The sequence below is a fragment of the Micrasema longulum genome, unplaced genomic scaffold (assembly GCF_059751315.1).
Source record: "Micrasema longulum isolate JH-2025_06_02 unplaced genomic scaffold, ASM5975131v1 h1tg000286l, whole genome shotgun sequence".
Classification (NCBI taxonomy): domain Eukaryota; kingdom Metazoa; phylum Arthropoda; class Insecta; order Trichoptera; family Brachycentridae; genus Micrasema; species Micrasema longulum.
The window spans coordinates 102,459-163,406 of NW_028277490.1; the positions used below are offsets into that span (position 1 = coordinate 102,459).

The 60,948-nt window shown below is 32.9% G+C and overlaps 1 protein-coding gene across 1 annotated transcript; it reads left to right on the top strand.

Moving 5' to 3' along the window:
• Positions 1-14,211: 14,211 nt before the first annotated feature.
• Positions 14,212-60,293, top strand: lobo (coiled-coil domain-containing protein lost boys). The gene is made up of 15 exons (XM_088224470.1): positions 14,212-14,238; positions 17,861-18,094; positions 33,408-33,602; positions 42,297-42,452; positions 43,881-44,384; positions 45,977-46,130; positions 47,294-47,441; positions 47,525-47,634; positions 49,002-49,149; positions 50,155-50,227; positions 52,311-52,523; positions 54,111-54,332; positions 57,283-57,417; positions 59,799-59,890; positions 60,108-60,293. The coding sequence occupies exons 1-15, from the start codon at positions 14,212-14,214 to the stop codon at positions 60,238-60,240; spliced, it is 2,544 nt and encodes an 847-aa protein (XP_088080596.1). The 3' UTR covers positions 60,241-60,293.
• Positions 60,294-60,948: the final 655 nt, after the last annotated feature.

A 60,948-nucleotide genomic window follows, 5' to 3' on the forward strand; every position in this document is an offset into this window, starting at 1 on the left:
TCAGACTATTATTTACTAAAAATAAGACATTAAATACTTTATTCATAAACAACAACAAATGGACTATTTTTTATAAAAAAATGTTTGAGTATGTCCAAATGCTTGCAGATTGCCTGGATTTCCTCCCTAGGGAGTTGTTCATATTTAAATTTATTTCAACAGAGAGGGAAAATGTTCCACAGTGTGTAAAGTAACCACTTAAACCAGCCAATGGCAGGTCATAAGCCCTGTAAATGCCTAGACTTCCATATTCCCCTCTCAAAAATGTTTTTCCTCTCTGTTGAAATAAATTTTAATATTTTTTATTCGTTCGATTTACATTGATCAATTGGTCCTATCTCTGACATTTTTGCAAAATGACGTAACCTTGTAAGAACGTCGTCAATATTTTTTTTTGTTTATTTTTGTTGTTTTAAAGCTGATTTTATATAATTATGTTGATTTAAATGTCAAGTATTGTATTTATAAAATAAATAAACTTGCCAGATACGAATGATTTTTTGTGTGTCAATATAAATCACTTCTTAGACGTTACTACAAAGTTATGTCGTCACCTTTTCTGACAACTGTCATTCTAATCAAGTTATATTTTAAGGACTATAGAATGATGTACCCATCCAAACAACGAGACCAATGCGTGATATCACGTGATGGTTCATTTTTACACCATGGCAATCCACACGGCATCATAAAATAACATAGAATGGATTGTTATTTATTTTATTATAATATTTATTTATTTAATGCCAGGCAAACGCAATAACTAGTAAGTACACCATTACCTATTACATTTTGACCTAATAAAGATCAGCCGAAACAAGTGAGGGTTGTCACTGGAGCCCGCCCAGGGCACTGCAGATTGAACCAACACCTTGCTAAAATTAACCTTTCCGAAACTTCTAGATGTAGATTCTGCTGTGCAGGTGAGGAAAAACCTATACACATTATATGTGAATGTGGTGCTTTACATCATAAAAGGAGCCTCGTCCTCGTGGGACCACTGGTTAAACCTGAGGATGTTAAAGAGCTCGCCCCCTACCCAATAGCCCGATACTTTACAGATCTGGGCTTGGAGGGGTAAATTTAGCAAAATGTAATCGAGGGCGAGAACTATTCACGGGGACCCGTCACAATTCAATTCCAATAATTTTTTTTACAATTCAATTCATTTATTTAAATAAAACATATACATTACAAACATATATTCAATACGTACATATCTTAAAAAAGAAAAAAACACATGAAAGAGATTCATGTCAAAGTAGTAGGAGAATTCTGCTCCGGAAAACCCCTTCAGATACATAGAACAGATCAATATCCATAGCGATGTTGTTCAGCATAGTGGTAGCCCTTCCAACAGGCATAACCATCGGTTGGTTGGTCCTGTATTTTGGAATATGAAACAATCTATGCTGACGCTGTCTTAGGTAATTATCAGGAACATACAAACCAATGCTCATCATAATCTCAGAATTATCGATAACACCACGCAACAATCGATAAAAATGTGTAGTCAAATAAATAAATAATAAATAAATAATAAATACTCTAACCTGTGAACAAATTAGGCCCACTATTTGAGAGTTGGCATTCTCGTTTGTGATTAAAATATAGAGTTTTATCTATGACAATCCATGGCAGACGTCTAGTGTTAATTTAGAAAAATTGCCTTTGACTTTATCGCACGAATCTATAATCATCTGAAGAAAATTGGCATGATCAAAAAGCGTAACTAAACAGTAAACTAAAAAAGAAAGTATTGTGAAACCCTTATAAAACAACACTCATCCCACAATATATAAAATATAATGAAACGAAATATGCAAGACTAAAATATCAGATATAAAAGAAAGAGAGAGCAACCTTACAGAGCGCTTAAGTGGTTTGAATGTTAATAATACTTTTTAAAAAATATACACATTCCTTCTAGTATCTTAACTGTTGTAGCCAAGCATACCCTGAAAAAACTCGATCGGGTAGAGCCAAGGACAATACCCTTCACCTACAATAGATCTTCACAGGTCGCAGTGACGTCAAAAGCTTGCATAGTACTAACCCCTACCACTAAGAATAAGAACAACGTTAGGCCGACTGATCTGCACTCGATTTTCTTTTGCAGGATATTTAACTAAGAGTAACCATCGAGTTGAAAACACTCGTCCAATATTCTGGCTATTTTTCACAAACAGTTTTCACAACTTTCGCATCATTGGTCGGTTCATATGAACTAATAACGTCGTTCAAAGTAGTTAGTTTTTATTGAAATATTTTTTATTATTTTTTTTGTACATTTTCGAGAAAATTTGGGGCACAATTTCATGCTCCAATTTTTACCGCGCGCAAGAAAACATTTATTGTCTCCAATTTCCCGTGGGGCTGAAGTTCTTCATTGAAACGCCATCGACTTGGCGCATTTAACGCGTCCTTTTAATTATACGTCACAAGGTAAGCCGCCATATTTTCGTAATCACGTGTTTCAGCGCCGACATGAACGTGTTCAGTCTCGTTATTTCGCTGTCTTAATTTGAAACGTGAAATATCTTCAACTTGTTATTTATTTCATGTATATTTGTGTACAGTACGACTACGTCATAGAAAAGAGCCATCAGCATTATTAGGGTGCGTGCCTAATATCGTGCTGTGAATTTATTTTTATTTTTTTATCTACAACAAGCTGAACCCGGCAATACTTAGCTAGTGCAAGATTTGAATACATACTCGTAAATACATATACACTAAACGAACACAATCGAAAGTTTGATATCAATTATTGTGTTTTGTCCAAATCTATTCATTATTATTTTTTAGTTTCGATTTTCATAAATTGTGAGGACAGAGAATATTTACTTTATTTTATTTCATTTTATTTGGGATTTTTACAGCTATTACATAAACAAAATAATTAGAAAAATCTTAACAATACTAAAGCCAATTAAAAAAATCCACTGTAAATATAATGACATATATAAGAAAAGAAGTTTAGTAATTGTATTTGTGTGACGTTTGTATTCATGTGTATGTGAATGTGTGTATGCGTGAATGAATGAGGGAGAGGATACATGTGCGTGTGGGAATGAAAGAGGGAGAGGGTGCGTGTGTATGGGTGTGTAAGTATGAAAATAATATATTTGCTTAAAACTTGTAAATTGTATTAAAAATGGTACAATAAAGAGCTTAGTAAAAAGTTAGAAACCTTTTTGTTAAAATTCAAATGACGAAATGATATAAATTGTTTTTTTTTAATTTTATTTTTTTATGTATGTTAAATTTCAAAACCGTATTCAAAAAAAAAAAGCATTTTATTTTTTAAATTTAACTGATACACATCGAATGAATAATGTGCGACGAGTCCTATACAATACAGTAGGTAACCACAAAATGCAGTAAATACGAAATAATGACAACAATAAAATAAGGTTTGACAATACGCGAATGTTGATTCAAAACGAACACACAAATGCATATTATATGCACCTACATAATATATAAATAAGATTAACATATAAGTTTAATAGAAATGATTCGGATTATAAAAAATCAGGTGTCACAAACAGTTGGCCCGCAGTACGGGGATACATAATTATATTAAAAGATCTTCTCACTATAAAACTTATAAATGTTCAGGGATAGAGAGCAACGGAGAGGAGGATGCGGACAAAGATGCGGACAAAGACAATTTATTACCTATGGCAGTTTTGATAAATTTAATATTTTTGGTAAATATATATATTTCGTTAAATTTCCTGTTATACGTATCCATAATACGGTTAATCGTAGCGTTTTTTGACGAATTTGTTCTGCATTTAGGTATGTGGAAAAATATTGATAAATAGGTATTCGAACATTTATCTTGTCACTGTCTTGCAGATGCCTCCCAGATACTGTGCGAAAAAGACAACCGTACGTCAGACCATTTGTTAGAATAGATAAAATCGACGTTTCGTTATCCCCCTTTTCCGCACCTCAAAAGTCAACCTATTTTGTTTTTTTTTAGACAGAGGATCAATTTTTTTTTGTATCGGTACGTTTTGTGTTTTTCAAAAATAGTTTGTATACCGTGCACCCGAAGACAGCCGATAAAAATGTTTCGATAAGGACACGCCAATAGCAAATATCTATAGTGTGCAAAAAATCATTGCTTTTAGGCAGAAAATTCGGGAATACGTCTGTTTGAAGAAAAGTCGGACCACGTTTCCTCTTAACATTAAACATTATTAAGTATACTTACAAAAATTTACTTTATAATTATTTTATGTAACAATAACAATAGGTTCGGTGTTCTTAATTAAAATCATCTACCTAATAATACACAAAGACGCAACCGGAACCCTCTAAAATTATGACACTTAACTCATGTTCAAACGCCCCGTCCTGCTCTACGTGTATTTAGTCGTTCTATAACCGCCAGCCGGGTTTTGACGCGAATTTGACATTTAATTTGAAACTGAAATGCTTGGTTGAGTCGTTAAAGCGTGTAAAAATGTTCGGATAAACGTAAAAAAGATGGTGTAACTATTCATTGGTAAGTAAGTACCCAGGTACTTATTTATGATCGAATTTCAAAAGTTAAAATAATTCATTTTCAAATACTGAATTTCAGTTGGTAGGTACCTAGGTACTTGTTTAGGTTTTTTTTTAAAAGTAATAACCCGCTAAGCCTCTATTTTGAGGCTTGTTAGCAGGTGGGATAGAGGAGATAAGGAAGAAGGTAATGAAAAATACACCACAACACCCAGACCAATTGAGAAAAATCTTTCTCCGATTTTTTCTTGCAACTGGTGGGAATCGAACCCGCGATGCCAATTTCACAGTTGGCCGTCTAGCCACCTGCGCCACGAATTCCAAAACAGTAAATAATTATTTTTAAATTTAGAATTCTTTATGCAAATGTCAAACTCTGCACTATTTACCAACAGTGGTGCATTTTGAGTAAGAATTCTTTTTTTTAATGTATCAAATGTCAGTTAAAATTATTTAAGTGTTTCTAAAAATCCATTAAAAATAAGTAAATATGTGGATATTAAGAAATTGTAGGGAAATCAATCAATTTAGTATCTATTAAAAATAATTGTTGTTTGCAAATCTTAAAGTACAAACTTTTTTAATTTGCAAAAAAATGAAGTTATTAAGATCAAACTTGTTGCAACAGAGGGGGAAAACTTTTTAAGAAGGAACCTAACCTAACCTAAACCAGCCAATGACAAGTCATAAGACCTGTAAATGCCTTGACTTCCATATTACCTTATCTTAAATATTTTCCATCTCGGTTGTAACTTGTTAATCCTAATGACTCCTTAGGGGGTGAAATCTAGAAGTTTGTCTGCAAAAATTTAGACAAACTCAAAATATTGTAATAAAACCAGCTGGTCCAAGAAGAAATTTTAAAAATCGAAAAATTGATTTCCAGCGTTGCCAGAATCCCTTCACAACGGTAAAGGTTTTAACTCTTTTAACTTTACTGAAATCAACAAATGAAAAAATTGAAGAAATATAGATGTTCAAACATAGGGAAAATGGTGAGTGTTACACAGTGTGTAAAGTGGCCACTTAAACCAGCCAATGACAGGTCATAAGCCCTGTAAATTCCAAGACTTCCGTATTACCTTCTCAAGAACAGTCAATATTACAGTGTGTTGAGTGGTCACCTAAACCAGACAATGACAGGTCACAAGCCCTGAAGATGCCTGAACTTCCATATTCCTTTCTCCAAAACGTTCATCTTTGTTGTAATACGAGTATGTTAATCCTCAGGTTTAACTAGTTGTTCCTCAAGGATGCAAATTCTTTTAAGATATAAAGCATCACATTCACATTGGCGGCCTCCGTGGTATAGTGGTCAAGACGCTTGACTCACGCTCGGAAGGTTCTGGGTTCGATTCCCGGTGAGATCACAAAAATTAAAAATGTGATTTTTCTCAAGCCTGGGTGTTCTGTGATGTAATTCACCACTGTAATTGGGCCTCCTGGCCTGTTGTGGTGCAAAAATAAAATGAAATGTAATGTGTTTAGGTGTTTCATAATCTGTTTTGCAGAACCTAGATCTAGAAATTCCAGTAATATTAATTCTAGCAAGTTGTTTATTCGATCTGCAGGACCCAGTATGAGAAAATATGGATATTTTTGGTCTTAAGAAACATGGTCCGATTATCGTAGGCAACCGAAAAAGTTAAAAATTATGAAGCAGAGAGATTATTTCCCAACTTCTTAATACTTTACTCCATGGTCTTAACGGTCCACAAAAAAATTTGGCCTATAAAATACGCATGTTTCTGTGCGAGCCTCGTTTTACAATGTGATATTTCTAACACACGATTCCTTCTTTGACTTGATCTATTGGAATTACTTGTAAATAAATTTTGGTTCTTAAATATTTATTTTAAACATTGAAAACAATATATTTGTCTTATATCTAAAAGTTTTGCTTCTTGGAACAAATGGAAAGAGGGAAAAGTGTGATTTTTTGAAGCATTATTTTTAATACAAGTTTTGAATAGTTTCTAATGGTTTAATATGGTTGTTGTAAGTTCCCCCATCCAAGTATTCCAAAGGAAAGCGATGACTGTACAAGTGCATAATATACCATATTTATAGTATTTAGTTGGGCGTAAATACTTAGTCGTTTGAACTCATAGGTTAAATATCTCAGTTTAATAACAATTATTTCAAGATGATTAGTCCATTTAAGTTGACAGTCAATGATTACTCCCATGTATTTTATGCACCTTTCAGACTTAATTTTTTCACAGTTATTATATTCGTCAAGATTACAATATTTATTATGAAACATTACACTAAGGGAAGAAGAAGGGAAATATGATTTTGAGTTGTAAAATGGAATAAACAGTGTTTTATTACGATTTTTTTAATAGACTATTAAACTAAGCAAAACCACATTTAATTAATTTTATTTTTATGTATCGTATTACAAGCGCTATAATTTTTTCAAGTTTTGTTTTCCCGAAATTACTCCGCGTGTGACGTCTCAAGTTTACTTCCGCATCTTCTCGGTCAGTTCTGCCGATTGGTTCGCTGACGTACTGTAAACCTGAAATCTTTCACAACTCTCTTATGAGCGTTATTTTTTTCTTCAAAATATTTACACAATAGTCTTAAAATTAAAGTCATGCTGAATTGTAAGCATACAACTCGTCAGCAGGTTCTTATATATTGCTACAATTTTTTGTACTTAACCCATTGACCGGTCGATTCATATGAACTGGCAACGTCGTTCAAAGTTGATACGAAAAACAAGTTTATTTTTATTTTATAAAATCACATTATACAAAATACTAGTATTTTCACAGTAGGTAGTATAATTGAGACAGTAGTATAATTGAGACAGTATGTAATAAATGACTTGCAAATAATCCATTTTTATAAAGAAAATTTGAATGTGAGGAGAGAACAAAATACCACTGCATTCAAAATATAGCCACTTACCTAAAAGGAAAAAAAAACATTTGTTCAGATTTTGATTTAATTTAAACAAATTACAACATTGTTCAACAAAATTAACCAAATAATGTTATAATAATATATTGTAGACTGTTTCTTTGCATTTAACTTGAAGCAAATAAGTAAATACAACCCGCGCAATAAATTATCTGTGGCTTGGATCTAAAAGGGCAAATTTCGTAAATCGCAATTATTACGGGACAGCAATTTTTCAGCCATTTCGTGGCGTTATAATGAAATATTTGATAACGAATATTAATAGAAAACGTGGTAACGTTTTGTATTAATATTCGTATATTATATAATATACTACACATATGTGTGAGTATATAAAATAGTTCAATAAATATATTTTTTAATTGACATCGATCTTCTACAAAATGTTTTATAGAAATATTTTTTATTTTACGTTTTCAAGAAACTTTGCCGTACCTTTTAATGCTTTATTTTTTACCGCACGTACGTAAACATTGTTTTATCCAATTTCCCACAAGGTTGAAATTCTCACTCGCTTTATTATCTCAAAAGAAATAAAAAGTGGTCGTGTAGTCAATTTTCTTATTTCTTTCAAAATATTGATTTAATTTAATGGTTAATCCAACCATCTGGATTTCTGCATATCCGGATAACGTCTACCACTCTTCATTCCGGATAGTTGACGTTTTACTGTATTTGACTGTCTTTCGCCACATGCATGGGTCGCGGGTTGGATTTTATCTAAGTTATTAGCGTAAAGTGATACGATCACGTTTTCGGACGGCGTTTGAACACGTGCGGTACAAATTAATAATGCTCACGTAAATTTGATTTTTTCAATGAATAATTTCAAAACACGTTATTAAAATAAAATAATTGTTTCACCTTTGGAATTTCGCTGAGGGGAGGATTCAACTAATCCTTACCATGATAAACACTTGGTTGAAAAACGAAAACGAGCGGGAAAAGTTCGCCTTGCATGTGCAGTGGTTCGCGTGTTCGCCCACTTGAGGTCCTGGGTTCGATTCCTGGCAGGATCAAAGTAAAATGTTTAAAAAGTGATTTTTCAAAGTGGCCTAAGTTTAAAAGGTAGTCTAGAGCAATAAAATCATTCTAATATTTTTTTAATTCATAAAAATTATAATCACAACATTCGCTTTACAAATAATGATGGTTTCGTGATCCCTAAAATTAGTTAGAAATATGGCGGTAGAACATTGAATTATATTGTACCCTACATTTTTAATTGAATTCCTAATATGGTTTAATTATATATATGTAATAAGAATAACATTAAAAATTGGCGTCTTAATCAAGAGTTTTTTATTAATGTTCTGTAAATAATGTGTTCAAATTTGATTTGAATGTTTACTATTTTCATTATATATATCATATTTCTTTTTTTCTTTTTTTAATTTAACGGATTCAGGCTAACTTTTGCTCTTTATTTTGACTGTAATTGTTTATGTAAAGATAATTATTTTTAAGTAGGATTGATCTTTAATTGATGTTCATTAGGGATATTTCTTTTTTATGTATCAAATTTTTATTAACATGTACTTCTACAATAAAATAAATAAACAAAATTAAAAATTAAAAGAACAGTCATTTTAGTTTTGTCCGTTTTCGCCAGATCAAGTATTTTTTTTGACATTTCAAAGCAAAGCGATTTTAGACTCTAGTGAATCAATCCAATTACATACTTAAATACGCATGAGTAATTTGCCATCATCAACGCATTTTGAGGAAATATATGATATTTTAAAAATGTGATGACAGTTAGTGAACAAGTTTTCTTTCTGCTCATGCAACATTTAATTGCGATTACAATGGCATTCTTACTTTAAAACTCATTAATTTTGACTTAGGGCTCTTTGAAAAAGCACTCTTGATTCGTCAAAAGATAGTTGTACGCTTAACAAATCACAACAGGGATGGAAAAGATTTTTGAGGAGGAATTTTTTTATTTTTTTATTTTCTTTTATTTAGGAAACATACAGTACGGTTACATATTTTTTTTTATTTTACTCAGTTAGACTTAACTCTAATCGACCAGTGAAGTTTCCATATTATAAAGAAATTATACGTAAGATTATTAACTAAAGTACAAAAAAGAGAAGGAAAAAAATATAAATAGAAGATGTTTAAAAACTAAAATAAAAGTAAAAAAATAAAGAAAATTTGTAAAAGTAATAAAAAGTTAAGAATTAAAATAAAGAATGAAAAACATGCTCAGCTATAAAAATAAAATAAAATAATAAAAACATTTTTAAAAAATGAAAAACATAAATGGAAATACGGAAATCTAGGCATTTACAGGGCTTATGTCCTTGCATTGGATGGTTTAAGTGGCCGCTTTACAACCCTGTGTAACATAAACCCGTTTGCCTATGTCTGAACATCCATATTTCTTCTATTCTTCCATCTGTTTATTTGAGTGAAGTTAAAGAGCTGAAACCTTTATTGTTGTGAATAGATTCATCTGATCGAATATTTCACATACTAGGCAACACCTGAAAATATTTTTCCGATTTTTGAGCTTCTTCTCGGACCAGTTAGTTTTATTACAATATTTTGAGATTGCGTTTCCATCCCTGTTGTAATTTGTTAATATTGATGATTCGCAGGGGGGTAAAACCCAGTCTTTTGGATACAAACATTTGGACAAACTCAAAATTTTGTAGTTTTACGCTGTAATATTATACTGTCCCTGGGCCTTTGTCACAATGGGAAGTAAACATTTAAATTACATTTTATCCATAAAGTAAAATTAAGTTGCATGATAAATAGAATGCGTGGCAGCGTTGAGAGGATCATTACCGCGCATCTTCTACAGGTAAAATCACTAAAATGTTTTTCCCAACGCTGCAAACTTCCGTCATCATCACCAAAGTACTTTCGAAACGACCCAAATTTTTACCGGACACGGAGCTATGAGAAGTTATCTATATAGGTTTAAATTAAGGAATGATGACTATTGTCCATGCGATGATATTTCTTCAGAGTATCGAACATCTGTTATTTCAGTGCCCATTTTTCAGTTTACAACGCCATAATCTTGAAGCAGAATGCAGGAAAGATGGAATATCCTTAACAGATATCCACACTGTAGTTAAAAGTAGTTATCACGCGCCATTATTCTTGAACTTTGCAACAATGGTGATTGGACTCATAAAGGTAATAAACTAAAATCAGTGATCGAACATCCCATTTCCAAGACAAACAAAAACGATTTTTCCGAGTACTTTAGCCTTGTAAATGACACGTAAGGCTACATCACCATCATCATCATCATCATCAGCCGTCTGTTGTCCAATGTTGAACATAGGCCTCCCCCTTTAGTCTCCATATTTCCCTATCCTGAGTTAACCGCATCCAACCACTTCCTGCAACTCGTCTTATGTCATCAGACCACCTTGTCTGAGGCCTGCCGACACTTCTTCTACCCGTTCTGGGTCGCCATTCCAGGCTACATACAGGGGTCCAAATATATATAAAAATAAAAAAAATGAATGAGTATAAATTTTTACAATTTGTACGAAACTACAGGAAAAATATAAAAAAAGAAAAGCTGTCTAAATGCAATATTTGAAATAGAGCAATCTCTGAATCTGTCTTCATTGGAGAAACGTAGAACTGAGGTAGATTATATGCATTTTAAAAATACTTATTGCTATAAGTGATGTCCCATCTCTGTTGAAATCAATTTCTTTTCACGTTCCCAACCGTGTCACCAGAAGTCAACATCTGCTATTTGTCAAATCTTCTAAGGACAACTTTTGTTTTTCTCTCCCAATGTCAAGAATATGCAGATCAGTCAATTCGTCACATAACTTAGAATTCTTTGAGACAGATCTTCCGAATTTTCGTAGATCTCTTCGCCACTAAAACAGTGTGGGATGAAGATGGATTGGCTTGGTTCAGATCGAAGTCTTATATGTTTGTCGTGTTTATAAACATATTGTTTACCATTGATTATTGCCTTTGTTTGTCTTTGCTACATAGTTATTTTTGTTCTGTTTCTTGTAAATATGTTTCTTCATGTAACTGTTGTAATTGGCTTTGGCCGTACATATAATAAATAAATAAAAAAACGTGCAGTTTTATCTGCTGTCTTTGAACATACGGTATTCTAATATGATAAATAATTTTGAAAAACGCAAAAGGTACCGATACAGAAAATCTCATTCTGATCTATTCTATCATAAAAATACAACCAAATCGGTTTATTTTTGGTTGCGGAAAAAGGGTCAACGTTTTTTTCGTTTTTTATGAAACGCCGATTTTTTAGTTCGGCATAATAAGTCCGACGTGCAGTTGTCTTTTCCCGTAGTAATGAGGAGGCATTTGCAAGAGAATGACAGAAAAACAATGTTCAAACACCTATCCATTACAATTGTCTGGCTCCGCGTACCTTCTTAACGTATGTTAAATACTAATAACATCGAATAATATTAGTGATGCTGTAAAAGTTATCGGACATTACTGTTAGAAATAAGAACCCAACGTATTAAACTCTGGCGTATCGTTACAACTTTCATAACTCGCTTCATTTCTCGTTCATTAAATAAAAGTTATTTAGTATTATCTCTTCTGGCAACAGGTGGCTCATTGACAGAGCCTTACTCAACTCGGGGGCCGCCCCCGCACTCAGCCCTCAGCCCCTGGCCTTCAGCCCCAGCCCCCAGTAGCCCCCCCACAGTCGCCTGCGAACGAATCACTTTTGTTGTCATTGTTACGCCATGAATGGGCCAGTTACTTTTTTAACCGCCCATCAAAACACTTGCCTTAAAATCTGAAACAATTTATTATTTTTGCCAACATATTTGTATTTCACCTATAGCGGTGCAATACTCATCATATTTATCATTATTCGCGCGTATTGGTACATAGGGCACTGAATTTATTCACTAATCCAGCCATACTATTTCTTTTTTTTCGGGCCACACACATATGTTTACAGTTGAGGCAATATTCTTCTTCTTAGATTTTTATTGGCTTTTCCACTTCCTAACTGGGCGTTCTAGCCAGTGTCAAATTTCAGATTATACTTACTTTGTACTATATACAAGTTAGTGTGTTAGTATTTAATATCACATACACCATACACTATACATAAGTAACTGCTTATTTACAACATAATACCATTTATAACTACATATTCTCATAAGATTTTAAGGGGAGTTCAGGCAATATAAGAAGATACTTTTGACAGATAACAATAGCAATGACAGGTCTTAAGCCCTGTAATTGCCTAGACTTCCATATTCCGTTATTTATGGTATTCTCCACCCCTGTTGTAATTTGTTAATCTTAATGACTCCCGAAGGTGTGAAATCCAGTCTTTTGTCTACGAACATTTGGACAAACTCAAATATTGTAATGAAACCAACTGATCCAAGAAGAAGTTTAAAAATTGGAAAATTGTTTTCAGGCGTTGCCTAGTATGTGAAATAATTCAGTCAGATGAATCTCTTCACAACAATAAATGTTTCAGCTCTTTGACTTAAAAATAAGTTAATATGTAGATATTAAGAAATTGTAGGGAAGTCAATCAATTTAGTATCCATTAAAAATAATTGTTGTTTGCAAATGTTAAAATACAAACTTTTTTAATATGCAAAAAAAATGGAGTTATTAAGATCAAACTTGTTGCAACAGAGGGGGAAAACATTTTTGAGAAGGAACCTAACGTAACCTAAACCAGCCAATGACAAGTATTCCCTTATTTAAGGTTTTCTCCACCCTTGTTGTAATTTGTTAATGATAACAATAGTGTTGTGAAAATCTTTTTTCATTCAATTTTCGATATCAATTTTGCAAATTTGAATAATTTTCCGTCAGATGGGGTGAGTATAAATAGGTTTTCATATTTACTATACAATATCCTAATGCTAACCAAAAATAAAATGGTTAAATCAAAAAAATTTAATATTCACGTGTACACGGAAACATTTTTAAAGTTTAATTCCGGGTTGGGCTGGAATTCCTCATTGTAGTATGGATCACTAATCACTAGTGAAATAGTGATTATTGACAGCATTTTGGGAACAAGGGATGATGGTAGGGATGGACAGTTTGAGAAAAATAGAGCTAAAGTTTATTATTTGTGAACATGCCGCGTTTTAAGTGACCATCATGCATAATAGTATTCTTTTTATTTAATTATTTTATTTCTTCTATATTATATTATTTTATTCTTTATAGTTTAACTTTTTTGAACTGGCGCAATCATGAAAACTTTCATTTATTAAATAACTGTAACATTATAACAAAAAATTGTAACAAGAGCAAAATAAGAGAGTGGCTACTCAATCAAGAGTTTATATATGAATAGTAGCTTAGGTGTAAATATTTTATTTTTTCATATATTTTCTTGTATTTGAAAAATAAATTTATAAAATTATCATTTGTTTAAATAAGTTTATTCTGATCTTTCCGGCTGTTAAAAAATAAATTTTAAAAAATTTTAAAAAATGAAAATAAACGTAAATATTATATAATATACAGAAACTTTCTAAATATTCAAATGAAAAATTGTAAAAAGGGAATCTTTTTCCAATCTATTACTTAATTCAAACTCAGATCCTAAAAAATATAGAATGTGATTCATGAAATTTCAAACCGAAAACAAACTCAGTATATAACTCCCGAAAAAAAATAATTGATGATAATATAACATTAACGGTTGGTAAAGAAATAGGCCAAAAATTAATGATTTTTTCACGGAAATTGGTTCATCGATGATAGAAGATAATCCTTCACTTAAAATGCATCTAAATGACTCCATACCACACAGCCCAGACAGTAACGGTTCAACTCCAGATTTATCCCAATATTATTAGGGAAAATTAAATCTCTAAATACATAGATGACCTAAATATTAATAGTTTTATTGGACTAAATGGAAAAAAATGTGATTTTTGGCACTGAGATATTTTTACAAACTATTTTAGACAAAGGGTTAGTCTTTTAAACTAGTTTAAGCAATTTGAAATAAACGGCGTTAGACAAATACAAAAGTTACGAGTATAATACCCGAGTTAAGGTAGGATTACATTGTCCGCGTATTGTGGAGTGTTGATTCAACTAACTGTATACAAGAAGCATAAAAAATAAAAGTACTTTCAGGCATTGCCTAGTAAGAAGGTGAAATAACTCAACCATGTATTAATATTTATTCTTTCATCTGTTGATGTTTGTGAAGTTAAAGGGCTGAAACCCTTATTTATGCGGTTGAGATTCGTGTGATTGAATTATTTCACCTACGCCTGAAAATTTTATTTTTTCAATTTATATACTTCTTCATGGACCAGGTGAATTTATCAACAATATTGCCACTTAAACCAGCCAATGACAGGTCATAAGCCCTGTAGATGCCTAGACTTCTATATTACCTTTTCTGAAATGTTCTTCATCTCTGTTGTAATATGTTAATGTTATGAGCTCCCCAGGGAGTTGAATCCAGTCCTTGTCTACAAAAATTTGGACAAACTCAAAATATTGTTGATAATATTTATTATTTTGGTTTCAGTTAATTTACTTCACAAAAGAATAGTGAGACGACGTTCAAAGTAGTTAGTTTAAAATTTTTTTTCATGCTCATTCAAGAAACTTCACCTTTTAAATTAATGCTCTAATTTTTACCGTGCGTAAGTAAACATTTTTACTTCTAATTTCCCGTAGCACTGAATTTCCTTTTTCAGTTTGTCACTACACGCTAAGAATTTATTAAAATTAATTAAAGAACAGGTGGGTTTCAAGTTTTTTCTTCAGAAAAATCACTTCACACGCACAGTTTTGCATCAATTTTAAATTTGGAGGTCATTTCATGCCATAAAGCCTGTGACCGCAAATGCGTGTTCACCGAAATTAGTGAGCTGGGCTTACGACCTGTCATTGGCTGGTTTAAGTGATTACTTTACACACGGTGTAACATTCACTATTCTCCCTGTGTAAATTGACTATATTGACTGAGGTATGCTGACAGTGAAACGGGCATTGACAGCAGTAAAAGTAAATGTTCGTGTTCAGTACTTGATACCACAGTTAAAATTAAATATCTTGGTGTATACATAGACCAAAACTTAAAATGGAACGACCATATTAGTGAACTAGTTAAACGTATCAGAAAATTTAAATACATATATATTCGACTTAGGAATATTTAAAAAAATCAATAATTTAAAAATAGCTTATTACTCAATTGCACAATCTTTGCTACAATATGGTATTGTTGGATGGGGTGGTGCATATGCCAATATATTAAACCCTTTTAAAATAGTTCAAAGATAAATTATTAAAGTAATTTTTAAGAAACCCTTAGCATTCAATACGAAAAGTGTTTATAAATTATTTAAAGCTCATACAATAGACACTATTTATAAAATAATTTCCATTATACAAATTTATAAAGAAGAAAGAATAAAAGAATTTGAGATAAAAATTAACTCAGATACCAAAATAATATTAAAATCCCTAAATTCCACACAAGTCAAGGTCAAAATAGCTTTGTCTTCAAAGGTGTCAACAATTACAATAATCTCCCCAACGAACTAAAAACGATTAAAACTTATATATCAATAAATAAATTCAAAGTAAATTTAAATAAATTTTTTGAGCAAGTGTTAAAACTGAATTCAATTTTTATTAGTATGAATGTATTATTATTTTTTGTTTTTCCTTTTAAATCCTATAAGTTTATATTTCTTTTCTCATGTACTCGTATATCCAAAATTATACTGAAATAAATATAATTTCCTAAAACAAAGGAGTCCACTCTCTACGTATAATTCATTACTAGGAAATAGTATGTTTATCGCATATTAATAGCATTTTTGTTCACTTTGCCTAGCTGTGAGAAACAGTACTTATGATTTTCTTGTTGTTTTACTGTATAATGTTTTATTATTTAAACTTTCTACTGAATATGCTGTATAATTTTTAGGTTAATTTTTTAAATATAAATCTTGCATAATTTTTGGTTTCATTTTTTTAAAATAAATTTTGGGTATAAGGAAATTCATGTTTTAAAAAAAAATATATATATATTAAGCCAAATATGTTAATATTATAAATGTTTGTAAAAGGCAGATTTGGCGTTTATGTTAATAAAATAAAAAATAAAATAAATAAAATGTATAAAATGAATGAAATAAATTAAATAAATTAAATAAATTAAATAAATTAAATAAATTAAATAAATTAAATTAATTAAATAAATTAAATTAATTAAATAAATTAAATAAATTAAATAAATTAAATAAATTAAATGAATGAAATAAATTAAATAAATTAAATAAATTAAATAAATTAAATGAATGAAATAAATTAAATAAATTAAATAAATTAAATAAATTAAATAAATTAAATAAATTAAATAAATTAAATAAATTAAATTAATTAAATAAATTAAATAAATTAAATAAATTAAATAAATTAAATGAATGAAATAAATTAAATAAATTAAATAAATTAAATAAATTAAATAAATTAAATAAATTAAATAAATTAAATTAATTAAATAAATTAAATAAATTGAATAAATTAAATAAATTAAATAAATGAATTAAATGAAATAAACGAAATGAATAACATAAATAAAAGCAATAAAATAAATAAAATAAATAAGATAAATAAAAGGCAGATTTGGCGTTTATGTTAATAAAATAAAAAATAAAATAAATAAAATGTATAAAATGAATGAAATAAATTAAATAAATTAAATAAATTAAATAAATTAAATAAATTAAATAAATTAAATAAATTAAATTAATTAAATAAATTAAATTAATTAAATAAATTAAATAAATTAAATAAATTAAATAAATTAAATAAATTAAATAAATTAAATAAATTAAATAAATTAAATAAATTAAATTAATTAAATTAATTAAATTAATTAAATAAATTAAATAAATTAAATAAATTAAATAAATTAAATAAATTAAATGAATGAAATAAATTAAATAAATTAAATAAATTAAATAAATTAAATGAATGAAATAAATTAAATAAATTAAATAAATTAAATAAATTAAATAAATTAAATAAATTAAATAAATTAAATAAATTAAATAAATTAAATTAATTAAATTAATTAAATAAATTAAATAAATTAAATAAATTAAATAAATTAAATGAATGAAATAAATTAAATAAATTAAATAAATTAAATAAATTAAATAAATTAAATAAATTAAATAAATTAAATTAATTAAATAAATTAAATAAATTGAATAAATTAAATAAATTAAATAAATGAATTAAATGAAATAAACGAAATGAATAACATAAATAAAAGCAATAAAATAAATAAAATAAATAAGATAAATAAAATAAATAAATAAAATATTAACATCGCTATTTAATCACATCAAACTGTATCTACCGCGTCGCGTTTCAAGGGTTTGCAGTTCGCGGTTCCCAGTTCCTGCCCATTGTCCGGCAGATCAGCGCCAGCGGTCCCAGGACCCGCGGGGCACGGGGCAGGGACCTCGCCTTCCTGCGGCGGTATCCATTACCTCGCATTGTCCCCGCGCCCGCGTCCTCAGGCCTTGCAGTCCTTGTAGTCCTTCAGTCCTTGCGGAGCGCCGCTCAGCCGCAGCCGGGAGAAATCTCTACAAAAAGTTTCGCTATCAAATATCGCCGTTACCACGTTGAGGTGGTCTCGTCAACCCTTTCTTCGCGACCGGTTTTTAAATTAATTAATTAATTAATTATTCGATGGCTCAGTTCTATAGAGCGATAACTAAAAAAATGACCTAATCTGTTACATGTAAGGTGATTAGTCTTACGTGTCAGGTGCTAGTTCAGGAACAATGAAATATTGCATGTTGCATGCTCCATGGTGTAGCGGTCAAGACGCTTGACTCACGTACGTAAGGTTCCGGGTTCGATTCCCGATGAGAACACAAAAAAAAGTGATTTTTCTCAAGCCCCGGTGTTCTGTGATGTAATTCACCACTGTAATTGGGCCTCCTGCCCTGTTGTGGTGCAAAAATAAATGTAAAAAAAAAACAACATTTGAAATCAATATTTCACGTCCACCCTGCCAAAAATAGAATCCAGGACCTCAAATATGCACTAACCACTACCCAACGAGGCAGACTTATCTCTACTCGATTTTCTTAGTTAGTATTTTAACCTAAGAGCAGCCATCGAGTCGAAAGTACTCGTCCAAGATTCTGGTTCTATTTTTTAATAATAGAGAAATATCTCGTTTTTGTACATGTTTAAAGTTATAAAGGTCTATGAAATACTGTTGTAAAAAAATGTTTTTTGCTTGTTATTAGTAGCATCAAAAATATTGTTTAATTTGTAATTTTGAATTACCGCAAAAAGCGGTCATTCCATTGGCCACGCCCCTAATACGTCACGATTCATGTTTATTTGTTCCTGCCTATTCAAATTTGTTAAGAACATTGTCACAAATCTTGACGTCACAACCGTCAAGGCCAAACATGTTGCGTTTTTCCAGCGACGTTTTTTAATTGAATTTCTTTTTTACATTTATGTATGAAACATTTCTCCAGAATTTCCATATTGATTTCGAAAATACAATTAATTATTTTAAATCCATTTTATATATTTTTATCGGTATTCGTAGTATGTGATATTTCCCTCTTCTGGGCTGGTATTCCAAACGCTATCGCGGCCGTATTATCTCGTGTATTTACATACAAAATACACAAGTAAAACTGTTTTCTCGTGCCACGAGAGTGGTCCAGAATAGCACCCCTGGACACTAAAAATTATGCAAAAAATATTTATTTGATTATTACACTTTGTGATGGGTATTCAACACAAACAAATAAACACAACAAACAAACCACCACGCCGTTCCCCCGTAAGGGTGGGCAGAGAGAATAGAACGCCACATCACTCTATTTTTGCACACAGATCTCGCTTTCTCTACATTCATACATCTTCCCGTGCACGCGCGCTGATTATTACGACTTTTAACATGTCCATCTAGAAGTATTTGTTGGATTTGGTAATGACATGTCTTACTCGGTCTTCCTCTATTTCTGCATCCATCAACATTCGCATTGCATATATTTTTAGCCGTTCTTTCGCTGTCCATTCGCTCTACATGTCCAAACCAACGCAGAGCTCCTTTCTTGATTTTGTCGATAGTAGTTATCTTGGAGTAGCAGGAGTAGCAGGCGCCACATTCAACAGTATGAAAGCTGTTTAGAGCTTGGATATTTACTCAGTGAAAACCAAATGCCGTCTATATAACGCCCGCATAACACCTATTCTCATCTAAGGATGCGAATCTCGGCACGTTACTAGGGCCCAAAACAGCATAATTCTGAGTTTCAAAAATAGGTGTCAAAAGAATCTTGGGTGTGCGATGGTATGACTTTATGAGGAATGAAGTAATAAGAGAACGGACGCAGCGAATTTTGGTGACATCTGTCATCAAGCGGAGGCGATACAGTTGGCTAGGCCATGTACTGCGGATACCTTCGGAGAGCCTTAACCACGCTTGCCTATTTTACAAGGCATCAGGTTCTCGACGTCGTGGACGTCCACTGCTGACTGTTCGTCGGCAGTTCATGTCAGAACTTTGGGACAAGAACCTGACTTGGGAGGACGCAAATGCGTTGGTAGCCGATAGAGATGCATGGAGGCTCTTTGTGGATACCATATGCTCCAACTAGGGAGCGGACTTGGAATGATAATGATGCGTATCTCAACCCTACATAATTTTATTTTATTTTTTTAACAAATTTACGGACAATGTCCAATTTAAACTAATTATAAAACGAAAAACAATAATAATAGAGTAACAAAAAAAAGAAGGAATACAACAACGAAAAGAAAAGACAAGTTAATACATTAGACAGGCATTATGGAATCCACGTTAATTCTACAATTATACAGTCAATTTACTGGGAATATTTCTTCAGCCTATTTGTAAAAAAACTCAATTTACAATCAAAATAATTTAGATCTTGATTTTCATTTACAAATCTAATCATTATAGGTAGAGGCGCATGGAAACCATAATTTGTCTTATGATGACCGAGAAACAGAATTTCATTATTTCTGAGTCTACGTGAAGGAACATTAAGAGATATTTGTTGGAGAATTGTCTGGACATCAAATAAACTATTAAGTATCTTAAACATGCAAATTAAGTCTGCATTAAATCGACGTTGTGAGAGACTGGATATTTTCAGGAAAAGTTCCATGTCGGTATAGTTATCATTATCTCCTATTTGGACCTCCTGTCATTCCTAGTTTGTACGCGATTTTTCTTGTAAATTTATGCTGAACTGATTCGGTGCGATTTATATGAATAACATATGAAGGAGGCCATATTACGTATTCAAGAATGGGACGAACCAATGAGTGGTAAAGTGTTTAATATATTTTCAAAGTTGGATGTAGCTCTATTAAAAAATCCAAAGAATTTGAGAGATTTGTAAATGATATAGTCAATGTGTTCATGAAAATTTAGTTTGTTGTCTAGAATCACCCCGAGATCTCTGATTGAAGTTACAAGGGAAAGAATTTGGTCATTAAGTTTACAATCGAAGGTAATATTTTTTTTACATTTACGGTAAGAAATTATTTTGCATTTATTGATATTTAATTTAATGTTATTTTTTTGCGCCAGTCATGAAAATAATCAATATCATATTGTAGAGCAAAACAGTCACTAACATTTTTAATTACTTTAAGAATCTTATTATCGTCAGCAAAAAGGCCAAAATTTTGTGGTTGAGAACGAATTGACAACATCATTAACAAATCAATTAAAAAGAAGGGGGGCTAAATGAGGATCTTTTTTAATTTACCTTGCTTATACTATTCAAGGTTTATATTTCAAAAAGTGAATTTTTCTGCAATTATATATCTTAAAATTTATCTAAACTATTGAGATCAGGGGGAATATATTAATATGGGCTAATCAGGAACTTCTCAGCATTTGCTCACGTGGAGAGGAAATCACTTAAAACTCTTCAAGAGAAGCCAGCCTGTTGGCAATAATCAACAGGCCTTCCGTTCCACTAGAGGAGTGTTCGACATTTTGATCCCTACTTTGGTTTATTTTACCAATTGCCAGCACTATATTTATCATGTATGATACTACCTCTCGTGTGAGTTCTTTATTACCTATCACCGATGGGATGTCGCATAGATCTTCACCCAGGCCTCTGCATCGCGCCTCCAGCTTTGAAAGCTGAAAAAGGGGCAATGCATCAACAGGTGAGGGACATTTTGAGGAGTTTCACTGTCGCATGGGCAGTCGTCGATCTCGGAGAGCTTGAAGCGATGCAGGTAGCTCATGAACCCACCATGACCCGTTAGCATCTGGGTGAGCTCGTTGTCAGCATTCTGCATTTTTCTGAAATTATAAGCATGGAAAATTGTAGGAAAAACATTTTAGTTACACTTCCGGTTGTTTTACTCAAATAGCGATCGTTCCGGAGTTGAAGGGTCCTGCTTCTTATTTTCCTTTTGGCAAAACTAAGCGGAAAATCGGTGAAATCGGGGGCTGTTTTCTTAAGCGTAGCCTCCCGAGCCTTTTCTTCAGCCTTATCGTTGCCAAGGATTCCGCAGTGTCCCCGTATCCAGCCGATGTACACGTCCTGGTGTCTGCATCGTAGCTTCTGGATATCTGTTCTTATGTCCATTACAATGGGGTTGACTGAATTTCGGTCAGTTATTGCATGGACTCTAGATTTGCAATCTGTCAGGATCGTTATTTTCTTCCATCTGTTTAGTGAGTACCTTGCGGTACATCTGATGTAACCATAAAACTGTTTGAGGTGAAATTATCAATCATGACACTTTGTTTTCTTTGGGAGAGATAGGATTTTAGAAACGACAGGAACGGGTCTCTAATGCCAAGAGCATAAAGTTTACAGTATAGAATGTTACGACCGACTTTGTCGAAGACCTTAGAAAAATTAGTGTAGAGTACATTAAATTGCAGATTGTTTTCGTTTTTTTGCGATATCAGATCAACGCCGTTCCTAAGAATTGGTATAATAAAGGATATCTTCCAAATATCAGGAAACATGCCCGATGTCAATGACAAATTAAACAATAAAAATAATGCTTTAGCAAAAACAAGTTTACAGTTTGTTTGTACGGATTGGTTAGGATCAAACAATATTTTAAACAATTTTGAATTTTTATGACAAAAATATTTAAAAAAATAATGGTTGTTACAGCTGTTTTGTGTATGAAAGGGTTAACAATATTCGCGATTATTATTAGGTTGCAAGTCCTTTCTGCTTGGTTGGAATTTCCGATAAAAATTAACATGAAAAATAATCCATTTTTGAACAACATATGTGACTTGGTGAGAGAAAAATAATGTGTCATAAAGAATGATAAATAAAACGGGAAAGGTAGTGAACCTTTTTAAGAAAGAAATATGAAAGTTTAGGCATTTACAAATTTGTCGCTGGTTTACAACAGCCATCACTATGCCCATAGGCATATTTGAACGAGTCGTTAAAAAAATATCATACTTATATATTTGTGTGTAGTGTACACATATACAGGTATATTATCCTATAAAAAAAATTATCTTTCTAATTCTTATGTACGTGTGATGTCACTGAACTCATCCTAAGCGGCTTAACCGATTTACGTGCAGTTTTCAGCGAAATGTAGATCTTACCGCTGCGAGTGTTCGTAGTTATTAAAAAAATCAATCGAATCCGTAAAAAAAAATTAGAAGGATTAATATTTTTTTCATCGACCTACCTGGGTTGCATTCGATGAGAATGCATGTACAAAAAAATGACAGGATGTTGTTTTTTTGTGTTTAAAAATATTTTTTTTAATGTTTACAAACATTCCCTTTTTATGGATCCCAATCAGATTCTCTCCTAACATTCTTTATAATTTCTTCTTACTTATTTCATTTTACTGGATTTTTGGTAATACTAAAATCATTGAATTAAGAATAGTCCAGAAGGAGCGTAGAATCATATTTGAATACATCGGACTGTGTCCAAAAATCTTCCCACTCTGCCCCAATTTCGCCCCGCGCATACTTGAAGTCACCGCGTAATGTTGCCAGATCGCAAAAATACAAGCCTAACACACTTACACACTTACAAGCCTAACATGTAAGATAATTATATATTTTTTTAAAAGATATTTTTATGTCATGTTTAATCAACTTTTATGTTTTAAAGATAATTTTGGTCAAATGTCCACCACGGCGTTGTTTAATCCGAGAGCTTTAATTTTCATTAGATTAGCAAACTGGCGTAAAAAATTTGACTACCCTAGCAACATTAACAAAATGTCAATTTTGTTTTTTTCGACAATCTGACAGATGGAAAAATTATTCAATTTTTAAGTAATGCATTTGCTACTTACACATGCATCTGCTAGTTACACATGAAATGTGATCTCATCTTGTTTCTACACTTCAGCAGTATTTCAAAACGACACAACACGGCATGGTTGAATTCAAATCAGGGCTTGCGTACTGAGCGACGTTTACAAAGAAACTATTGGGTCAAAACGCAAAATTATTTATTTTATTTAACTTTTTGTACATAATGTTATTTGTACATTGGCGGGTTTATTGTCAAATGGCAATTTATTCCAACCAACCAATAAAATAAAAGTTTTATTTTTATAATTCAAGTCACAGAACATATTCAATAGAAAAAAAAATTAAAAAGCTAAAGATATACAAAAATAGAAATAAACGTATTTGTTTATAAATTACCTTAAATCGAAATTAAAACCCAATGGGAAAAAGGAAAAAAGAGGAAAGAGGAAAAAGGAAAGGAGGAGAGATTAAGGAAGAGAAAGGAGATGTTTCTTCAGACGTGATTTAAACAGAGATAATGTAGTAACATCTTTGATGGTAGATGGGAGATGATTCTACAGTCGAGCCGTATGGACACTATATGAGTTAGAGAAGAAAGAGGAATTGTCGATGGGTATTAAGAGATTGCCTTGAGAATTAGAACGAAGAGGTAAACCATGAACTGATAAGCGTTGAAATTTTTCACGCAGGTATATAGGAGCGTTAGGACTGTGAAGTAGATTAAACAGAAGTGAGAGGGAGTGATAGTCTCTCCGCTGTCTAATTTTGAGCCATTTCAGTTGCCTACGATAATCAGAAATGTGGTCATATTTTCTAAGACCAAAAATGTACCTTATGCATGTATTCTGAAGTCGTTCAAGTTTATCGAGTTGAAAATTACTCGTTCAAGAGTAGTTAAGTCGCCTTCTGTTTGATACGCGTATGCGGTTCTAGACTATTCTTAATTCTATGTATATTAACAAATAGAAAAATAAAAACCCACTGAATTTACTTATTGGACTCCGCGACGAGTAGGAAAATATCAGGAGACCTTTTTGCAGGAACTTTGGGGTGGGGAGGTCACAGTGACGAGCGATGCAAAGGGTAAATAAAATGAAGGTGGGGGGGGGAGTAGCGCTAGATTTTTTTAAATCCGGGTTACGGACCCGGGTTAAAAAACTCCGTTCTAGATATTTGGTTTACATGGCGTAGGTCGCGGCTTGGTTATCCTAAATTTATAAGCGTTGGGTAGCACAACTTCGTGATAGGAAGAACAAAATCTTCACCGGCTTGAATCAATAACCTTACAAGTATCATTATCATCATCTATCCGCACCAAGTGGTGCATGGGGCGCTGGATCGACGCACAAATTGCCGAGTATCTGGATCATTTTTGTTACCTGGAAGGCAATGCGATGAGCCGTACGCTTCAGGGCCGCGATTACAAAGTTTATCTTCATCGGTAAATATCGAGAAGGTAAGAAGTAAAATCTATATTTATGTACGAAAATGTGTATATTTGTTTGAAAATTTAAAAAAATATTCGTTGGTAACCTGTAATTTTTTTTTATTTTATAAGGAGTTGCTTTATTATTTTCCTTGCTTTTAATACACAAGGTGGATTTTTCTGCAATAAAATTTCTTCAAATTTATCTAAACTGTTGGGATCAGGAGGGATATACTAATGTGGGCCAATCAGGAACTTCTCAGCATTTGCTCATGTGGAGAGGAAACCATTCAAAACTCTTCAGGAGAAGCCGGCCTGTTGGCAGTAGTCAACAGGCCTGTATTTTGAATATGTTTGCAAAAAAAGGTTTTTCTATTTATCATACAGAAACCTTAAATTTGTTTTGTAGATAAATTTGAAGATAAAGGCTTTTTTTCCATAGTAATACGGGCCCAGTAGCTCAATCACAAATAACTTTCGACGTGATCAAAAACATGCTTAGCATTTGAGCGATCACAATGAACAAAAATGAACATGCTTAAGTTAACGCGTGTGTAATCTCTGAGTAAACGCTCGTGTCGGTTTGTTGTTTTTGTTTTCCTCATAAATAAACACAGTTCTTTCGCGAAAAATCGGCGTTTACCATAAAAAATAATACAATATATTGCATTTGCAAAATCTAATCCAAAAAAATGAAAATGAAATTACAATTACTATGGCGACTGCTTTCTTTGACATTTAGCTTGCTAACCGCCGGCTAAATGCAATAAATAACATGATAAATAATAAATAAATAAAAATAGCAGTTTTGGAATATTTCCCATATTTACACCGGTGAAATTCAAGTATGTGATTGCGCAGCAGGATTATACGTCGCGAAACGTAAATATTTTGACATTTAATATTAGGTGTTTACGGATACTCCATTGTGATCGCGAATACGATAAACAACCATGGTGAGACATTGTTATCACGTTGCTTATTAGCGCGTCGATAGTTATTTGTGATTGAGCTACTGGTGTTCTAAACGAAATTGCGCTCGAAGAGATCGCTCTATGTGCGAGTAAATGCGAGGAAATACGCGTTAAATATGCGTTTTCTACGTGCGCTTTTACGTCTAGAATACCACCCCAGAGCTGGTATTCTAAACGCTATAGCGCGCGTAAAGGACGCTTTGCTAGCGTGTATTTTGTACATTAAAACGTGCTAAGAAAGCGTTTTCTACATGCGCCATAGCGTTCAGAGCACCAGACAACTGTATCATTCATGCGCCCGAATATTTAAGAAGCCGCTACCAACGGAAGGGGAAAATTTAGAAATAAACATTTTCAAAATGAATGCAGGACCATAGGGCGTGTGTATGGCTATAAATTATGTGTATTTTAAGGGGTTGTAAAGTTATGGGTAACAATATCTGTTATGGACTTAAGCAAAAAAATATGGTGACTAAGGTTTGGCTTGAAAGTGACACACAGTATAAATTTTATCACTCTGTGGAATGTAGTTTTTGAGGTTTTAGTAGTGAATTGATTATTAAAATATTGAAAAAATAATGTTCTTAAAACACATTTAAAGTTGAAAGAAAAAGCGGTGGCGGAAATATTTTATGAATAGTATTTAAATGTAGTTTTCCTGTCAGTCTCTCGCAGATACCTCCCCGATATTGTGCAAAGAAGACGACTGCACACCGGACTGATTTTGCCTTACTAAAATCGATAAAATTGAGGATTCGCTGTCCCGTTTTTCGCACCCTAAAAGTGAACCAATTTTATATTTTTATTTATATCCCTACAGAGATGAGGTAGAATTTTTTCAAATTCAGGATTATGGTGGCGATATATAGATGGCGCTCCCACTCGCTTGTGGATGGTTTCCCGATTCGTAACATATATACAAAAATCAAAAATGTTACCTGTGTGGATATTCGCTAATAAGCGGAATGGGGAATGTTGTAGTACCTACTTAAAGTGGCCACTTAACCCAGCCAATGACAGGTCATAAGCCCTGTAAACGCTCGAATATCCATAATCCTGAATTTGAAAAAATTCTACCTCATCTCTGTAGGGATATAAATAAAAATATATACCTACTCCCCCTTGGGAGAAAATCCAGATTTGTGTGTGTACAAGTACACGTACTAAAAATAATTTGTAGTCTGTTTATGTCATTTTGATATCCTGTTCCCCATAGTAGTTGCATATAACATATTTTAGTTTTTACATATGCTTCATACATTTTTTTTTTCCTTTATTGGAACAAAGTTTTTGATTTTAAAAAATAGACTCGATAAAGTCGCCACTTTGCTAATTAAATTGTTGATATGAATTGTCCATGTCAAATGTCTATAAACTTGTAAACTAATGTCCTATCACTGTTGTAGTACCATAATCTAGGTAGAAATACGGTAACACGTTTGTACGAAGAAAAGTCAAACCACGTTTCCTCTTAAATCATTGTATTGTTTTCGTAATAATAGTTAAAAAGGTTAGTTTTCTTTTTTTACCAGAAGGCCCAATAGCAGTAGTGAATTACATCACAAAACACCCCGGCATGAGAAAAATCCCATTTAATTTTTGCGTTCTCACCGGGAATCAATCCCGGACTCTACCGTGCGCGAGTCAAATGTCTTAACCATTAAACCACAGGGGTCCCAAAGGTTTTAGCTTTCTTTTTCATGTAATTTTTACCTTATTCGTTTTTTCTCTTCAACCTTCTTCAGAGTTTAAAACATGCATTTATTATTCTACTATAATATTTGTCCATTTTTGTAAATAAACTAATAATACTGATGCTCAATAATTTGTAAGTATGTAATTAAACTATAACTGATTATAATATTTGTTGTTGTTTTTTTTTTTAAATTTAATTATGTAAATATGAACAGAAAATGTAAAAGGAAAACTAATGAAACCCACCAAACCGCGAAACCGGCTTTTTAGCAGGTTTATTGTTTTTCCTTCACAAAGAAAACAGTCAGAGAAATTATATAAATTTAAAAAAACATATAAACATTATTTAAAACTAATAATAAATACAAAGCCTCGTTTTTATTTTTATTTTTTTAAATATATTTGGACCCCTGTATTTAGTAGCCTTACGTGTCATGTACAAGGCTAAGGTACTCGGAAAAAAAAGTTTTTGTTTGTCTTGGAAATGGGATGTTCGATCACTGATTTTGGTTTATTACCTTTATGAGTCCAATCACCATTGTTGCAAAGTTCAAGAACAATGGCGCGTGATAACTACTTTTTACTACAGTGTGGATATCTGTTAAGGATATTCCATCTTTCCTGCATTCTGCTTCAAGATTATGGCGTTGCAAACTGAAAAATGGTCACTGAAATAACAGATGTTTTATACTCTGTGAAGAAATATCATCGCATGGACAGTAGTCATCATTCCTTAATTTAAAACTATATAGATAACTTCTCATAGCTCGGTGTCCGGTAAAAATTTGGGTCGTTTCGAAAGTACTTTGGTGATGATGACGGATGTTTGCTGCATCAGCCAGCGTTGGGAAAAACATTTTAGTGATTTTACCTGCAGAAGAAGCGCGGTAATGATCCTCCCAACGCTGCTGCGTATTTTGTTTTATACAGCGTTTAGCAAAGCTAAGGGGAAATTCTGAGAAGAAAGGTGCCGTTCTTTTACAAGTTGCGGCTCTTGCTCGTTCATCCGCTCTCTCATTTCCTAAGATACCAGCATGTCCTCTTATCCAGCATATTTGAATGTTCATCCCTCTTATTTTTAGATGCTTAATTTTACTCTGAATATCTACAATGAATGGATTTACCGACCGAGTATCTGTTATAGCTTGAACGCCCGAACGACAATCTGATAATATTTTTGCAATAACCCATCTCTCCGGTGGTTTCTTTAATAACCATTCGAGAGCTTCTCGTATTGCGAGTAGTTCAGCCTGGAAAACTGAGCAGAAATTATCTAATTTAAATGTTCTGCCTGGTAATTCTTTATCACTCTCAAAAGGAACGAATGCCGCTCCCACTTTTCCGTCGAGCAGGCTACCATCCGTAAAGATTCTAATTTCGTTGGGAGCATAAGGAGGTATATCTTTGTCAAGTAAAATAATATTTTCGGGGATTCTTTCGCACGGGTGAGGTAAATCGAAATAGTTTGCAGTTCCTTGATACTTGCGATCATCTGGAATGGAATACAGCTTACCAAATTTCTTGACATTATAAATGTCCTTCCTTTCTTGAATTTTAAGGTCTAACGGTGTAAACCCTGTTAGAACTTGAGCAGAGATGAGTGAAATGGTTCTGTATCCTCTACAAGATCTTACCAAGCTTCGTTACATATTAGTCGATTTTTTTTTTTCATAAAAGTTTTATCAACATTTTCTTTTAAGATCTGCTTAGGAATCTTATTGAAAATTTTAGGAATTGTAAAATGAAGTGTTCTTTGGCCATACTTGTTTACAAAGCTTGGTACTTACAAGCCTTCACGTTGGGCTAGCCTTGTACACATTATGTATTTATATATATATATTCCTTTTCTGGTAGTTACTATCAAATCGATATCTAGTAACAAATTTAAGCCATAGAATAGCGTTGACCGGCACCCTTGCTTTTTAAAAATTAAATTATTTTTAAATTTATATTTAATATTGTACTTTGTACCAGAACGTTACCTTCTGATTGAATTACCTATCTTAATTAATTTTAATTATAGAATTATCAAAGAATCGGAGTACAAATTTTAGTTACATAACCTTAATAGAACTACTGTACTATATTTTTATATATTGTGTTAAGATTGATTAAGATTTGTTTGTTAATTTAAATTACTTTACATTTTACATATTTATTTATTTCACTTTTTACATAACATTAAAAAAAAAAAATATGAATACCTAACTGGGCACAACCCGTGTCGAGCCATTCATTTACATGATTTATTATTATTTAACTTATGGTGTCTAAAAATATATACAAAATACATATAAAATAATACATATTCATACTTAAATTTACACGGATATATATATATACTACTACTACTACTACTACCATCACGCCATTTCCCCGTAGGGGTAGGCAGAGAGAATGGACCGCCACACACGTCTATCCTGGCATACACTCCTAGCCTCTTCCACATTCATACATCTTGTCATACATGCCCTTCGGTTCTGTCTGCTTTTGACATGACCAGACTTAAGATTTTGGTTTATCTGATCATGCCACGTCTTCCTTGGTCGTCCTCGTCTAACGTTGCCGTTCATTTTTGCCATATATACTTGTTTTACCATTCTCTCGTCGTCCATTCGTTCTACGTGACCAAACCATCTCAGAGACCCTTTCTTAATCTTATCAATTATATATATATACATAAATAATAGTAAGAAAAAAAAGAAAAGAACATTATATTAATAGTACAGCTCACATACTTAACTACTGTGCAGACATTAGGTGAAGTAACAAGCTACTGTCAGCTCCCGGTGGCCCAAAACCCGCACAAATGCCAAATATACGAGTATATGACACATTCATCGAGACACTGTGTGTGTCGAGTATTCATAAACTATTTATGGCTTTTTGATAATTTTTTATTATTTATTAATTTGTTTGACTTTTTTTTTAATTGATGCGAGTGTCTTAACATTAATTTATCTATCTGTGTATATGGTTTAAATAAATGTATGTAAGCGTCCCGACTTAACATAAAACTTTCTTGCAAGTCGGGACATGACAGTTAATAATTGAGTCATAATGGAGTTATATATTGTTTTAGTCAAATCACTACGGTCACATACGGACTTAGACAATTTATTTATTATTGAAATCATAGTATTTTTAACAAACTCAAGGTACAACAAAATAATTGAAAAAAGTAAGACCAATTACATTAATTTATTATGAATACTGAAGGAGAGGGGAAAAATAATAATGCAAAGACAGGGTTAATAATACACATAGGTTATATTACTATAATATGTTATACCTTTTAAAAAATTAACTAACCTATGATTTCCTTGTAGTGCAACGACCCTTAGATGGTTAAAATTTAAATGTCAACTGTTATGCAAATTTAAGGATCATTCATCTATCAAGTTAAGGATCATTTCATCTCAATATGAATAAATTATCCTTCTTGTTGAAATACGATCCTGTCAAAAGGACCGACCTTAATTATGTGATTGTATTTTTTTAAAAAATAATTTCAATCTTCTGATATATTATATTATTTGGCACACAATTTCCTTAGCACTATTTTTTTAAATCCTTACAAATGAAAAAGTTTTATGGGAGTAAAAATCTCTTTGAAAGGACTTTAATTGAGTCCTCTCTTTATTATTTTCTCACAAAAACCATGTAACTTTTTAAATTACAAAATAGTAGTATTTTTTAAATTATGGATACGAATGATCATAGTCCTTCCCACATGCGCATCTAATGGTGCATAGGGCAGCATTCGTATATCAAATTCGTTGAATTATAAAATCCCATTTTTAATTTACAGAACAAATTTAGTTTCAGTAGTGAAATTAATTATTCACCAAAGCAATTGCAACAAAACTAACTGCGATCTTACATGTTTAGTACTTTATACAATGGATAAAATTAAATATCTTGGTGTATACATAGACCAAAATTTAAAATGGAAAGTCTATAAGGGAATTAGGTAAACGTATTAGAAAATGTAAATACATATTTATTAGATAAAGGAATATTTTAAATTCAAATTCAGGTTTGCAAATGTAATATATTGTATTATTTTTTTATAGTAAACGCCGATTTTTCTCCAGTGAACTGTATTTATTTACGAGGAAAACAAAAAACAAACCGACACGAGCGTTGACTTAGAGATTACACACGTGTTGACTGATGACCGCGATAATTTAAGCATGTTCATTTTTGTTCATTGTGATCGCTCAAATTCTTGGCATGTTTTTAAGCATGTCGATAGTTATTTGTGATTGAGCTACTGGAGGCTCTTTGTGGACGCGGTATGGCGTATGGCTACCTAACTAGGGAGCGGACTTGGAATGATGATGAATTTTAATATTTAAATATTTATATGACCTACGATCAAACAACCGGGTTGTTTGGATATTAATTGGTTTCTTAGTGATGGCAAACAAAAGAATATGATAGTGAAAACAATTTATTTACTTTAAAAATTGTAGTATTTATTTTGAATTGTTTACATTTTGTTTTTTTTCTTCATATTATTGCTAACATTGTGTCCTCGATTATATTTTTTAGTTATCAATTGATATACTAACGACATCTCGTGAAAGTTGATGCAAGTAAAATCTCCGCTTTACCAAAAGTTAACTAGAAGTAAATGTACATTATTTTCACAACTTTGATGTCTATAAAGTGTTAATATACTTATGTATTAAATTTATCTACAATTTGTATTTAGTTGTAAAAATTTTCATTCTAGTGACGTATTTACCATTTTTTGGTTTTAGTGCTTATTTTTAAATTTGAAAAAAACAGTCACAACTTATGATTAACATCCATCACAAATGATTTGAGACATTGCATAGATTTATGTACTACAAGAGTGTTGCCATGCTGTTGAAATGCGATCCCTCAGGCGAATGTGCGGAAAAACAATGCATGATAGGTGCCCTAATGTCGAAATTAGAGCAGAATGCAAGGCTGAGTTAAGCATTATCGACAAAATTAAGAAAGGTCTTTTGCGATGGTTCGGTCATGTGGAGCGAATGAATGATGAAAGAACGGCTAAAAAGATTTATGATGCGAATGTGTCTGGTTGTAGAAGTCGAGGAAGGCCGAGGAAGACATGGCATCAAGTACAACAAATTCTTGAAAGTGGTCATGTGAAAAGTCGGAATAATCGACGTGCGTGCATGAGAAGATGTATGAATGTGAAGGAAGCAAAGGAAGTGTGCCAGGACAGAGTGGTGTGGCGTTCTATCCTCTCTGCCTACCCCTCTGGAGAAATGGCGTGATGGTTAGTTAGTTAAGAGTGTTGCCCAGATGTTTATTAAAATTAATGATTATTAAATCATTTTTATTTTTAGTATTCTTTGATAATATACATGCTTTTACTTTCCATTATGTCGTATGCCAACTCAACATAGGGCTCTTTGCCTCATAGAGTTAGGGATATGTTTTTTTTTTTGTAGTACCTATGTATATTTGTATGAATAAATAAGAATAAATAAAAAATAAACAAACAAGGATGGTCTTGAAATACATTTTATCCATTGACATTATTCGTTTCTTTTTCCAGCCCGAGAGGATCCTCTCGCCATACACGGTGTTGAAGCGCCAAAAGGGTAACAGCTTCGAGTACGCCACACTCCTCGCCTCGTACCTGATTGGGGCCAAAATAGACGCGTATGTCGTGTTCGGGTACGCCTCCAGAGACTTCGCCCTCGGCATCTTCAACAGGAGGCCCTGCCCCGCGCAGTTTGATCCTCCCGAGGTAAAATAATGAGAGCACGTCCCATTTTTCAATAAATATTTCAACCAAGGTCTGCGCGCGCATCCCACGCCTGACAACTGACTGTCGAACTGTCGATATCAACTTTATTGCCAGCGCGTATTTGCTCATTTGTTGGTTGCGTTACTTTATTTATCTCCGGCCTTATTTGTTGCAATGCAGTTTTTCACTTTACGCTTTTCTTTCTTTTCTGAAAAGACTGATTTTCAATAAGGTTCGATTCATGTTATTTTAGAAACCTGATGTTGATTGTTGATTGCATATTGATTATTGCAATTTGTCAGTAGTCGCGTCATAACAACATAGCTCGTTTTGTCAACTGTGTAATTTATTTATTGTGTATGCAGACAATTGGTAGAATTCCATATTTAATTTGGTAATGTATCCAAAATAAAACAAGTTTATTGGATTATAATTCTACTTTATTTTTTTTTAAATATACAAAGGGTATATTGTGACAAAAAATAAAAACTAAATTATTTATAATAGTAATCTTGTAATTGTAAATTTGTTATTTCATATTATGTACGAGTATAATAAACTTTTTATTATATACCTACTAAATATATTAAAACTTGTCACGTTCCCAATCAATTAAATTAAAATGAAATAATATTATAAAATCTGGATGTGTTTTTACCTTAGTTGGCATTAAACATTAACGAAACACCAATGTAGAGTTTCAACAATAATTTTCAAAATAAACCTGTATAAATAAAATCAATATTTTTATAATTATTATATTAATTCTAAAGTCATACTCTTACAAATGTTCTTAAATAATGGAAGGTTTTTCCCCAATATAACTAAAATATTCCTCTAATATACTTAGTATACCCTAATTGAATTTTAATTACGCTAATTATTTTGGCTTGTATAGAAATCCACAAACATAAATTAGCAATTATTTTTAGTATATAAGGAAACTTTGTAAATATTTAAGTTAGTTTGTTTGAAAATGTCCTAACAAGACGAAACGTGTCACAATATACCCTTTGTAAAAAAAAAGTAGAATTATAATCCAATAAAATTGTTTTATTTTGGATACATTACCAAATTTAACTGTGTAATTGTATATTAATGACCTATCCTCAAGAGTAATAATGGGTTCTTGGCGCATTATTACTCTGAGGACCTATCATGGTACAATTTTAGAGGAAAAATAATTATGTATGCAGACGACATGAACTATTTAGAAAATTTAAACTGACACGCATTAACTAACAAAAACATAAACAAATATATAACTGATTTGAGTAAATGTTCTCGATCATTTTTGTCACATGAAAGTAAGATCTCAGTCTTACGCCTCAGGTGCCTGTCCAGGGACTATGAAATATTCTAGTCTGAAAGTGCATTTTAAAATAAGCATTTTATGTCAGCTATGTCAGGAATTGGGTCAGAGACCTCTTGCATGGTAGGCGAACGTGCTGACCATTAGACCACGAGGCGGACCAACAAATATTTAGATCTTTGAAAATTATATGTATAGTCAGTACTTCCATAGAATTACCATAAGTCGGGCTTACCTATTGTTTATCTTTATGATATGTCATAAAATATATTTTTTAAATTTATAAATCATATAACACAAAGTATTTTACAAGTATAATACGTTAAATTATATTCCCTAGAGTTACAACAACTTAATTCGGTATATAAATAATATTAGCATTTAAAAAATAACACATATTGAGAACAACAAAGAAACAAAGTAAGTTTAGCACCTTTATAACTAAATATACAACAACAATAAGTTGATATAGACCGAAAGTACCGCTGTGCCAAATCCATCAATTCTATAATTTCTTGTTTAAAAATAATTTCTGTAAACGCGTCTATATTTTAATAAACACCGTTCGATTTATGAGTCACCAACAAGGACCCGAATTGCGCCTTTCGCAAGGGTCGCTGAAGGTAATAAAAGTCCGTTCGCCCAGGCAATCGGGAGCCTATTGTTCTTGCCGAGAAGGTACCCCCAAGAACCGGCCACATGTCAATACTTGTGAAGCTCAGGACACTTTTAAAAAAGCGAATAATAATAGTTTAAAATAATATTTATATTTTAAAATCCAAATCACTTTATTTCCATGAATAACATATTTATATTTTACATGAAAATTATAACGGCGACCATCACGCCGTTTCCCCGTAAAAGTAGGTAGAGAGGATGGAACGCCACGTCACTCTATATCAGCATATAGACTTCGCTTCTTCTACCTTCATACCTATTCTCGTGCACGCTCGCCGATTATTCCGATTCTTATCATAAGTTAATTATAAGACTAGGTTAATTTAATATTTAAGTTTAGTAGAATAAGTTTTAAGAACACCATTTGGCGGGGAAGACGGAATTCGGCGGGAAAAGAAGACCGCCCCGACCGAAGCGTGCGCCCGCCAATCAGAGCGACGAGACCAACCGGGAAGGGGGGACGTCTAAAAGATGATAAAAACCGTGACGCCCGCTTCCCGGACTCTCTTTCACTTAGACTCTCTTCCACTCAGACTCTCTTCCACTTAAACTCTCTTCCACTTAAACTCTTCTATGGACTCTCTTCTCCTGCGTCTGTTGATCTCAAGGGTCACGGGCGGGTGCCTTGCCATCCCCGTGGCCCAGTCAGCAGCCCAGTCAGCAGCCCAGAAGAGAAGCCACCGCGCTGGCTAACCAGCCCTGAAGCCGCAGCCCCGACGCTGCCGCCTACGACGAACCCGCGCGCTCACGTCGCCGCACCACGGTGACGCAGCCCACGCGCCCACGCGCCCACGCGCCCACGCCGCTGCGCTCATGACGAGCCGCTCACGTCGTGCGTCCCTCTACGCACCCGACGTCACTTCTCATGCCCCGCCATGGGACAGGAAGCCACGCCGCCGCTCATGACGAGCCGTCCTCGCGGCATACCTCACCGCAGCTGGACGCCGCCGTCCCAGCTACCCCTGTCGCCGCAACCAGATGCCGCCTCCCCCTACGATGCACCACGCCGCCGCCCCCATCGCGTCCTGTGCCCACGCCGCACGCCAAGGACCCACGCCGCCTTCGCGTCACCACGCCGCGCGCCGCATCAGGGCGTCAGGTTATTTTTAAGTTTATGGTTTAAGTAGGTTAAGTCTAATTCTAAGCTAGGTTAGATATTGTTTATAATTTAATTTAAATACATTTAATTTCCACATTTTATCTTTATTCCTTTTTTACCCTCCCCATTGACATAATTAAACTGAATGCAACTTTAATCTAATTGTTATTCTTTACGGATAACTGGCGCCCGACTAAACCAAACGTCCAACACTCTCTTACTTAATGATTTTTTTTTCTAATTTCTATTTAATTTTATATATTTTTTAAATTTTAATTACCTTTTTCGAGGTTGTCAAAGTATAAGTGCAACGCTAGGTGCGTAGATACTCACTACGCACTACATACTTCATACGGCAGGAGCGACAAATTCAGGGCTGCTCAACCTATTGTGTATTCATATAGTTTTTAATATTCAGTACTCACGCCGCGCCGCTTACTAACACTACTGGTGTTATCTCTTTCACACTGACCCTTTGGTGCTAACTAAACTATCCGGGATACTATGGATACAAACTGCAGCGTATGCATTAAGCCGCTTCGAAGCAGTGAGCATCTCAAGTGCTCAAAGTGCACAAAAACATTTCATTTCTCTTGCATGAAAATTTCGGAGAATAGTTTCAAAAAAATGTCAACTGATCGAAAAGCTAACTGGAAATGCGACCAATGCAAAGACTCGGCACAAAATACAGTGAATAACGATTTTTCAAATGACCTGGAATCTTCTCAATTAACGTTGTTAAAGGAAATGAAAAAATTAACCTTCCAACTTCACACTACTAATCTGCGGTTAGATGCGTTTGAACAAACCATTGCATTTAATTGCAAAACAATAGAGGAACTTTCCTCAAAGATTATAGACTTTGAGACCAAATTGAAAAAAATTGATTCCCTGGAAACAGAAGTGGAAAATTTAAAAATAAATCTCATGCATCTAGAAAGGGACAGCTTAGAGAGGGAACAACAGCTGCAATATGAAAACATTGAGATAAGCGGGTTACCGGAATCCGGCAATGAAATACTTTCTGACCTCGTCAGTAAGATCGGAGCGGCATCCGGATGTACAATAAAAAAAGAAGATATTATTAATGCCCATCGCGTGACTCGTAGACCTGTAGAAAAACGGAATATATCGAAATCTTTCCCCAGAAACATTATCGTGAAACTCGTGTCGAGAACCAAAAAAGACGAGCTACTTGGAGCCATCAGGAAGAAGAAGGGTGTATCGCTGGAAGAAATCGGACTGTCGGGTGCAGAGAAGTTTTATGTTAACGATCACCTAACAAGGAAAAGTAAATCACTTCTGAGGTCCGCTAAAGAAATTAAAATTAAACATAAATTCAATTTTTTGTGGGTGAAAAACTCAAAAATGTACTTACGAAAAAACGAGACTTCAGAAGCGATTTACGTTTACTGCACAACAGTGTTAAAAAACCTCACCGAAAGGTTGTAATTATTTTTAACTTTCTCAAATTTACTTATAAACTTATTGGCGTTTTAGCCGGCGCTTGTGTCACCGATTGTAACTCACTGTCATTTGATACTCAAATACACATTATTATACACTACACTACCAATTTATTTTTCTACTGTAACATAAAACACTCTTCCAACTTGAATATGTTTATGGCTGAGGTTTTTATTTTCTTTTTTATTTTCTTTATTCTTTGTCGATTTATAAATTCGATCTCATTTTTTCTAACGGGCATAATATTACCTGTCTTAGTTATTTTTTATTTTCTTTTAATAAGTATACACCGCCTATATTATAGTACTTTATTACAGTATTACATGCTCATATGTTTTAGTCATAAGGAATTTTACTTACCAATATTTTTATCGTCAACTGATTCCACTTATATCATTGATTTTCATTATTTTACAGAATTTAGATACACATATGTTATACGTTCTAATATTATATGTGTGTTTGAATCTGAGTTAAATACTTCTCATTCGAATTTCAATATTTTAATACTGCTCATTTTCGTATTTTTACTTCAGACATTGTTTATCTTATTGTATCCAAATATTACTTATGCCTGAGTTACTTACAGTCTACTACCAAAACGCTAGGGGACTCAGATCTAAAACGCATGAGTTCCTATCCAATGTTCTAATCAACAACTTTGATTTTATTTTAATAACAGAAACTTGGTTAGTCGAAGGAATAGCCGACGAAGAGCTATTTGACTCCCGTTACCATGTATATAGAACTGATCGTGACATTAATAATAAACAAGGTAAAAAAAAAGGAGGTGGAGCATTAATTGGGATCCTTAAAAATCTCAATGTTCAATCACACTCATCCTGGAATTCGGATGCAGAGGATGTATGGATTTCTATAAACTTAAAAAAACTCAACCAATCTAACTTTCGACTAAACTTGTGTTGTGTTTACTTACCGGGTACTGGCCCCAAACTAACTGCGTCTGAAAGACTTGCAATATTCTCAAGCCACACAAACCAAATCTGCGAACTTACCTCTAAATTCCAAAACGATTTATTCCTAATAGTCGGTGACTATAATGTACCTCATATCCAATGGAATATAATTACTGATGGCCCATGTCATACCGACGACTCTTTCAGTCAACCACTCGCGCGTAATGATCTATGCGCAAGAGCGTTGACTGATTGTCTATCCTTCTCTAACCTCAAACAGTTTCATGATATCAAGAACTCACACGGAAACATACTCGATCTCGTCATTAGTAACTTTCCTGTCTCAATTGAAACATCGGATTTTCCTCTCGTTCCCGAAGACGCTTATCATAGCGCCATCCTTATAAACATCGAGTTTCCAAACCTAATCAAACCAAAACCAATAAAAAAAATTGTAAAACTTTACCACAAAGCAGACTATCAAGCTATCAATCAGTCTCTTAAAGATTCTGATTGGTCACTAGTTATAAATGCCCCAAATGTTAACGCAGCTGTCGATAATTTTTACCAAATCATTGAGGATGTCATAGAAAATTATATCCCAACAAAAGAAATATTAACAGGAAAATTTCCTGATTGGTATTCTCCCGCCTTAAAAAACGTCACAAAAGAAAAGCTAAAGTTTCATAGAAAATGGAAGCTTTCCCGTAACCCATTAGATTATCAATCATTTTCTCTGTTACGAAATAGGCAGAAAAAAATATCAAAGTCAGATTATAAAAAATATATTGATTCAATTGAACTCGGTATCCAAATGGATATTAAAAAATTCTGGTCCTACGTGAAATCAAAAAGAAAAACCCCAACAATTCCCGATCACATGACATATAATTCTATAACAGCACAAGATAACACTGGGGTAGCGAATCTTTTCTCGGACTATTTCGGATCGGTATTTTCAAATCCAACGGCAACACATTTTCGTAACAATTTTATTGATTCTGCATCTATTGAAATCTCTACAATCAATATTAACAAAAGTAACACGCTTAAATATCTACTAAGCATAGACCCAAAAAAGGGACCTGGTATAGATTGTCTGCCGGGTATTTTCATACGTAACTGTGCTCATAATTTGACTCCACCCGTTTGTGCAATATTTAAAAAATCTATAAAACAAAGTTGTTTCCCAGATAGGTGGAAGACAGCCTTTATTTCTCCAATCTTTAAGAGTGGAGATAAACACGACGTCACTAACTATCGACCGATAGCTAAATTGCCAATATTAAGCAAAGTTCTAGAAAGGATCGTCTACGACCAATTATACTCAGTTACAAGTTCACTAATTGTCCCTTACCAGCACGGTTTTGTTCGTTGTAGATCAACAACATCAAATCTTGCAGTATTTACTGACTTCCTGCATAAAAATATGGATAAAAGACAGCAAATCGACACAATTTACACTGATTATTCAAAAGCATTTGACCGCGTTAATCATAACATCCTGATCAATAAACTTTCTTCGTTGGGAATACACGGTGACTTGAAAAGATGGATAAAATCTTACATAAGTAACCGCAACCAAATTACTATTGTAAATGGTGTTAAGTCTAACCCTGTCGAGGTAATTTCAGGAGTGCCACAAGGATCCCATCTGGGCCCTTTACTGTTTATTTATTATATCAATGATATTTCCAAATGCTTTCTTCACTGTAAATTTAGTGTATATGCCGATGATATGAAAATATACTGTTCTATTAATTCTATTTCTGATTGTGATGCCATGCAAAACGATTTAAACCGGTTTTCAACTTACTGCCAAGAGAACGACCTAGCTTTAAACGTTTCGAAATGCCATAAAATGACATTTACTAGAAACAAAAAAACAATAACTTTTCCCTATAATTTTAACAATATTAATATCCAAAAAAAAAACAGCTGCAGGGATTTGGGAGTAATTTTGGACACAAAACTTAATTTTAATACTCATATAGAGGCTATTCTATCTAAATCATATAAAATGTTAGGCTTCCTAATGAGAGTTTGTAAACCATTCAAAAATCCAAGCACGACCTTGGTACTATACACCTCATTAGTCAGAAGTCACTTAGAATACGCTTCCTGCATTTGGAATCCCCAATACAACATTTATATAAATTTAATAGACAAAGTACAAAATAAATTTCATAAGTACATCCAATGTAAATTCCCTAATGTCAGTAATTTAAAGTTACCTTGTCTTCATAAACGGCGTATGATTGCGGATCAATTATTTATTTATAATTTGCTAAATAATCGGATTGATTGTGCCGATTTGCTGTCTGAAATAAACTTTAATACTCCTATTCGTCGCACTCGACATACTGTATTACTGAGCTACAACAAATGTAACACCAGAGCAGCTCAAAATTCGCTCTTAGGAAGAGCAGTTTGTAATTTTTCTAAAATTGAGAAGATGTACAATTTAGACATCTTTAACGACTCAGCTCTCTGCTACAAACGGAAACTGAGTCTTATAGACTTTAATGTATAGTATCACTAATATTATTGTTGTTATTATTGGAGCACATAAGGGAATTTGCTTATGTGTGCCCTACTTCAATGTTTAAAGTTACACAAATTCTTCTTACATCTTGTTGTATTGTTAGATAGTTATTTCATATATTGTGTTGTGTACGTAATTGGTGCTGTGTTAGGTTTAGTTTTTGTTTGTAATATTGTCTAGATTTATATTAACATAGCACTGTGTGCACAACATTAAATTTAAACAAATAAACAAATAAACAAATATACGCCTAAAACCTTTTTTTACACAAGCAGAATAAATATATATAAACAAACGCTTTTAAGAATAAAAAAGTAGTGAATCTACTAAGGGAGATAAGGTCATTAACATCACATGCCATGCAGATGATGCCGCCATAGTGATGATGAAAACATATCCATCTCAGTTAGTAAACATCTGGATGCCTAAGAAATGTCGTATAGTACAATGAACACATGATTATTGGAAACATAATTCGGATATACAAAACGTGTGTCAGACCAAATCATGTATTCTAAGTGTTTTGTAGATTGTACTTCTGTATTGAAGATAGAATCATCATGTTTAAAAGTAAGAGAATTTAAAAAAATAGACTTGACTAGATAAACCCTAGGCCCGCCGTTGTATATAGAGTGTATAAATGTCTAAAATGACTGAAAATATTTTTGCTATGCAGCCGGAGGCAAAGAAAATAATCCCTTTCCGCAAGTACAAGGTGAACCCAGCAGCAGATCTTCGAAGCAAACACAGAAGAAACAGAGAGCAGATGAGGAAAGACGCTCTCAAAGCCAAGCAACGAGCAGCAGAAGAAGAAATTAATAGACAAATTCAGGTCTTATTTCAAAATTACCGTAACATAAGATTGAAGCGCAAAAACGTAATTCATTGCTTTCTTTTTTCATTATTATGTTGAATCGTCACCAATACTAAACGCATTGATCGTCTGGAGCGTTTAGGAAACAAAAGCATTAGCTTATTTTCATTCACAAAAAATATTTCCAATATGATATTTTTTTCTTCCGAATTTTGAAATGAAAGGGGTCTAAAAAGTTGCCTTTTGGATTACTCGGGATGCAAAAAATATATAAAAAAATATTTGATACTACTTTTGGCCCTCAACCAGAGCTTGAAGTTTTCGAAAAAGTCAATTTTTTGCCCTAAACCGGCTGTCATTTCGTATTTAAGTAAGAAAATCAGTCTAATTAAATTGTATAATCTGCATTAAATCTTATTATATAAGCATCCAAGGGCGTGAATTGCACTTTGTTTTGTCAATTTTAGTCAGGCGCTCAACGGAGTCAGGCGCTCAACGGAATCAGTTCCGCGGAGTGTAAATTTTTTGCATTTCGGTAGTTTTAAAACGTGTTCGAATTTGTAATGTGATTAAGTTATATCTTTACGAACAAAAAAATAATTTGATCAATATAGATAATTAAAAAATGTTCAGACAGTTATAAACTTCAAACTTCTGTTGAGGGCTAAAAGTAGTATGGAATATTTTTTTTAATAATTTTTACATTCAATGCGATCCAAAATACAACTTTTTAGACCCCTTTCACTTTGATTTCTAAAAAAAAAAAACTTCATACATCATCGGCCCGCTCTAATGACCATGAATCACACTTTCTCACCGAACTCAACCGGCTTCATTTTAATCAGCGCTAAAACATTCAATTTCTTTCTAATCTTTATAACATTCTGATCATGGTCTTTCATATCTTTCTTATCAAGAGGGGACACTTTATATTCATCGACATACCACATCATTCTAAAACAATTTCTACATCTTCATTTAAAGATTGCACCTTCCTGGCCACTTTAAAGAAACGCCTAAAACATGGTTATATCTTAGAACTCTAACTTTCCTTATTTTTATTTTATTTACTTTCCTGGATCCTCTTCCTGTCTTCTTCCAAACTCATTACCTGATCCCACATTCTTCATCATGTAAAGTGTATAACAAATATATATTTCATTAATAAATAAGTTCAAGCTGCCCACTACAACTCTGCCCACTGAAAAACAGTTGAAACATGAAATGAATATGTAAATTTACATATATATTTCAAATAAGTACAAATTTAGACCAGTCTGTTTTTCGGTGGGTTGGAAGGCATTGCTTGAAGCAATAAGCCCGATAAAGTACATATATTTGTTTGTACTTGGAAATTTGGTTAAATAAAATAAATTGTTGGATTTTTAGTGATTTGGTCTTTTTTTTCACTGTCTGTATATACATAATTCTTTTTTTACCATTCAGGAGTTGGAAAAGCCGCCACATGACGATCTGCATGGCTGGAGAATCCACGCTTGGGTTTTGGTTCTTCCGCCTGGTATGAAAGCGCAAGCAGCAACCGAAAAAGAAGAGCAAGGCGCAAAAAACGCAGAGTCCAAAATGCTAGACGAAGACGGGAACCCGATCATTTTAGATATTCCAAAGATAGGAAAAAACATCGAGGTAGACGAACCGGAGAACCCCAGAGAAGAAGTTGAAGCGAAAGATGATGGTGAAGTTGGAGGTGAAGGTGGTGGGGAAGATGGAGGTGCATCTGATAAAGAAAACGTTGAAGAAGAAGAAAACGAAGGAGAAGAGGGTGAAGAAAAAGAGCAAAGTGAATTCAGCACTGAACTGGAAGAAGAATTAGACGAACAACCAGTGATCGAAACACCTTTTTACATTGAACCTTGTACAGGGTTTAAGTACGAAATCGACCAGGAAGATTATTTAAGAGTAGAGAGTATATATAATCACAAAAACTATTATGTAAGTAACATTGATCATATTACTACGCATTTTCTGCTGAAAAACGATTATCCAAAACATTTGAGTGTTTTTTTTGTTTGTATCGGGCAGAATATTGAGTAGGCCAAGTAGGAGTATAGGACAGAGCACTCTTGTTCGAACATCATTAATGTTTAAGCATACTATTTTTGTTTCATGCGTTGTAAATATATTTGTTTTTAAATTGAATGATTAAGTCGGCCTCGTGGTGTAATGGTCAGCGCGTTTGCCTGCCATGCGAGAGGTCTCGGGTTCGATTCTCGACATGTTTGATATGAAATATTTATTCAAAAGGGTGTTTTCACACAAAAATATTTCATAGTCCCTGGAGTGATACCTGAAGCGTAAGACTGGTCACCTTGCCTTCATGGAACAAAAATGATCAAGATACGCTGCGATTGGTGTACCACTCCAGTGCCCTATGCACCATTAGGTGCGGAAAGGTAATGATGACGATTATTCACAACATTATTTTCGGAAAATCGTATTTTTGAAACTTCTTCACGACTTTTGACGCGTTGTTAATGCTGCTGTATACGTTTGATTTTTAGGAATTTCAAGTAGTTTTCAAAAAAGCTATTTCTCTCGGCTAGGAATTGCTCCAGAGGAAGACAAAATATTTTCCGCTACAACGGTAAAAATGAAGTATAATTTTTAAAAGAAAAAATTACTATCCATCGATTGTATGCTAGTTTCGAGTTGTAAAAAGTTAAAACAGTAACACGAATTATTATAAACCTACATTTAAACGGGTGTAACATAAAGTTAACCTAAAGGCATATTCAACTATTAATGTTACTTAAAATAACAATTTATTTTATACACGAAGATTGTTGTGGGTTCATAAAAAAATACATAATATGTAGAGACGCTAACAACTTGTAAATAGGAACGCTGGTGGAGGCAGTGAAGGGCGGATCGCGCGCTTTTAAATAAGTCAATGAGGAACTTTAGCCATACGGGAATTTGGATACAAAAAATGTTTTCTTACGCGGAGTAAAAATTAGAGCATTATGTTGTAAAACAAAGTTTCTTGAAAATGTACAGAAAAATAATAAAAAATATTTTGATAAAAACGCACTACTTTAAATGACGTCACTGGTTCATGTGAATCAACCTATGATCCGAGAGCTATGGAAGATTTCCGGTCTGCTTGTCGCTTCTGGACCAATAGGAAGAACTGAATGAGAATAAGCGGAAATGAACCTCTGACGTTGCACGCGGAGTTATTTCAGAAATACAAAACTTTGAAAAATCGTAGCGCCGATAATACGATATATAAATTTTTTTTTTTTTTAATTTGACTTAGTTTAACAGTCTATTAACAAAACAAAAAAATAAAAAAACCACTGAACTTCCTCATTGAGTAGGTACCTTGCGCATAGACAATAATTTACTACCGCCACTCTACTTTTTGGTGCTCACACGATAAAATAAAACAGAATTTTAATGTTATGTTGTAAATATAATACTACAATGTTCTGGAAACAAGTTTCGGCGATTGGAAATCCACGTTCAAAAGATAAAACTTTCTGGCGTTAAATATTTATCGCATTAAGCCATTGATTTTTTAGGTAAACCTCCAAGACTCTGCTGTTCCAGAAAATTTTGAGATTTGGAACCGAAATTATTGGCTCAAATTTTTACCAGAAGTGGAGGATGAAGCAGCTAAGAAGCAGTTTGATATGCCAACTTCCTGGGTAGAAAGATTGGACATCTCTAATATTGGTAGATAGTTTTAAATATTTTTCGAGCGATATAAAGAAGCATTTTTTGCTCAAAGACTGCTCTCAAATAGTGGAAAAACGCTTTTGAATTTAACATATTACAACAGAGATGAAGAACATTTAAGAGAATGTAGTATAAAAGTTTAGGCATCTACAGAGTTTATGACCTGTCAATAGCTGGTTTAAGTGGCCACTTTACACACTGTGTAACATTCACCATTCTGCCTATATTTGAACATATATATTCCTTCAGTTCTTTCATCTGTTGATGTTTGTGAAGTTAAAGTGTGAAGTTAAATTGTGTAAAGTGGCCACTTAAACCAGCTATTGACAGGTCATAAGCCCTGTTGATGCCTAGACTTCTATACTACCTTCTCTTAAATGTTCTTCATTTCTGTTGTAATATGTTAGTATAAACAGCTCCCCAGGGAGTCAAATCCAGTCCTTGGCTACAAAAATTTGGACAAACTCAAAATATTGTTGATTTTGAATTTATTTTAAATGAAACACTTTTAAAGCATCAGGGTGGAATGTCTAGTAACCCTAGTAATTGTGTTTGGTGTCATGGGAGGTATATAATATTTTTTTGTACGCATACATAAGTAAATTTTTTGCATAAATTTGTTTTATGGTATTTTATTTTATTTAACATTAAGTTTTTCGTATATGTTGAGGGAGCTCATTCTAAAGGGAACTTTCAGGATAATTTTTATTAAAGCTTTTTGTGCAATGATTAGTTGTTTGAGTTATGTGTCATTCACACATCCCCATCCAATTATACCATATTCCAAAACTGATTGACATACTGCATAGATAAGGGTATTTAAGCCAAACTTAGAAATCTCCATTGACAAAGTTACTGAGATATTTGCGAAAAACTTTGAAAAAAGAATTGTAAGATTTCCAATGCTTCACTGACTCGATTGAGAATGCTAAGTTTGCGGCGTCAAGTAGTATAATTGAAATCTGTTGTTGCATTATTTAGAGACTGTTTTGAATTACGCTGTTATTTAGGTAGGTAGATTTTCATGAAAAAATGGAATCGATACATAATTTTCGGTTTTTGTAAGAGATTTCTAAATTTGCTTCTTCCTTTATATGCTCATTATAAGTCCGTTTGTACTCAAAAATAGATCTCTAATGGACTTGACTATATATTTCCAGAGTACGAAGAACGATATCCAGGGAGTAAAAAAACATTGCGTTTCAAGAAAGAAATCTTGGAAAAGTTCTCTCCATATTCAACGGTCGATGGTATTACCAAGAGATGGTGCAAACACGGCGACTATGCGTATAAAAGATTACTTATAAAGTAAATAATTTGTCTCAATACCATTAACTTATGCATTTACTTCAGTATTGCCATAGTCAAATAATTTCATCTATTGTTTTTAGGCACGAATGGTTTCAAAGGAGACCAGATAATCTTTTAGAGATTGCCTATGATTACAATGACGGTGTCATTACGGAGTATTTTAAGCGAGGAAGGGAAGATTACTTAAAAGGTAAGATAGACGATACCATTAAAATTCCAAAGACTAAAAAAAACTGAAAACCTAAGTAAAGAAATTTACACATAAAAATAATGTATAAATCAAATGAATGAAAAATAAACATTGAATATTGAAGTAATCTTCAATATTCAATGTTTATTTTTCATTTGCCTTAATAGGCAGCATTAAATTCTTATTCTTAGAACCTCATCAACCCTCATTCTTCCGATTCTGAAGAGCCACGCTTTAACTTCAGCTGGGAAGGAAGAATGAGTAATTTCTTGAGGTAGCTTATATAAAATTTAAGCGTCTTTGAGCAAAAATCTTCATTTGAGGAACCAAAAGACTACCTTTATTTATGGCTCTGTTCATTTTTGGAGTGTATTTTAACAAGTTGTGATTCCTTATTATGGACATCTTTTAACGGGGTCATTATAAATGACCGTCGCACATTTAAAACTTTTAATCTCTTAAATAGTGGTTACGAATGAAATTGGTTTTTGAAAATGTTTCCAATAAATGCTTTTTGAACTTAAATTAATGGATCTAGTATAGGTAAAGCTGCTCCACCCCAGTCCACTATACCATAGGCAATCATTCTTTGGTACAGTGCAAATTATACGTTTCGTAGAAGTTTTAATCTTGGAACATTCCTTAATATTTTAAAGCAGTAAATAAGTATTTTTATCTTACCAGTTAATATATCAATGTGTGTTTCCCATCTGAGATTTTGGTCAATCGTACCTAATACCCAGATACCGAATTGTTTCGGCATGTTCCACTGATTCAAATTTGCATTTACTGGTGGTTCTTATTTAGCACGTAAGAATCGGTAGTTAGGGTGATTTACTACTGGTTGGTCTGATTTATTTATGCTATAAGTAAGGTTTTGTTCACAAGTGCGCAAGTAAGGTTTTGACTTTTCCATGTCTACCGATTTCGAGATGTACCCGTCTCTTCGTCAGGACACCAATTAAACTAACATGCAAAACCCACTATACACCTTCACCATAGTTGTTGGCAGCCTCCGTGGTGTAGTGGTCAAGATGCTTGACTCACACACGGAAGGTTCCGGGTTCGATTCCCGGAGAGAACACAAAAATTAAATGTGATTTTTCTCAAGTCTGGGTGTTCTGTGATGTGATTCACCACTGTAATTGGGCCTCCTGGCCTGTTGTGGTGCAAAAAAAAAATTAAACCAACACGACCAACCCTCCCTGCACTGATTAGGTTATGAAAATATTTCATGTTGTTGGAGTAATAGTTTTAAAAAAACGAAGAAGATGAAGGGAAGGGCGTAAGTTTAACAGGTTTTGGGTGTTTTTGTAAATGTAAAAATGTTTTAAATGTAACGATATTTTTTCATCCCTTATTTATAGAACACAGGTATGAGATGTCCAGCTCCGAGAAGTGTATTGATTGCAATAGGAAATTGGATTTCTTTGACGAACCAAGATTTGACCACCTGTCAAAAATGACGACCACTCCTCACACGCTCAGCGAAGAATACATTAATAGGGAAGATGGGTAATAAATGACGTTACTAGAATCTGACACATTTATTTCTGTAACTTTATTTTTTATCTTCAAACATATATACATACATGTACCAGTGGCGAGCCGTGATTTTTTTTATAGGTAATCTACAAAAAAAGTTAATTAATTTGTACGTACATATAACGAAATATTTATTTATTTACATACATAAGTTTACTGTACATTATTTGAGACATAAGTCCCAACTCCATGAGACTTAAAGTCCTGTGTTGAGATAGGACTAGCAATTAGTTGACACAGACACATAGTTATAAATGACTATTTTTTCTGGGGTTCTGTGAAAATCAACTTAAACAATAATCATTACTAACCACGCGATAAACGTAGCTTTATTTTACACTATTTCAATATAATACTTGCACAAAATTTTATTAAAAAATACCATATTGACATTCAGCAGATATTTCCACTATGATTTAAATGTCAACGCTGAGCACTGACCGATTCCTTTTAAAATGAATAATGCCAAAAACGGCCACTGCGAACGCCACATGTCCTGTGTAATGTATGTCAATATGTCAACAGTATCCTATCAAAGAAAAATAGTCCTTCGGAAATATTGTTCGAAATACTAGTTTGCAAATAGAGAATCTTTAAATAATATTTGTAATCTGCAAGCCTGTTTTACTACAAAAAAAGCTGACTTGGGTTGAAGATGTAAAATACAGTGTTCTTTTTTGTACGGAGGAATAAGCTGAGGTAATCGGCTAGTTTCATCGTTCACTAAGAACGGGCTGGACGCTGGGCGCACTTCATAGATATATTTTTATAAGATATAAACAGTTGTAGTGATTCAACAATTATTTTTATTATTTTCACCTAAACATATTTACTATAAAACATTATTATCGAAAGTCAAATACAATGGTAAGCTGTGCATAATAGCTTATTTTGAGGATTCGCCCCTGGCATAGTTGTTAGGAAATTATTAGATTTGGGTTTTTGATTGTTTTAATGTTGTTGTTGGTATTCCAGGTTATATTCCCGAGACATGGAGTTTTTCGATTTTGAAAATACTGAAGAAGATAATGTTCATCGAAATGTTGTAGTAAGTCAAAAAATTATGAAAAGTAAACGTTGGACTATTGTCTCTAGCAAAGGTTATATTAATTTTAAACTGCATATTCCATCCGCTTTATTTAATTATAATCAATAATTATAAGCAAAAGATACGAGTAATAATTATTAATATCTTTTGCAAATCTCTTTAAACTTTCTGATATAAGAATTATAACACAATAATTATTACTTTCATAAAGAAATAAAATAAAAAAATGTCCCAGAACTACCTTATGTATTATTATTATGGATAACTTACATAGCGCCATTTTCGTAATATAAAACCACAGAGGCGCTTTAAATCAATGTAGTTGAAGCTTCTAAATTTGTAATTAAATTTAAACAATTTATTTTGTTATCACATGCTACGGATTTATTTAAATGATTTAGAGGACAAGTGACAACTTTGTGATCGATTGCGGACTCTTGTGAGTACTTTTTATAAGTTATCTTTTATTTTGCCTAAAATCACTCTTAAAATTATTTATTTTTCTTTAGTAGAATCAATAATAAGATATGGTATAAAGTCGTGGGGACATTCGACTAAAACTAATATTAAAATGATCCAGGGTCTACAGTATTCTATAGTTAAGTGAATTGTACCTGCAGAGATTTACGAAAAAAGAAGTAATAATGATCTCCTGTACAAAACAATCAAAACTCTGCCTGTTCGAGGACTACAGTGGCTTGGCATCATTTTGGAACAGTTTAATAGTAATACATTCAAGTTTCCTCTCAAACATAACCATAATACACGCTTCACGTCTAATGATGGCTTGGTAGTACCAAAAGTATGTAATAAATATGGAAATAAAACTCTCAAATATTTAGTACCTAGAATTTTTTATTTATTACCAAAAGAATTAAATTAATTTTAAATTTAACTCACATTGTAACAAGAGCAAAATAAGAGAGTGGCTACTCGATCAAGAGTTGATATATGAATAGTAGCTTAGGTGTAAATATTTTAATTTTTCATATATTTTCTTATATTTAAAAAATAAATTTATGTATTATTATTTGTATAAACATGTTTATTCTGATCTTTCCGGCTGTTAATTTTTATCTGTTATTCATTGTTTTTATAAATGTAAATAATATTATTAAGTCAGTATAAATATAATCTTCACCAACAAGCTACAAAAAGTGGCTTGGTGGGATTTTAGTTTTAGTAAAAATATAGCCAGTAATTTTTTTTTTTTAATTGTAAAAATGTATAATTATGCTATTAAATAAAAAAAAAGTGGGTTTTAAGTTTTTTCCGAAACAACACTTTACTCTCACAGCCTCGCACCTCTGCTGGGAGAGCATTCCATGCCATATGGCCGACGACCGCAAATGCGCGTTCACTGAATTTAGTGCGCTGTTTGAGTAGAGGTATAATAACTTTTTCTTTCACCGTAAACGTAGCTGATCTAAGCGTAAGACGCCTGTCAGCTAGTTCATCTGGAATGCATAGTTCCTTTAAATATTCCAGAGCAAGGGAAAAGGGTATTTGAGAAAATGCCAGAAAGCATAATAAATTAAAACAGTGTATATATATTTAAAATTAAATGTAAAAAGTATATATGTAAAAAATACTAGTTATTTCTTTATGTGTATAATTCTTCTGTACATGTGATGTCATTAAACTCCTCCTAAACGGTTTGACCGATTTACGTGCGAATTTTTTGCATAATAATGAGCTTTGCGCTGCGAACGTTTGTAGATCTTATTATCTTTAATCTAGTCATTAAAAAAAAGTTATGAGCAGAAATGATTTATTCATCGACAAACCAGGGTTGCATTCGACGAGAATGCATATGCTAAAAATTGAGAAGATGTTATTTTTTCGCATATAAAATAAGTTTTTTGAGGATCTCAATCAGTTGCTTTCCTTAAATTCCTTATATTGATTACCCGTTTATTTCAAATAACTAGATTTTTGGTAAAACTAAAATAATATTAACTGACATTCAATTCGTTTTTAAAAATCGCAATCCTAAATAAAGTGCAGCTCTGTCGTTAGAAGAGCGGTTGAAGGCAATTTATGCCGTTTATGTAAAATAAATAAATTATTGTATTTTTTTTAGTCAATCACTGAGCGTTTCCATCGACATCCGGAATTGCCAGCTACGGAAGACGTGGCCCAGAAGAAGTTCAACATCTCCGCAATGGAATTTCGACTTCTATACCATTACGAAGATAACTTCGTCACCAAGTCGACGAGGAACTTCTACAAACCCAACCTGATGGACGCTGGCGGAGTTCTTGTTTACAACACCGGCATGACGTCAGGATACGTGGTAACAAGTGTTACCAAAAAAACATATATACGTACATTTAATATTGACACTCTAATTTAATTCTTCCTATTTAATCCTTAGAAATGGTTTCCAGCAGACACCTAAACCCTTTTAATTGCTTTCGGTTCTCAGAGGTTCTTTTCAATGAGGAACTTCAGCCCAACGGGAAATTAGATACAAAAAATGATTTCTCACTTGTGTTTGTTAAGGTATGAAGTGAGGGGTGAGGGGGGTGCATCATAATTTTTAAAAAGATACCTGGTTTAAGGTCCTTCACGTTGAAAATAAAACATTAAAATTAAAACAATTTAGAGATCTTGGAAATCAAAAAAGCGATAAATAATAACAAAAAAATATGACATTCAGCAGTAGCTGTCAACACTGAGCACTGGCCGATTCCTTTTAAAATAAATTATACCAAAAACGGCCACTTCAAACGCCGCATGTCCTATGTGATACATAAATCAACGATATCCCATCAAAGAAAAATAGTCCTTCGGAAATAATGTTCGAAATACTAGTCTCCGAATAAACAATCTTTAAATAATATTTGTATTCTGCAAGCTTGTTTTCGCACTAAAATACCTGACTGGGTTAAGGATGTAAAATTTAGTGCACTTTTTTGTATGGGGGAATAAGCTGAGGTAATCGGCTAGTTTCATCGTTCACTGAGAACGGGCTGGGCGCTGGGCGTACTTCATAGATATTGTTTGTAGGAAGGTATAAACGGCGGTAATGATTTATAATTAATAACAATTATTTTATTTATTTTCGCATAAACATATTTGGTTGCGAATTATATGGGTGTGCATTTGTCGATTATTGTCACAACTTAACATTTTTTTACCCTCAACAACCGTTCACTTCCCACCGTCGCGCCAGTATCCTTAGATAACCTGCCACAGCAAGACCTCGTGTCGTATATATTATTTCGTTGAACGTGTGCCGCATCATAGACTTTGTTCCCACCAACCACCAGTGTTCAGCTCCAGATCGAGGGCATGTCCTAGTGTTGGAGCCGCTCGCAATTGACCAGTCGGACTACCGCAATTCCATCATGAATGAACCAGGTTAGTGGCCATTCCTGATCCATTTAATTTGTTGTGGTTGTGACTGATTGACATTGCATACCGCATATCAAGGATATTCATTCGCTTATTATATTAAATTAAAAATACAGTCCACTATATCGTAGAAGCCCTAGAGCTTCGCCCCAGCTATTTCTCACCCCCCACCCGCATGGGAATTCGTTTTCCCACCAATATTTACTATAAAACATTATTATCGAAAGTCAAATATAATAGTAAGCTGCGCATAATCGCTTATTAGAACGATTCGCCCCTGTAATGCACACACTTACACACATACTAAGGAGCCGCCTCCGGTAACACGTAACATAATATTTAAGGTATACTATTTTGCTGTTTCCTTTTGCCATACTTATTACGATATTGATTGGTAGCTAGCCCTTCCACACTAGTAAACCTGGTATTGAAATAATGTACCGATTTGTTTTAATACTCGAAGTGCGATGTGCGTGAAATAAAAAGAAAAGAATCAAGATAATATGGATTATTACTTTTCTAGGCGAATCCACTGTCCCAGGGTCCCAAAGAATTGAAAAAGTACGAGATGCTGTGCAAGTATATGAAAGAGGAGGAAGCCGCCTTGCACCAAGTTCGGGAATCAGAGAAACTTCTGGCTGATGTAATCAGGTTGAGGGCGCTTGAGCGGACCCTGGCTGCAGAGAGGGTTAATCTCTTCGACGTGGAAAGGAACGAGGCGGCTAAAGCGGGTCTCGCTGCCAAGGTCTAAATTAAAGATAACTTAAAAATAAAATTGCTTTGCCAATACATTTTTACGGTTTTATAGAGAAGAAATTGCCGGTGTAGGATTCAATAGATCTGTGTAGAAAAAATATTTTTCTGTTCCACACTATATTGCCTGTTTGACCTGTTTTTGCAAACATCAAAAGTAGGTAGTAAGAAGTTCACAATAAATAACAAAATACAGATTTCCTAACATGCGTAGACTGACCATCATTCTACGTTGGGCAAGCAGGAAGATCCTCCTAATTTTGCCGATCGTTTCATTGAAACCGGACATAACTGTAATACTAAATCGACAAGTTCTTAAAATTATTCATCCCTAAAAATTATGAAATTAGATCAACTTGAAATATTAGAAACAAATCAAATAAATTTTAAAAAACGTAAACACCTTAAAAGATAATTTGTCTAATATGTATTATTTATTTATTTACATACATTAGTTTATTGTACATTATTTGAGACATAAGTCCCAACTCCACGGGACTAAAAGTCATGTGTTGAGATGGGACGAGCAATTAGTTGACACAGACACATGAGTATATCACCACAAATATAGGATCAGAAACGTATTTTTATTTTTTTTAAATATATATATATATATATTTGGCACATCAATTTGGTTAACAGTAAAATTTAAACATTCGGAAAATCATCAAGGAGTTTCCTACTCAAATCCTCCCACTAAGGAAAATCCAGTCCTTAACTACTTTCTTGAAAATATTTTTTGTCCTCGAGAGCTTAATACGCTCTTCCAAATATTAAACACTCTCCGTGCGATAAATGAGAGATGTCTTTGAGCAAAAGTCGTACGGGTTTTGGGTATGACATAATTCATGCTCTGGGAAAACCTCGTACGGACATTTCGCTGAGACCTCTCCCTTTTGTTCGACCAGAAGTGTGTAAGTGCTTCTTTTAGGCACAGTTGTCTCATATCCAACTTCATGTATCGGAACAACTATTCTGACGGTATGTTGGAGGGCGCCGGAATATTATACTATTATATAATATCCCTCTATATCCCTCTAATATACTTTATACCTTATTCAGTATAAGGGAGTTTCCCACAAAACTAAGTAATATTCTTTAGCAATACTTTTTAAATTTTATTTATTTTGCACCTTTATGAAACACTTTATCTTATTTTACAAATATAAAATCATTTAATAATATTTGACAAAGCCCATAAGTAACAATGTTTCCCATTGAAATAATTATTTCCAAAAAATAAATTCAGAAAAACACAACTTTTAAAAATGATCCCCCACTCAGATTACCTTAATTTCACAGCCTATAATACAGTTTAAACTTCTTAAAAACCGTATCAGTCAGAAGTCCCGCGGGTGATGAAAAAAGTTGTTTGGTTATCAAACTTTGTGGATTAATGTGTCAACCTATGATTTATTAACATTTTTATTTAATTAACTATTTTTGTTTTATTATATAAATAAAACACGAATGATACTTTAATCCACAAATTTGGAATATCCAGTGACCGGTTTCATCGCTTTCGCGACATCTTCGAGACTGGTATCTTTATTAAAAAGTTAAATGTATTTATACAGAACAGAGGTAAGGATACATAATTCAAAGTTATATGTAAGTAAATTAAATAAAGTTATTTTTATCTTAAGGATCATTATCGACAAATTTTCCATGGGTTAACTAATGAATGGATATAATGTTATTTTAATGAATTTAAGTATTTTATTTTATTGTTGGTGTCCCATCCTTCGTGAGTGTGGTTTTGTAAATAATGATTTCTGAAAAACAAAGGGTAAAAAGTCATTAGTAAAATTATATTACAATGGGTAAAGTAATGGGGAATGCACATGTGTTATCTGTTCATTAAGTAATTCTACGTCGGGTTTATTTTTTAATCTATTAATTTCGAGAATTTCTAATTTGTCAAGTTTATTTTTACTATTTTTGTGCTTATCTTGAGTCGATTATTGAAAATTAATTTAAAAAAATACAATCTGCATGTGGTTCTTTCAAATTAATTTCTTTATTTTTAAATTATTATTGAAATGGACTTAACTTACAGCCTTCACAGAACACTGCAGATTGAACAGACGCCTTGCTAGAATGAACTTTTCCGAAACTTCTAGATGTAGGTTCTGCAGCTCAGATGAGGAAACACCGATACACATTCTATGTGAGTGTTATGCTTTGCATCATAAAAGGAGCCTCATCCTCGGGAGACCACTAGTTCAACCTGAGGATGTTAAAGAGCACGCTCCCTGCCTAATAGCCCGATACTTTACGGATCTAGGCTTGGAGGGGGAGATTTAGCCAAATGTAAACTATCGCCTTCCACACAGTAGCCAGGCTTTTTTTAGACCTGGGCTTGGAGGGCGAGAACTATTCACAGGGACCCGTCTTCACAGCTCGCAGTGACGTCAGGAGCTTGCATGGCACTGACCTCCACCTCTAATAATAATATTAAATACATAGTGGGCTTCCATTAAAATAAAATATTTTTCATATTATATAGAGTTTGTTATTCTTATAATTTAGTTAACTATAGCAAGGGTTCAAATAAGAATTATGAGACATTCAGACAATAGTGATTGAATTTAGCCTTGTTTATGAACGAGAATTGAATTTACGTTTGTGTTTAATGTCATTAGCTGTGTTGTGTTGGTCAACCGGTACCAGCACTGAGCCTCCTTGACTGAGAGTCTAATTTACGTTTCCGTTTCCGTTTCGCGGCGGTTGGTGCCGTTTTAGTTTAGTGTTTTAGTGGGCCTGGAACTTAGCGTTATTAGTGTCCATAGTTTTTTTTGCATTTCATGCTATGTAGATTCTCACTTTTTGTAGTTGAAATAATGGTAAAATTGTATTTTCAAAACTCCCAAGAATCTTGTAAATGAATTTTTTTTTTTACGTACTATATGATTGCTAAATATTTTTGATAACATTTTTAGGAAACAGCTGAGAAAGAAGCCAAAGAAAGAGAATTGAGAAGCGAAATGTCTCCCCGCTCTGCAGCGCTTGGTCTAAGAGACTTCATTCAAACCCAGTTATGTAGACAGAATCTAATGCAATCAAGATATGATCAGGTAAATATATATTAAGGTTCAAAGGTTCCGGAGAGTGTTGTTAAATATATTTCCATAACAAAGGAACAGATGCCTCTAATGATCTGTACTTACTATAATCAAGAAGAACATGTATTATGTAAAACCTGATATGTATTGTATTCAACACACCATTACTCGGTAGAAAATAATGATGCCATAATATCATTACATTTTTGTGCTGGCTGTTTAGTTGTTCATTATAATTATAAAGAATATTTCGTCAATTTTTTCACTTTAAATAAATTGACAATTGTATTTCTACAAACAACTAACAAAATTGAGAAAGGTTATACTTTAAAGAATGTTGAAAGCATAAAATATCTAGGGGTTTGGATTGACTCTAAATTATCTTTTTCAAAAAATGCAGACTATATGAGTAAGAAAATCGCAAAGAAGGTATCCCTGTTCGGAAGGATAAGGAATAAATTAGACATTAAAAACTCTCTGCTGATATTTAAAAGTATTATCGTTCCCCACTTTGATTATTGCTCCAGTATTTTATATTTAAGTAATGAAGGAGATCTAAAGAGACTCTAAATAATACAAAACAAAGCGACGAGGATAATATTAAGATGTGGGAGACGAACAAAAGTTAAGAAAATGATTCAACTTCTAGATATCATGACAATTGATCAAAGAATCAAATTCAATGTCGCTAATGAAATAAACAAAATTATTAAAGGAATAGTTCCGAGATATTTTCAAAATAAACTAAAAAATAATGAGTTCTTTCATAACTATGCAACAAGAGGATCTAAAACTATAAGACTGGAAAAAAAATCAAACGCAATGTCCCAGAACTGCCTCATGTACAAGGGAATACAACTATTTGAGGAAATGCCAGAAAGCATAAAAAATGAAAGAAATGTAAATATATTTAAAATTAAATGTAAAAAGTATATATGTGAAAAATATTAGGTAGTATATTGTGTAAATAGTGAATATAATTAATGAAAATGTACATATGAAACAGTTAATATTATAGGATATTAAGTGTATAATAGTGATAAATAATGTTAGAATAAGTATAGATGTAAATATTGTGTTGTAAATATATATTAGACTATGTTAATCATAGAACTAAATAGTTAATAAAATTTAAAAAAATTAAAAAAAGATTGACTTGTTTATAAATAAAATGTCATTATAAATGAGTCAATTCTTGCTTAATTTATTTAACCGCGAATCTTGTCCATTTCAGCTTATTTTATTTCACCATAAATATTGTTTGTTCTTGCCACCCTTATTCTACATATGCATGTTATCTATTTTAGCTAGCTTTATTTCACCATAAATTTAATTTTATCCATCCTAGGTAGCCTTTTTTCACCATAAATTTAATATTGTAGTGAATATTGAATAGTCTAGTGATTTTATTTCACACATGAATGTACTTTGTTTTACCGTGAATGTTGTCTATTCCAGTAGCTCAATCACAAATACCTATCGACGTGCTAATGAGCGACGTGATAAAAATTTCTCACTGTGGTTGTTTATCGTATTCGTGATCTCAATGGAACATCCGTGTACACCTAATATTAAACTTCAAAATATTTACGTTTCGCGACGTATAATCCTGCTGCGCAATCACATATTTGAAATTTACCGGTGTAAATATGGAAAATATTTTAAAAACTGCTGTTTTTATTTTTTTATTTATTATTTATCATGCTTTTTATTACATTTAGCCGGCGGTTGGCAAGCCAAATGTCAAGCAAAGCAGTCGCCATAGTAATTGTAATTTGATTTTCACTTTTTTGTATTAGACACTTCTTACTATTTTGCAAATGCAATATATTGTATTATTTTCTATAGTAAACTCAGATTTTTCGCCAATAAACTGTATTTATTTACTAGGAAAACAAAAAAAACCGACATGAGCGTTGACTTAGAGATTACACACGCGTTGACTTATGACTGCGATAATTTAAGCATGTTCATTATTGTTCATTGAGATCGCTCAAATGCTTAGCATGTTTTTAAGCACGTCGATAGTTATTTGTGATCAAGCTACAGCTAATTTCACCATAAGTGTGGTCCATTCTAGCAATTTTATATCGCATATGAATGTTACCTATTTTAGACAACTTTATTTTTAAGTGAATGTTGTCTCATTCTAGCAATTTTATATCGCATGTGAATGTTATCTATTTTAGACAACTTTGTTTTTAAATGAATGTTGTCTCATTCTAGCAATTTTATATCGCATATGAATGTTATCTATTTTAGACAACTTTATTTTTAAGTGAATGTAGTATATTCTAGCTAATTTTCCACATTTTTTGTCCATTCTACCAACTTTATTTCACATATGAATATTGTTAGCTTATTGAATTAACAAACAAATATGTCAATTTTAGCTAACTGTTGACTTGAAAGAGCAGCGTCTCTGGTACTTATCGAACCAGTATACCATCAGTCCCAAGGATGAAGCTGAATACTATTTCAAAAGGTAAATTTATTCATTCATCATCATTACACCATTACCCGTACCTGGTGGTCCATTGGGTACTTCATTGGTAAAGTAAATGCGTCTAAACGACTGATCGATAACCTATCATTCATGTTACATTATGTGATATGTATTCTATGTATTTAGTTTTTCGATGTACCATTGAATGTTTATGACAACATGACGAATTCTTATAATTTATATTGTTGTGTTTAAGGGAATTGATGACTTTTGAAGTGGAAACATTGGAGGTCCAGTTAGAGCGACAAAGAGTCCTTTCACATACGCGCTATGAGCATCTAGTTCGCCTTGCAAGTTTTTACAATAATCATATTTCAGACACTCCTTAAATGAGCTGATTATTGTACGTAAAAAAATATGAAATAAAGCGTGTGTAAAAACATAAGAGTTCTTTCAAATTAGTGATTTGGATTTTTTAATAATATTATTTTTTACTTTTACACATTTACGGACAAAGTCCACTTTAAACATATATTATAACGAAAACGATCATATTATATAGTAATATAAAACTAGTAAAAAAATATTTTAAAAACTATTGTAAATAAGTATATTGGACAAACATTATAGGATCTAGGTAGATTATAGATGTTAGGAGTTTATTGATTATTATTAATATATTTTTAGTTAATTAATAAAGTTATTTAATTTAGACTCAAAATAATTCAGATCCTGATTTTCGTTAACAAATCTCATCATTCTGGGTAGGGTGCTTGGAAACCATAGAACGTTAGTCTTATGGTGACCGAGGAACAGAATTCATTACTTTTTAGTCTACCTGGAGGAATATTAAGAGGTAATAATGTTTTTTTAAAGAAATATTTGCGTTCTTATGATTTACCCAAATATTTAATTTTGAGGGCCCTTTTCAACGAGTTGTATATTTACAACATTTACAGTTATTACTCACTATAAAAAAATAGGAATCAAGTTGGGGTAGAATGGGATCTGAACCACCGACCTTTGATCCGTGAGTCCGAGGCACTAGCCACAGGACCACAACCCGATTCATTAAAGAATAGTTGGGACACCATATA

Coding starts and splice junctions, on each gene's coding strand:
- lobo (XM_088224470.1), top strand. CDS start 14,212: ATGACTCCATACCACACAGCCCAGACA. Junction 42,453..43,880: donor AAATTAATAGACAAATTCAG/GTCTTATTTCAA, acceptor TTTACCATTCAG/GAGTTGGAAAAGCCGCCACA. Junction 44,385..45,976: donor ATAATCACAAAAACTATTAT/GTAAGTAACATT, acceptor TTGATTTTTTAG/GTAAACCTCCAAGACTCTGC.